The sequence below is a fragment of the Galendromus occidentalis genome, unplaced genomic scaffold (assembly GCF_000255335.2).
Source record: "Galendromus occidentalis unplaced genomic scaffold, Mocc_1.1 scf7180000077484, whole genome shotgun sequence".
Lineage (NCBI taxonomy): Eukaryota > Metazoa > Arthropoda > Arachnida > Mesostigmata > Phytoseiidae > Galendromus > Galendromus occidentalis.
In genome coordinates, this window is record NW_003805472.1 from 1,081,439 (window position 1) to 1,149,931 (window position 68,493).

Genomic DNA, 68,493 nt, shown 5'->3' on the forward strand with positions numbered 1-68,493 from the left:
TCGACCGTCCGACGCACCGACCGACTGAGAGAATGAGGTGGGGGAAGGGCGCTTCGTAGGGCTAACTTTTTATGCTACTGCATACACCGAGAGCGAAGGAGAAAACGTTTGCTTGCTCGGCGGCTGCAGCCGTCGACGCCACCGCCGGCCGCTATTGCCGTTAGAGCTCCTGCTGGCATCTACCGAGAGAGAAGCGAAAGAAAAGCGAGAGGAAAAGAACAGGCGAGCCTCTGCCTAACTCACAATGTAAATAGATCGATTCGTCTCCCGTTGGTTCGTTGGGTGGGCCTGTCGGTCGGTCGCACGCGCCCTCGATCGCTCGTTCGCTTCTGCCTTGCCCGCGTAGCTAGCTCCCACGTTTCGTTCTTTCTTTCTCCCGTCCCTGACTACAGAGAGAGAGAGAGAATAGTTCGGGAGAACGGCTCGGGGAAAGCAAGCCACGGCCAACGGGACGAAAAAGCTCCGGTTCTCAGCCACAGAGATAAACGTATTGGGGTTTTTAGCAATGACGACGGCTCTCGGGCGGCAGCTGCGCCCTTCAGCGAGCTGGGGTCGTCGCACGCACGCACGCACGCTCGCGGGAACGCTTGCTTCCTTACTTCCTTCCAAACCGAATCTCTCGCGCACACCAGCTCCGTTGCTCCCTTTCTTGCATGCTCGCTCGCTCGCCAGTCAGTCGGTCGATCCGTCCGTAAATCCGTGCCGGTCCGTCAATCAGTTCGTCTTGCCGAAAGGTTAGGGGTCTTGACTTCAGGGAGAGGAAGATCGGCGAGACGCCGAGATTCGAGGACCAGGGAGACCGGAAGGATCAGCAGCGATCAGATAGAATCGGAGGAAAACTGCTAGAATCGGAGAAACGGTACGCAATCAGCGAGTAACCCCGTGGAAGGAGCCGATTCCAATGGATCGAGCGGTAGGAGAAAATAAGCGAATCGACGCTGAGGGAGGGTGGAACTCGTTCAGCATTCCCCGATGTTAGACGAAGGGAGGAAGGAGAATGGACCAAGAGAAAATTCGTGCACTAAATATTTCCCTTGTCGCGCCGAACGGAGGAAAAAACGACAGTCTTGCACAATCTCGGATATCGTCTCCGAAACGGGGCGCTTCAGCGTTCGTCGAGCCTTTTTCCCTTCTGGAGTAAGCTTCCCATCGATCACTTGATCCACAGGATCTATATTTCCCACTTTCTCTTATCCGGCCTTTCTCCCCATGGCAGTGGAGCGCTATTGCCATTCGTTCTGGACTACTGTTGGTACGGGTCGCGCATCGCCGTGCTACAAACAACCGTTCGCAACTGTGCAAGCTTGCGATTTTCTTCCGGAAAAGACGGCGACGGCGGCCTCTCAGAATACGCCCCGTTCGGTATTCGCTCGAATTCATCGGCGGAGCTCAAGTCGACGATGCTCCCCAGCGAGCTCCGAAGATATTATTCAAAGATGCCATGCTGCGGGATCGGAAAGTCGTCCGAAGCGAACGTTTGCCTTGGTGAGAGCCGTTGCCTGATCGTTTCTCGAGCTCAAGATGCTCTCGACATCTTGAAGCCCGGCCGATTTCGTTTTCGTGGATTCTGATATTCCCTGACTATTTGTGAGAGCAGAAAGGATCTTTCAGAGAATGAGAGGGTTCATGGTGGGGGGGGAGTGCACGGGTAGAGGTCATTCGTCTTGTGCTTCTTGGAATGTAGGGGGGTCAGTTGCACTAATAATGAAATTGGCTGAGGTAATTAGTGCTCGACGGTGAGATTAGGCTCGTTGGCCTAAAGCTCACCCCTCATTTGACCTCGTTGTCGGGCTCCGTCTCTAGCTGGAGTCTCGACCTGTGGTCGCCGACTCTTCAGGCTCCCTATTCAGGTTGTGTGACCACGGTCGCATAAGTGGGGAAACGCCCGAGTGGAGCAGACAGTAAATCAAGTGGGAACACGCGACTTCTGAATTGTTGCTGTTCGTGGACTCGCTCTCAGGCCAACCGCTCTGGCTGTCTCTCTGATAGCGTGTCGTTAATATGGCTCGGCCAGGAGTAGCGGAGGAGTAATCCGCTCCTTTTCAGAAGCGGCTAGCAGAAAAATTGACCTCGCTCGGCTCTGCGACGGAGGAGTCGCGACGAGATTCTCAGCAGAAGATGTTTTTGACTGCCCAGTCTCCACACGATATCAGCTCCGTAGAGAAGAGAAAACCGCGAATGAATTCAAAGATCGGTGCCCGCGTCAGAGGACCAGCGAATTCTGCGCTTCTTTCTCGACTCAGTCAGAGCATTCAGTCTATATTGATTTTCCGCGGTGCTGCCAGGTCGATCTGGATTTGCCTCGCCCGTTCTTTCTCGCGGCTGCGTTAGGCGGGATCTCGGGCTGTTCTTGTGATTGACCGAGCCAGAATTCAGGAAACAAACAGCCGGGAAGCCAATGGCGGCTCGGGGGGAGACGAACCGACGGAGAGCGGGAGCCACCGAACGAATATCCATCTTCAGCGGGGCTAGTTGTAGCAGCGCTGGAGAACAGCAGGCAACGATGCGCATCTATGAGGCCTGTCATGACTGGCACCCAAACTCAAGGGCGAGCAGCCGGCCAGCCTGACCGGCAAGCTATTCGCGTTTTCGCCCACCAATGCTCGGCTTGCCTCTTCTTCGTTCTCGTTTCTCGGTTCGATCCTCACCAAACAGACGCTCGCTCGTTCGTTCGTTCGTCCGCTCGTCCGCTCACTCGACCGACCGACCGCCCGCCCGCCCTCGATGCTCCCTCCGATAGACACGCTTCCATTGCTTTGCTTACTACCGCCAGCCGACACTTCTATTACCACGGCTACTACAAGCACTACAACAACTATTACAACTGATACCGTTACCTCCTGCTGTTGTTGATACTACTGTTTGCTCCAGAAGGCGCGATTGCTTTCCTCTTCCTCGCCCGAACGACTTGGAGGTAGGAGCAAGTGAGATGTCACAATCGATTCTATCTTTCCCGTCCGAAAGGGCTGCAGCGAACTCGGTTCCGAAACATTTTGTTCCGGCAATACATGACAATGATTCGGGGAATCCACGTCCGCTCGCGAGGAGGTTCCCCCCTCGGTCCGGGTTCCAATGACCGAGCGATTCCCTTGGAACGAGGAGCTACTCGTTTCTCGGAGGCCTATTGCAGCTCTCCGGTGCGGAAACTTTCGAGGAGGAAAAGGTGGACACCGTATTCTGGAGGATCGGTAAGATTCCTCATCCTGAACATTATTCTCACAAGTTTGTCGAAGGTCTCTTCCCCGATTTCTCAGACATTCCATCCGGATGTTCTCTCATTCGAATACCGACTCGGATGTCAGGCGTGCGCATCGCGTTTTTCGTTCGGCTTCCGGCTCGAAATTTCCTTTTCAATTCCTCTCCGTTCCATTTCTGGCCTTCTGGGAACATTCCTGGCCGGCGCCCTCACCGTTGGATCTGACCATCTGGCGTCTGAGGAGGGAATACCCGGGAGTCCGGAAGATCTCGACCTCGGTACGATACCATGGAATCCGTGGAGAATTTGAGCTCCTCCCGTCGCGTATTTCGACAAGAGTCCACGGATTCGCTCTCGCGATTCCCGGCTTTCGACCATCGGTGGAAGTGTTCACTCAATCACTCGAGTCCGCCGATACGAGCGGCTCCGCTAAGAAATCGCCTTTGATGGAGAAAATTCCGTCTAAATGATCGTCTTTCCAGAAGCCGGCGCTTCTGCCGAGGAACGCGGCAGTATCTCAGTCGGTGGACTTCCGGCTTTAGCGATGAGGCCTCGTCGCAAGAAAGGCTCGGCTGCCGCCCGATATTGGCACCGGGCTCGTTTGCGTGCAAATTTAACCCTTGAAAGGAAGCGAAAGAAAGCTGCAGAGAGCAAACACGAACGCAACTTGAGTCCACATTGTGGCTCGCCTCGTTCTCTCCCTCAATTCACCCGTCCATCGATACGCGTCTGAATACATCTCCCACGTAGCTCATTGAATTCCAGCACAATCTCCCCCTAATTTGTGCCAGCTCCTCGCAGATCACCTCATATCGAGCTTGCCTCCGATCCCGGCGAGTCTGTAATCGCGTTGACTTCGGCCGACGTTCGACGTAACGTGAACGAGGGAGGAGGAGGACGAGGAAGAAGTTCAAACAGGCTCAGAGAGCCCAAGCCGATAAGCCAAGCCAGTCAACCACCGGCGGACGGGCGGGCGGACGAGCGGAAATCCCCCCAGTAGATTAGGCGTGAGCGGCTAGCGAACAGACTCCGTTTTGGCGAAGCGTCGGGCGCGGATACACCCGTACGTCCAGACACTCGAGCGAGCCCCGGTGGACCGTTCAAAGTTCAACTCTCGAAACTCGGCGCACCCTCGCATTGAAATCTTCCGCTACTCACGTCTGGCCGTCCGTGAGTCGGCAGGAGGAGAAAATCTCGGAGCGATAGAGGCGGAGACAAAGGACGAGGGATACGAGAGCTCCGGAAACCGGCTCTACACCACGACGAGTAATCCAGTCACAAGCCAGAGGGCTAAAGAAGCCTGATTGGAAAGATGGGAGGGCGGTCGGTTATCGGATGTTATCTTCGTAAATCTTCGAGGATGGTTCGGATCGCTCGACTTGGCTCGGTTCACTAGAGGGAAGAAGCTCCATGGATTGACAGACCGAGGAGACAGGATATAAATTGAGTTACCGACAAATCAGATGAAGCACACGTTCATCCGAGTCGGAGTCTAGCCGTGGCGGGCTGGGAGGAGATGTGGGCGGCGAAAGCCCTCAAACGAAGCCAACCTTCTGAACCCGATTCGAGAGAGACCTCTTCCGGTGGGGATTGAGGGGACGATCGTTTCCCGAGCGCTTCTGCGTTTCTTTCGGCCCTGTTTCCGTTGGCGATTCCCGAAAGGCGAGCCGTGTGGTCAACAAATCGCCGCCGGAGTGTTCCGGCAGTGAAATTCGGATTGCCGCGTCAGACGGCAGCCCGGTACCCGGGGATATGCTGGCGTTTACAATCATCAGTCTGCGGTAGCCATACGCCGCGCACGATCCGAATCTCGAGGCTCGGATGAGCTTCTTTCCGATCGCCTGGTTCCTAGCTAATTGGGAGAGACTTGTGGAATTTGATTCTGAGAGTCCGATTTTTATGCGAATCGAACGATTCCCAAGAGCTCAAAATCTATTTATGTCTCGTGCCGCCAAGCGGGACCAGGATCGCTGCCTAGCCATCAGAACCACGCCGCGCCGTTGGAGTCGATTCCCCCCCCCCAAATGCTCGCCGAGCCCCTAGCGCGAGCGGAGCTCTCGTCAGAGGCTGTCCACAATCTTCTTAGGTACTCTGCCCGGAGTTCTGTCCCCCCTCCGGTTCCGCTTGCCACGTGCTCCGGATAAGTGCATAACATCAAACAAATGCTCGAATACAGCTGATTTCGGCGTTGAACACATGCATATGCGTTTCCAGCGCGGGAGCAGATTAAAGCTCTCTGTCGACCAATGTTCGGGAAAGAGCAGGAATGCAACGCGAGAAGGACGCGGAAGACTCACAAAGAGGGAGGTCACCACCAGCTTTCTCGACTCGAAACGGGCTCAAGGTCACCGAGTCACCATGCATGGCGGCGAAATATGAATTATTCCAAGAGTTTCCCCCGAAGCTTCGATCAGTCAGTCAGAGAGGGAGGCACCGCGACAATCATAGGAGGCATCCGGAGACAAAAGAGAAAATCAGCAACGGGAAGACCGGACCTGTCATCACGGGATGGCGACCTCGGCCTTCCTCCAAGTCCCCGGAACCGCTCCATTCACAGAGGCTAGGGCTCACAGCACTTGTGGGTGAGGGCTGAGAAAACTCGTCCCACAAGTGCGTTCAGGCATTTTCCTACCCGAGCTCGGAAAAGCCAGTCCGTCAGCCACTAAGTCAGAATGTACAGATGTCCGCTGTCGTCTCGACCGACGACGGCCTCTGCGCAGGGGACGAACGGGAGCGCAGGCGAGCGGGAATAAACGCAAGCGAGCGAGCTAACCTTACGCTCGTACGATGTTTTTCGAACATCGTTCTTCATTTTGCTCTCGTCCAGCGGCGAGCGCGTCTTCTGAGACTTTCTCTAACCAAGTTCGTCGTTGTGTGCTCCGGGAGGGAAATTCAGCGCACGCAGACTCAGAAGAGCTGCGTTGATTTGACGGGAGCAGCTTTGAGTGCAGACCGCGTATCTCAGTGCAGCACAGTTTGTCTACCGAGTCCCTACCCCCCTGCACTACCGGACACAATCCGGGAGACTCAAGGCCACCGACCGGCCGACGCGACGGGCGAGCTGAATCACCGGTGGAGGCGGCCGGACGACCGGGGAGTCGGACGGACCGTAGAGCGCTTTCTCTCACCGCGTTGCTGCGACCCACCGAGCTCAGGGAGTCGGGGGAGTTTCGGGAATTCCGTCGTCCTTCTTCCCTCTGTCTTGCTTTGGAACAGCTAATTTTCATAATCACATTGAAGCTACGGCGCTTGCGGTGACGCTGACGTCGCCAGAGGGAAGGAACTCAGACGGAAGAAAAATAAACGGGTCAACATGAACTGACCAAGGAATAGGGCTCGTCCTCGCTCGGAACTTCATCGCCGCACCGAGGAAAGCCTAGCCACGCTCTTCGGGTTTTATTTCCTCGGAATGGCTCCAGAGAACACACGGGAGGACCGAGTTCCTCAATAGGTCCGAGCAGGGGGAATTTTTCTGATTCCCTGTACGAATTCCCGCAGCTTCTGACAGCTCGAGGTTCTAGAGAAATATTCAGACCGCAGCTGCTGGGCTACGGGCCGCTCGTTCGTATTTCTGCGCGCCAAAGAATGGAATATTGTTCCAATCGGCCATTGTCAGTTGCGCAAAAAGCGTCGATCGCCCCGCCTTTACAGCCGATGCTATTGCGGCAATATGTTTGCTGGCTAGGACGACCACGTGATGAGGATGACGACCGCGGCAATGGTGGAGACCGTAATACTCCAGCCTTGCTCGGGAGGGGGCGGGCAGGAGCGAGCGGTCCAAAAGATTACTGATCCGCGCATCGCAATCGTGTTAGCCGGGAACATCTCTCAAGGGCTTCGTGGATGTTACTCTTTTCCGTATGCAACACGCAGCCGAGCTGGTAATAACCGCAGAGCAAAAACAATTTCTGCGCGCCGTCTCATTCGATATTGAGCAATCAACTGTCCAATCTGCCCCGAAGAGATTACACACCACGGTGATCCAAACCATGATCCGTCAATATAATAGAATGTATGGACGGAGGAATGAACAGACGATGCGCGGTAGATGTTCAACTACGTTGTGTAAGTGATCGAATGATAGGAGCTCCCATCTCGAACTTATGAGCATCATACCCTCTCAGTGGCGCTTTGATTGCACAAGGATATCATCCATGTGACTGATCCCCGTGTCCTTGGAGAGATATTGATCTTGGTGAGAGGGACCATCTATCGAAAGAAATGAACGCGATTCCCGAAGATTTCTTTCCAGAACTCCGATACCGAAGACCTCACTTCACGACGATTCGGCAGCGCTTGAGCGCTTGGAGCACTTGAGCTCTTCCTTAGAGGCTAACACGACGTACATGTAAGCGAGAACTCGATCCCCTTCGCTGCTTCTTAGCTCATGTTACGTCTCGAGGAGGACCGTCAGCAGGAATGATCCATCTCACTCCGCACCTACAGGAAGCATTGCTCCACCCATCACGAATCACGAGCAGGGCTCAGTCAGAGAGGCTCGTGTTAGGAATACTCGGATTTCGGACTCGGGCTCTCTCCTCAGATGACCGAATTTGAGCGGATGAAACACCCACATCGCGATCATCCCGTCGGAATTCCAGTCGAGTCAACGGAAGCGCTGTCATCGAGATCTAGAGGAATACCTTTCGTCCGTCAGAGACGTGAATTCCTCTCCTCCTGGTTCGTCGACGGAAGTCGATCCCAAGAGGTCAACTTGCTCCGCGTCGGAATACGATCGGAGAATCAAGGCCCGGGTCCCCGAGCGGAGATCCGACTCCGAATGCGGTATTGCCTCAGAGCACCGTGGGGTTGATTGTGTGAAAGTTTTCGATCGCCTCATTAGCGACTACACCGCAGCGACCCTACGACGAGCAGAGAGAGCCGCTACCTCGGCTGCGACGAAGTTCAAGTGTCGCAAAACGTGTGTCCCCAAAGACTTTGACGAAAGTGGCTTCGTTTAAACAACACGGGAGAAGCGAGCGACGTACGTGTCGTGGTCGTGCCACTCTTTACGGCGCAGCTTCGGGGCTGACTGAGCGAGCCGACTTCTCCAGCGATTCCAGGGCAGCCGAAATCATTCGTCCGCCAACATTCAGCTACAAGGAACTCTAGGACGGGGAAAATCAGACCGCGTCTCGCCATGACTGCTTCTCGCACCGATCCCAACGGATCTATCGCTGCCGAGAGCTAAATCGGATGTGATCGCGACTCGAGCCGTGTCAACACCGGGAGCCGCGGGTCGATTGCGGTCTATTCGTGGCCTCTGCTCGAAATACCGGCCGGGCTACCAGCGATGAGGGTTTGTGTTTTATTGGCGACCGTTGCGCATTCTATAATTAAAGTTTCGATCCTCCTCTTCCCTTTCATCAAGTCCGAGTCTCCCACTCGATTTCGATCTGTCAACATTCGTCCACCTCGCTGGGACCACGAATGATCAACTCTTTTCGAGCTGTGCAATAGCTCGAGAGTTGCTTCGCCGCGCAGGCAATCCGGGATACGGTGTAGCCCGACGATTGGGATCTTTGATCCTCTTTGGATCTCAGGTCGTTCGAGCTTAAACGAACGGACTGAAACAGGTGGGAGAACCGAGGCTCCACTGAACACCGAAGGGACCCGCTCGAGGAATGCCCCGCCAAACCTTCGGTCGAGCCTGTCTCAATTGTTTGGAGTCTACCGTGGTCTTATCGCCATAATTTGTTTCCTAGTCCGACTCTGCACGACTGTCTTGATGCAGGAATTCGCTAGTAGTTAGACCTCAGCACGCTCTCACACCGCATGAACAGAGATCGACCATCGAAATGAAATCAAATCATCAGCTTCAACAGAAAAAAAGTCGGAGAAAACAGGGTTATTACTTCCAAAACTGTCCACTCAGGGCCACCTGGCGGAAACCTCGCTCCTTGCTTGCCAGGCGTCAAACGGGTAGCAGTCGGTGTATCGACTAAAGGTCGCACGTTTCTTCTTTATCTCCCGTGGCGGACAAATCGAGTAATCGGAAAGAGACGTCGTTCATCTGACCGGAAGAAGCAATATGGTTCAGCCATACACGCTGAAAGTCTTGGCAAAGCTACCGATGACCGAGGATCGCGCCGGGACACGGCATCATTCAAACATATATCAGCGAGGAACACCTACAGTGTCACTCTAGATAGAGAAGGAGATGAGTTCCGGGTCAAACTTCTAATCTTTCGGGACGGCTCGATATATTTACGTATGTGTTCGCAGACCGGATGATCCCTCTGTGATCGCATTCGGAGCAGAAGCGCGACTCCCGACGCATCTATCTTCGGATGGAAAATACTCAAACTCGATTTCCAGCTTGCGTTGCTACTCCCCAGTAGCTTAAGAACTCACCTGGATGTTGTGCTGCCAGAAGCAGGAAACTCAGAAGTATGGAGAGTCCTCTCAACGTTGAGGCCTGTACAGATGCACGATAGGCAGAAGACGATATCAACACTTGCCGGAGCGAGTTCAACGCCGCCTTCGGTGGCGGCGTTATCGATGTTAACTTTGGTTTCGCCGCCGCCGGTTTCGAGTTCGATTTCGAAACCGGCCTGTTTTTCTTCGTCCGCGGTGCCATTGCTTATTTCCTCTGTTCGGAAGCGCAGTAATGTCCGTTCCTAGTCGGAAGTTGTGATTGTGGGACGCACTGACTGAGAGTTGAGTTTTCCGGAGGATTTTCCGTCTTCGAGATCGATCGATTAATCAATCCGTCAATCAATCAATCGAGTGCTCCACAGGGGCGACCACCTAGAAGGTTTGCGCGGTTTCGACGAGAACCACTCTCGGAGATGGTTCCAGACCGCGAGATTCCGGACGTCTCCTCGTTCTCTGCCCCACTTCCGCGGGTCAGGTTTGCGGACCCCGGCTTGGTCTGCGGTGGCACGTGGATTCGTAAATCGAGTCTTCGAGTGAGCGACTCATCCGGTTTCGGGTGAAGAACGAGGAACAATGACGACGAGAATAACGAGGGGGAGAACAACAACAAGACTCAGTAGTAGTGAGAATTATAGCACTATCAGTTATTGTAGTGTCAGTTGTAATCAATCTTATCGGGAGTAGTGAATGTAGAGTCCGTAATATTAGCGGTAGTAGTAGCAGCAGTATTCGTAGTAGCTCTCCATTTACTAACAGTAGACAAAGTAGGTGAGTAGGAGGGTGTTGAGTTGGACGACGTCGTTGATTTTGGGAACTGATGCTGCCGGTATAAATCACGCTGGTTTCCGTCGAAGGAAGATAAAAACAGTCCCAGAATCGAGTGATCAGCTGCAGGATCGGCTGTTCCTTTTTCTACAATGGCCAGCAATTGCACGGCGTCATTCCGATCGGCGGCGAACTTCGAAGTTCATTCCTCGAATCTGTAGTCGCACGGTTCGACGCTGTAGTGTTTTTGATGAGGTCGATTCTCCGCTTGCGGTTTCGCCTCTTCCTCCGTCTGATTGTGAATGGCGACGCAGAAGCTTCTGTAGACGACGTTTTCAGTTGTGGCGGTTCTCCTGCTACTGCTGTGATCGTTCCCCTCCCGGTTTAGTCTGCCGGTGGTGGTTTTTTCATGAAGAGGAACTATATTGATAACACTTTCGCTGCTGCTGCTTCTGTTGTTGTTGTTTTCTACTGTGAGCTGCCTGTCATTCGAATGAAACAAGAGGGGACGCATCTGGCTCGAACTCCGGATCCCGAGCACCGCTTCGGCTTCTGCTGGGACTTCAACACGCGCGGTCGAACAGTTGGCCATCTGTGAATGACGACGAGTCCCGCGATGGCCCGGTCGTTTTTTTGATGATTGACTTAAAATCGCTCGGGTAGTGGGATTTCTCTCGAGTTTCTTCTTATCTCACTATCACTCGCTATTCCTCTCTCGTGTTGTTGTTGCTGCTGCTTCTGTTATTGAGCTTCAGTGGTTACTAATCTGGATCGGCAATGATGGCGGTGATCGATGAAATAAATTCTGCTCGAACGAGCTGCTCTGAGATCGGACCTCAACTCGGTTCCTTGAGCAGCACACGCATACACGTACGAATCAGCAGATCCACCGACGAAGGCGCGCACACACACGGAAACTCACACATACACGCATGCAATGGAAGAACAACTTCTCTTCTCTCGATCAGTCAATTAATCGCTCTGTCGCTCCGTCCGTCCGTCGGTCAGTCGCTCGGACGACGGATGGATTGATCGATCGGTCGGTCGCTTGATCGTTCCGTCGCTCAGCTCACTCGCTTCATCGCTTGGTCAATCGGTCGATCGGTCGGTCGTTGCTTGATGGGTCGGTCCGTCGGTCCGTCCGTCGGGTATTGAGAGAGCTAGCCGAAGATTTGAGTCAGCAAGCCGACGGCCCGCTAACGGAATCGTCGTGGGAGATTCGGCGAAGCTCGCTGCTTGACGAAATCAGCGTTCATTGCAAAAGACGGCGACGTCAGAGTCCGAGCCGACGGGAGAGGCGATGAAGAAGATGATGATGGCGACGACGACGACCACGACAAGAACAACGTCGACGGCAGCAACAACAACAACGCAGACCGCGTCGACGACAGCGACGACTTTAGTGCTGTCGACAAGCCAATTAACTCTTGTTGTGGCGAGATTGGCATCATTAACTGTGGTAGCCGCTTATGCTACCACCGGTCTTGAAGGGACTTGTCCTTCTTGAGCTTTCCGCGAGTCCCTCCGCAGGCGAGAGACAACTGATCTGTCTGTCGACCGACGACGTTCCACCGTAATTAAGGGATGATACTAGTCGAGTTGTTGTGCCAGATTGCACCGAGGTATTCCCGACTCGGGGAGAGCTGAGCGCTTGTCTAGAAATCGGAACACCGGTCGCGCTGAGCGAGCGTTTCCTCGGAGCCGCGTAGGACGGTGTGGCTCCTCCGCATTGGATCCCCGAACTCGGATATACAGAGACACAATCGAGAAAGTTGACGCTTTTACGCAAATCCTCGTGACACGGCCACGAAAAGTTGCTCGACGGTCAGGGACGGAGCAGCGAGTACTTCATCTAACGATTTTACACAACTTGGAAGAGAGCCGTCGGCAGAACACACGGCGTCCGGGCCTCGTGTGGAAGTGGGCTGCTCGAAGCACGCACGCACGCTCACTAGAACACTCGCACTCACGAAACGCTGCGGAGACCCTGCATCCGATGTTCTATTGCTTCGGTGGCCGCGGCGGCCTGCGTCCGAGGCGACGTCGGCGCTACCCGAATGTACAGCTGCGGAAAAATTCACAATTCCAGGCCACCATAGCTCCTGTCGGTCAGTCGGGGTCGCCCAGTACGGACTTCGACTTCGGTCTGTTTACGGACGTTGTCGTCGTCCACCTCAGCACGGGCCCTGGTTCAGTGGGTGGGTGGGCGGATGGGGGGACGGACACCCGTGTGGGTGCGTGAGTGACGGAGCGAGCGAACGAACGAACGAATGGAGAAGCCGACGGAGGGCAGCAACCAACGGTGAGTTGTTCGTCGTCGTTCCCGCTGTCGACGTCGACTCTAGCACTCCGTCCTCTCTCGACGAACACTTAATCTAAACGAACTGTGAGCACCGAACAAAATGTTTCCTGCCGAAAAACTCGCTGGCTGTTGCGGATCGCCATTGAAAGACTGAGAATGGCGCTCGCTGCTCCTAGGAGATGTCGAGGCTTGGGATAGAAGAGCGGGCGAGCGGGTGAGCGGGCGGACGAGCGAGCCAGTCAGCCAGCCAGCCAGCGAACTAGCCATCCATCCAGCCAGCCTTCCAACCAACGAACGAACCGAGCCGCGCATGCTCTGAGAACGGATCCTCATCCCACTCCTCGACGTGGGGCTTCAGAGTTCAGCCGCACGAGGGCTCTGTGCCCGTCCGTCGGCGAGAGGCCGAGGAGGAAGAAAGCAGCAGCAGCAGCAGCCCTCCATCCCACCCGCCGCCAGCCTGCCCGCCATCCCGCCAGCCAGCCAGCCCGTCTGCTGGAGGGCCCGAGCCCACTCGCCCGCCAGCCAGCCAGGCGCAGGCGACCGACCCTGTGGCTGCTCCCGCTGCTCCCACTCGCCAGCCGTCCAGCCAGCCAGCCGACCGGCACAGAATGGTCAGCTCCGCTGGCCCCACGTCTTCTGTCTGACGCCCGCAGTTTAACGTAACTCGAGGCTTCCCCACAGTCCCTCCGGTGAGGGAGGTGGTTGCGATGCGGAGATGGGGGGAATAATATGGGCCCGCTCGTCGACATAGCTGCCGTATCACAACTAGGTACCTAGTATACCAAGAGTAGTTCGAACGAGTGGCGAGAGCGTGCGAACAGCTCCATGAACGTCGATTCGTCGGAAACCGATTGAGCAGACGAGGCGGGAAGCATCGCGGCGAACACCTCCTAACGGAAGAATAACTTCCCGGGTGTCGGGTTTCCGTCGGAGCTGCCAAGCGTACTTGAAACTCGCAGATGGCAGAATTCATCTTTCTCATGCGTCGGGCGTCTCCTCCCGATTTCACCGAAAGCTTCCCCTTTTCTGCCGCCAGTAGAGGGGAATCATCGACTGAATTGATAGCGGAATTCATGTCGAGAAGGTGTCCACGTTCGAGCATTCTGGCGGTCGCCTCTACGGTCGCCAGCCATGAGACGATGCGGGAAATCGGTGCAAATAAGCGAGATGACCTTCGGAAAGCTTTCTCCTCGGAGCCGCAATTTGTGAAGATGTTTGACAACGCACCCACCCCGCTACCGTGTTCTGCTCGAGATTGAACTAATGTGGAGAAACGGTCGCTGCTGACCTTGTTGTCGCCGAGCGCTAAGCTGCAAACCACCCTTCATGCCCTCGATGACAATGGCAAGAAGCACGACGAGGTCGAGGACATTCACAAACGACGTCTAGAACGGAACACGCGTTAATCACGGAGAACGGCGCGGGATTTGTCTTCACCACAAGCGGCGCTTCCCGGCCAGCTTCCCCGGACCAAGGAATGAAAACACTCAAGTAATTCCTTCCCCTTCGTTTGGATTTTTTTTTGCTTCGGGAGACGCTTGTTTCCTCATAGTCTCGAAGAACAAGCTCTTCGAAAAGAGACAAGGGGCTAGAAGCCCATGATCCCACGTCTGCTGCGATAGGAGGAAGGAAACGCCTCATTTCATCGAATGCAGAAGCATATATATCGGTTTGCTTCAAAATCTATCGTGCAATCCTTCCTATGTTTTATCATTCTCCCTCTCGAGCCAAAATATTCTATCCTCGAGGTGTAATGCTCATATTGGCTCATTACCCAATAGCGATACAAAAAAACACTCGGTACATTGTCATCGCGAAAGTTCCCCTCTCCCGCCGTCTGTCACGTGGTTATCGGTACTCACAAGATAGCGAAAAACGCTATACGCGTTCCCGAAACCTCCGTTCGCTTCTTGAGATTCCAACACAGCTCAAAGGGGAAGCGCTCGTACCTAGGGAGAACGAGTCGTCATCCTTTCCCGCAGACTCGAACCCCTGGAGTGTCGGCGTTTGCAGTTCGCGTGACATGCCTCTCATACCCGCGTGCTTCATCAATTTGCCACTAAACGCTGTTCTCACGGAAGGCCGGAGTCGCCATAACGAAGACACTCGAGATTTTCGAGGCGATTCCAGCGCCGACGGATGTTCGGGAAGAACCCCGGAGACGGCCTTGGAGTGTATCGTGTGCCAGATCCTTTTCTAATGATTTGAATCCTGGTCACCGGAAATGCGCGTGGCAGAGTGTCCCATGCCTGATCAGAAATCACGTATCGGATTGATTCAGAGCGGAACAACTGAAAACGAATCCACGGAGAGCTATCAGTTATCCCCTGTGTGTTGCTCTCTCCCCTAGTCCATTGTTATTTCTGTTTCCAGCCGTTTTTCTTCCATCATGCCGTATTTTTTTCGCCTCGTATTGCGGCCTCTGTTGTCCTTCTATTTTTCCGTATTTCCGTTATCTTCCGAAGGCCGAGACTCCTTCCCGCCGCGCGGTTTCTTCCCTTGGTCAGTGGAGACCTCTCTCGATTCCTCTCCTGCAACTCCCGATCTTATTCTCCGTCCAACTTCCTTCCTCCTCCTTCTCATCCTTCCCGGCTCTACATTGCCAGCCCATTTCCTTCAAACTCCCTCCGACTCGTTCTATTTCCCCCCATCTTGCCCTCGAACTCCTTGCCCCTTTCCGTCGGACGTAAAAGTCTCTCTTGTTCCTAATAGTCGGAGTAGCGCCGCTCAGCGAGATTTCGAGCGAGAGAGAACGGGAGGAGTTTTTCTCTATTCTCTACCAAAGAATTATAGCTGACATTGAGCTTGGTGAGCGTTTTTTCTTTCTCTCGTCTTCTCTAACAAGGACCTCCATCGTCGTTGTCGCCGACGATGATGACATCGTAGACGACGACGCTTCGAAAGAGTTTCGCTCAGCTGCGTTCCTCTGCGTTGGCGAACCATTTCCAGAACCGCGGGCCTATACTGCGGAGACGCAAATAGGATACGTTCGAATCTCAGATTTTGCTTCCCCATGACACCGGCTACCTCCCGTGCGTGCGCGGTCACAGCCTATCCAAGGGTTTCTACTCGCATGGTCGAATGTTTGAAAGGCACCCGACGCAGCACGTATTACATATGTGAAACTGGATGTCCTCCGAACCTCTGACGCGAGGCATCAAGGCTAGCTGCTCCAGGAACGATTTTCCATCCAGGACGGAAAAATTATCTGGATCTCGAGGGAGACGGACACGTCGAGATCCTCGCTGAGAAGAGGGCAGGACGGCCCTGTGAGTCGAAAAATAATCCAGAAGAAGCATGAGAGTTCTTAAATGGGCGGAAAGTCAACGCTCGGGGACATGTCGACGGTGCGCTGTTTCCTTTGACTGACTGACTGACCCAACGATCGACTGGCCACCGCTCTGTCGACTTCGGCCGCGGGGACCACGAGCGCAGCGGAGGTGGAGCGTCGCAGCTTCCCTCAATCGAGACATGTTCATCCTTCAAATAGATAATAATTCGATGCCGTAAGTTGCCTCGGGATCATCTTACAGATCGCAGGCTAGTTCGGAGGGTCCGGGTGCCTGCGAATAATGAACCACATTCGTACATACATACATATGTGTGTATGTATGTACATGTGAGGCCCTCCTTCTTCTTTGCTCGATCGGGGCGGACGGCTCGAGCGGATAAAAATGGATGGCTTCCAGAGTTATTCTCTATCGTCAACGAGTCTGATTAGAGAGCGAAGAGTCAGAGAATCGCAGGGAGGTAGACGGCCTCGGCAGAGGAGCCATTAATCGGGAAAGCATGTCGAAACCTCGATCCGCTGTCAGACGTAAATCCATTCGAAGATTGGCGGTCGCAATGTATCTCCCCGTTTCAACCCGTGTCCCGTTCCGAGATCGTGGTACCGGGAGGATCGAGCAGAAAGCTTCTCGCCCGAAGGTCGAAGCGGTTCGCGGAATCGTTCTCTCGAAAGCCGAATCCAGTGAAATTCCTCCAGTCGAAGAGAGATAGACTACCCTGGCTCACGGAAGAGGAACAAGCTCCGATGGCCGAGAACCGCTAGAACTCTCCGTCGTCGAGGAGCTCCTGAGAGTAGCGGTTGCATATGGGGAGGCAGACGCGCGAGTACCGACCGCGCTACTGGCACGTATTTATTTAGCTTGCGTACTACTCTAGTCGAGTTTTCCTCTCTGCATTCCGGCATCATCCGCGGTGGTATGTCCGCCGTGGTGCATCCGAAAGTCTGTCTTTCTCTCCGCGCGAGAGTCGCTCCGCCATGAAACAGGATCTATCCGCCGCACCGCTTCCGACTCGATGAGTGTTTGAACAGAGCGAAAATGCACGGAACTCTCTAGTTCTCTCGCAGCGTTGGTTCCGCTGCTCGCAACTATCTCCACGGATGTACCAATGCGATTGGAGAAGCTTTCGGAAGCGGCTCGCTCCGGATTCTCGCGAGGAACATCTGGGATGATCTGGGGATGCTCGTGTATCGTCTCCGAGTTCCGGAACAGAAATCGTTTCGCTGCTCTGATCGCCGGATATTATTAGTATATTGTTCTTTCCTCCATTGCCACCTAGATGATCGATTGAGGAGGAAATATGAACTGTTTATCCGAGTCGCTAGATAGAAGTATTCGAGGAAGGAACAAGGCTTCCACTCATACCCTAAGGGTTCGATCTAGGCTTATGCATCCGCGCTCGAGTTCACTTCACCGATTCCCCGCTGGAACGGATAAAAAACGGCGATCGTATACGAAGCTGTCCGTAGCATAGCCGTGGATGAATGAGAGGATCGTTACAATTATTCCTCTCTGTCGGCACGTGGGCGATTTCGACGGAGAGATGCCGAGGAGCATGGAGTTCGCTTACGGCAAAGCCGGGCTTATCTTCCAATATGGCTCCTCGCTATCAGAAAGTGTGCGGGAGCCCTCGACACTGCGAGGCTCACCACGACACGACAAGTCGAGAGATTATCTTCGTATAGGAAGCAACCTCACACTTTTACTCGGTCCCTGGCGTCTCGGTTCACGCGTTGTCCCTCCTCACACATTTTCCTCGGAAAGAATGATGAGTAGTTCGTGTTACGGGAAGATTGCAAAGCAGGCCGTGAGCGACCCGTCGCGCGTCGTCGCCTGGCTTCACAAAGGATTAGTCGCCTAGATTGTGGAACCTCGAACTTTGGAACGATTTCAAGACCACCTACCTGAAGCTTCATTACACGAAAGCATTAGAGAATCACCCCGGGCGATTCCGGGAAAACTCCTCAAGCTGAATGACGACGTCTCGATTCGGTCGGAGAACAAAACCGCCGCGTCGCCTCAGGCTAGTGTCGGTTTGATTTCGATATTTTTCAGAGAGATCGTCATGGTGAATAAGCGCTCACGAAAACCCATCCAGACGTTCGACGATGCCGAACGAGATCACGGTCTGCCGGGATGAGCAACACGAAGCTTAGGTCCACCATGCGATTCGACGAGAAAGCTCTCTAGCTAGTTTGATGTTGGGTCCCGATGACCGCATCCCCGCCAACTTCAGCTACCAGCGATAAAAACTCGGAACGTCCAGGTCTCGCTCTCACTCAAGACGGATTAGCCCGAGGCTGATAATAATTAATGGTCTAACCCTGGAGTCGAAGTTGGTCCTGGCGGCTCGTTCAAAAGTAGAGATAAGACGAGCGAGGGTAAAACAACTCCCGCGGAGGTCATTCAGAGAGGGAGTCCACTTCTTTCTGCTAACCGATATAGAGCAGAGCAGAGTTGGCAAGAGAGAGAAACCAGCACGAAGGCAGGGCTGGAGAACGGAAAGAAAAACACGGAAACACACGGAAAACGACACGCAATCGCGAATCGGACCTTTCGCAGGCCTTCGGCAGACTCGGGAACGTTACGTCTAGAGAAGCAAGTTTGTGTTCAGGTTTGCATGCTTGCCAGTGTCCACAGAGGCTGCTTATGTCCTATGTCAGAGATTACTTTTTCCAGATGTCCGCGGGGCAGAACTCGTTGCGACGGAGAGGAAACATATGAACGAGATCAATGAATATTTTCCTCGATGTTTCATTGCACCTCATTCACGGCAGACGGCCGAGTATCTTGTACGCGGGTCGATGCTCTCCTCCGAGTAGATTCCCTTCCATTGGATAGGATAGTGCGGTCTCGCGACCGAAGCCTCGAATGGAGCAATTCGATCGGACAGAAGAGACAGCGAATACCGCCACTGATGAGTTCGCGATGCTGAGGGAACTCCGCTTCGATTGGTTGCCAAGCGTTCGTATCCCGGATCGTTGCGGCTGCTGCTGTTGTTTTTGGAGCGGTGGGAACAGGAGCGAGACCGTTTGGTAAACACCAGAGCCAGTTGCATTGGAGCAAGGCCTGATCGAGTGCATGTTTTTCATAGAGGCACCGTGCATATTCAATGCATTTATTCGGGGATAATTAGATGAGAGAAATCTCAACTACCGGACTTCGAAAAAGACAGGGGGACAAGTGGAGTAAGCGAATCTGGAAAATATCAATTTAGACTGTGTCGGAAGTATTGATGGACGGATGGCGATCGGTGACCGAGCCGTCGGGCTCACGAGACCACAGCGGTAGATTGCCGCAAGCAGACTGAGAACCCACTAGAGATCTTCGCGATGATGAAGTCGATTTTCTTTTTCAAAGATCCCCCCCTCGGCTCTGGTGGAAGTGCGAAAGAGAGGAAACGGCCTTCTAGTTGGAAGAAGAAAGTCCAGAGAACAGCCTGCGGTTTCGAAGTCAAAAAAATCTTCCTCCAGTGGCGAGCCATCGACAAAAAGGATGGATGACCGGGAGCGATGGAATAACCAAAACCTGTGAAAGAAGGTTTTGAGTCAGGCGAGAGCATCGGCAGCGAATATCGGGGCTCACACTGCGGCCGATGCCTTCTGGAAAGAGTCCGATAACTTTCTCATACATTGTACAGCGAGTCGACTCCGAAAATTCGAAAACCTCTTGGGAACTCGAGCGCACAGCCGACCCGTCAGGCAGAAGGAGTTCAACGGCAATGCGTCCTACGGGTGGTAATCAAAGGATTGGCAAGTCCAGCTTCTCGGACTAGCAGCAAGCGGGAAACGGGCTGCAAGCACTTACGATATTGGAAATTCAAGAGTCGTAGCCACTCCGTTGACTGCGACGTCGCCACCCGACGACCTTCACCCGGCGAGCACCGAGTGTTATCAGTATATTGTATGTATACGGAAAAACCGAGAGCTATTCCTGTCCCAGCAAATTACCGAATCAGGCCTTTATCCACGCGTTCGTGTCCCAGCGAATGGCATTGATTCCCTTACTTTAGCCTGATGTCCGGGTCGCACTGAAATCGCCTCCGGAGCAGCAACTGCCCCTTGTGAACTAACAGCACTATATGGCAACGGCAAAGGTGCGCCGATCACTGTGGCTCAGACCTTTCTGATTCAGTCAGGCCGCATCCTCAGTTCCAACGCTTCATCTTTCGCTCTTTGTCCTCAGAGAATGTCGTTCTCTGAATATCGCCCCAGTGTCGCAAAAAATGGCGTCATGATTCTTCATCATACCTGACAACCATCCCTCATCACAGCTCATGGGATCTTCACAATCAGCTTTGATTTCTGCCCACGCACGGACTTCTCTTCGGAACACCTATTCCATGGAAACGTCGGGAGAGCCTCGATCTCTCACTGCTCAGAAGGCTTAAGGGAATACTCCCACATAGGAGCGTTCCTTCCCTCGAGCAGCAGGGAGCTCAGCATTGGCCTAGGTTTTCGCAGGAGGAAAAATAATGTTAACGAACTACAGGAACTACTTCCTACCAATTAGCGTCTCCTGTGCCGTCGAGGGTAATTCTCACGTTGCTTTGAACGCTGCACGCCTCTGTGTCGTGCGTCACAAGAAGGACAAAGATGGACGGCTAGGAGCATACTTGTAATTATGGGTTCCGAGTCAGCAGCTCTGCGTTTAGAAGCGACGAGCTCAGAACATGTCCGACCTCATCATGACATTACTCCTGATCTCTGGTGAGGCTCCGGCGGCGAAACAACTATGGATTTCGTGAGAAGATTATTAGTAAACCCCACAGTGACGATCCGCTCCTAACTGATTGGAGTTCTCTCGCCAGCAGTGGTCAGAGAGAAGACTGTCTGTACTGTTCGGGAATCGGGTCACTGCACGAGTGGGACTCGGGGAAAAGCGAAAGTCTCCCACCACTAGATTCGTCGCTTCCCGTGATAGCATCCAGGCGGCGGCTGTCTCCGGAGACAACAAGATGGAAAAGGCGCAGACAAAGAGACAAAGAAAACAACTTTGTAAACGTCAATTACTCCCGAGGCACGTTGCTGTCTCGAATCGGTTTCTAGGAATGTTCCTTCGTGTTGCACGCCTGTCTTTTTCCGCCACCATCTAAACGGTCAAGTATTTCCTCATTCTCCGTAATGATGTTTATACTGCGGGGAATTCTCTGAGAGAGTGTTCCGCTAATGATGTGACTCAATGGGTGTGTTCAACTTTGTTTTCACTCCTTCATAGGACCCGATTACTCGTACAATGTGGAAAATGTCTTCTCGACCCAACTTATTTCCTTCTCAAGCCATCCGATTGCTGAGAACCCTCGATTCCGTTGCGGACATCCGCGGCCCGAGGAGCGGAGCAGTGGTCACAGAAATGATGTAGTCACGGTTCCCGCCTCATCGCTGAAAGAATCACCCGAAGAGGCAAGGATCCGGGCAGCGTCTCGAGGATCTTCTGGGCCGTGTTCCTGTCTGTTCTCGTACGGAAACTCGAGGTCCCTATAAGCCACGTGAAACCAAAGCCCGATTATTCAGCTTCGTGGCGGCGAGCGCTCCTGAGAGGGGTGGGCGTCGGGATAGCAGCCCGAACTAGAAACGTCGCTGAGACCGATTCGGGGTTTGTCTTGCCTTTCTCTCGGCGTCACACGCACTTCCCTCCTTTGAATACGACAAGGAGTCCCAACCGAGGTCAGCGTAGGCGACGCTCTCTACTCGGGTGCTTGGGAACTGAATTTTCCCCCCTACCAGAGTTTTCTATTTCGGTACAGGAGCTTCCTCTCTCTCATTGGGATCGGGAGCGAGCTACGTCCGATCATGAGCGAAACGGTGACCGATTAGCAGAGGCGTATCTAGAACAAAATTTCTGGTGGGACCGTAGCACGTTTTCTAGGGGGCCGAGTGCGAAATTTTTGGGAAAGGCATCGCAATGACCTTCATCGACGCCTTAATCGTTCCTGCGATAACCATTATGGAGAGCTCGGCACCTCGAAAAAAAGTCTTTGTCAGAGATTGGGAGCGCTGAATTCTCGGAAAAGTTCGTGCTTTCCGACAGGGCAGTCGAAAACTCAACATGCGATCAACCTGTCTGAGGAAAAAGAGAACACCTAATAGCGGTCGCCGCGGGAGGGTTCGCCGAACCGATCGTCGATAGCTCACAGTTCCGCGGGATATTTCACATAGCTCGACACCGATCCATCTCCAGGTTGGGGAAGAACGGTGGATGCTCTCCAGAGGTTTCTGATGCTCATACCTCCAGATTCTGAAGAAAACCATTGAAGGCCGAGACCGGAGTTGCTGTAAAGAGGGGATCATCCTAGACCTGAGCCCAAAACGCATGGCGATCGATATCGGTATCAAACGCGTCAACTCGAAATTGAGCCCTCAACGGCTAGACGGGGAAAGAGGATTCCGATGGATTTCAAGTGCGGCATCGAGACTTCTGGCTGATCATCACGCTTCCGGAACCAGAACCTTCTTTTAACTTACGAGCAGGACCGCTTCGAACGTGAAGACTTCTTGTCTCAATCAGTAGTTTACTCCGTACGGAGACATCACCGCCCGGAAGTTCCCGCAGTATTCCCCGACCTGAACATCGCTCGGAGGTTCGACCACTCTCGAATACGCTTCTCACAGGCGACCTCGACAACCCGTCGAAGGCTTCGACGGCCGTCTGCGAGAAGTTGTGTGTTCCATGAGATCAGTTCGCCCCTTTTTCCATTGTCGCAATCTGCAGATCCGAATCATTCTCGAGAGCCTTTTCTTCCGACAGCGCTCTCGAGATCCCAGCTGTCACTACCGCGGCTCATGGCCGGGCGAGATTTTGCGATTGGAGAGTTGGAAAGACACTTTCTAGACAGGAGAATTCCCACCCGGACAATCCTGAAGGCAATTAAGATTCTCAAATAATAATTAGTACTCACTGCGCGTGTTCGACTTCTCTTGCAGATCCACTCAAGCGCTATCCACCTGTATTCCAATAATAGCCCCTCTCGCATTCATATGCATGCGACGCCCGCCTCCCACATACCGCGCTCTAATAATGCTTAGACCGTGTTCGAGCCAAATTTCCTTCTCCTAATGGAGAGAAGCAACGGGCAATGAGATTCCATGATAGCTCACACGGACGAGCAGCTCGACCAATCTTATACGAGGTTTGGGAACTTTCGCGACGAGACTCCTCATGGACGACTTTTAAAGGAAACTGGAGCGCGGCTCGATCGGTCAGTGACTCGATCAATCGGTCAGTGGCCCTGTTAGTGGGAAACTTCGTTACCCTCGCTCCCCGACCTCTCGTCTTGTTATATATAGAACTAGCTGGGAGTTCTGGCCCAGAGTGGAGACGTCACGACTTCGACTCGGAGAGGGAACAAGAGCTTGTCGGTAGAGCATTAGGAATTCTTATGCTCAACCACAATGGATTCTTCATCCCCGCCAGGAATACGGCATCGGCTTTTCGCGGGCAAAGAGCAGCGCCCTCGTCCGAAGACTCCTACTCAGCGAGATCCGTAGCAGCGGATTGAGGTCATATGGCGCCGTTCAGAGAGTCATCACGATGCTGAATACATAGGAAGGTTTTCCGTCTCAAACGCGCTCGCTGAAATCTTCTCCGGCGGCGACGACGAGCCCGAGCCATTTTCCTTCAGCTTCTTCCTCTAATACGTTCCGCGAGGCTCTCCGTTTAGTCGGCCGCTGGTTTGGCGCATCCTCGCGCCACCGATCCATCCGATTGGTCGCTGCGAGAAAGTGTTTTGCCTCGGGCTCCATTGACTCCCGCAAACTAATGATTGAACTCCCGCGGAAAGGCTCCGGCCCGTTCTGTGGGATCTGAACACGAACCCGGAACGATTTGCATCCGGAAGCGATTTGCGTACGACGTCACTCGAGATTTTCAACCTTCTCGGAATTTTTCTCCTGTCGGATCGCGTCCCTCCTTTCTCCTGTTCATGTCCCGATTTCATGTGAAGTCTGCCTGCCGAAATCCGTTTTTTCCCGGAGAGTTCTAGGTCACACTCTTTTTCCATGAAGTTGCTATTGTCCTCTCCGTCGTCGTCCTCGGAAGCGACGACGCAGTGACGTCGCGAACAGCTCAAGTGTCAGGAGACATCACATCCGAATCGTAGCTGTTCAGTGGATCCTTTGGAAACCCACTAGGATACAAGATTTGTTCGAGTCGCTGCGCAGAATATTTCCCGCTCCGACCAGTGAGGTGGACATCGCTCGGCCTCGTGGCTTCAATCCCGGGAAGGAGTCGAGATCGGCTGTAACGGAGCCGACTCCTCTTCCAGTTCCTTCGATTCAAAGATCCAAGGTCCTGGCTCCGTCTGTCCCCGTCACTTGCTCCCTCAATCAAGTAGTCGGTCAGTTAGTCACTTGGTATGTCGGGCCGTCGCTCCGTGAAGTCAAGTCCCATCGCCTGTGCTGCTGCTCAATCGGGCAGAATCTGAGTCTAATTGGCCTCCAAGCTGGCTCCAGCGAGTCCCAACGCCATCTGTGCACTATCATATGGGATTTCCCGATATGGGTTCCCGTGCTCTCCGATGCAAACAACCTAGCCGCTTTCTCGGTTCAGCGCTTGTACTATTGTCCGATGCGCACTCGTAACCAGGACGAATTCCGGGGACCATGTTCTCGCCTTTTCCTCCCAGAGTCCCGGCTCGGTCGGCCTGACTTCGGGAGAAGGTTTGCGCGGCACGGCCAAGATACATGAGGAGAATTCTCCGTCGAGTCAAAGATGCCTTGATTCGCGTGTTGCCCATAGACAGAGGTCCCGGGGGAGTCTGAGTTGCTTGAATACCCGTTAGGCTCTCTTGTTCCGTCCAACATTCGGGAGTATACTTTTGGAGGCTCTATACCACTGCATCAAGGGTGGAATAAGCGCATCGCAGCGGCGCGATGATCACTAGAGAAATGGTTTACGGCTCAGCATTCGATGACAGGAATCAACGGTTCGGCAGAGGGTAATGACGTGACCAGCCCTCGAGGCGATGTATACTATCATCGGTCACGAGCTTTTCAATGGGTCTCGATACGTCAAGACCCTACGGCGGCAATCTTCCCGGGGAGTGTCGTGGTCTATACGGAATCCTGATGCCTGCTCACGGAAAAAGGAGTATGACGGTGATGCTAAGACCCAAGTTCGGATCGCAGAATATTTTGAGCGAGGCTCCTCTCAGGATCTGTTCCGGAAATATCGAGACCCGGACGGTTGGGAAGTCTCAATAGTGATTGTCTTGAGCGTTCGTCTATCGGAATTTCTGTCTGAGAGTCCGCTGTGAATCGACGACGATCCGCTGTCACACCGATTCTATAATCGAATTAGTCAATCTGCGAGTGATGGAGGGAGTGCCGGAGGATGGAGTCTACGAGTCGCAAGATAAAGCCGATGTTGAGAGGGGATTATACCGCCACAGCCTAGGCCTCGGAGATTGATTCCCCGATGTCGAAGCGTCAGAACTCTTCTTCTCTAACGATGAACGAGCGACATACGGACAGGCTGCGCCACCAAGCTTCCAGAGCTCTTCCGAAGCTCAGAAGGACGAGTTTTTTTCTTCAGAACAGAGCGACTCCGTCGTACAGTCGCATCCCCATTTGACGGTTCTGGCGGAGAAAATCGATTTCGAAAGAGTCGTTTCTCTGATCATGCCCGAAATCATTGACGCTATCGTTCCCACGGCTCTACTGCCAAACGTTCCGGTCACGGTACGGAAATGTCCCAAGGCTCTCGAGGATCCAGAATGTTCGCCCCAAAGGGGCAAAATACCGTGAATCTCCTGAGAGACAGGCACATTTCTATGAACGGCACCCATTGGCGGCTTGCGTTGGCCCTCTATTACAGATGCATATCGTGAGGAGCTTTGACCGACCGCATAGAAAAGGCAACAAATGGTTTCATCCTCCCTCTGTGAGCCTCGAGAATTATTATACTTCCGGCTCAGTGAAAATGGTGCCGCTCCACCGTCCAAAATTTATCGGTCATCCCGCTGTCCCTCCAACAGCTGACGGTAATGAATGGAACTGATGAGAAAATTGCCCGTTCGACCGAGCCGCCTACGTCTCGGTCGCCCCGCATTATCTCTTACTTTTCTTCAATTTTGATAGCTGCTGAAACCATTCAAAGTTGCTGTCTCAGCTCGAGCTGAGGTAATCGCAGACGGAAGTCATCTATTTGGTCCTGACTGAGTTCTGACTTTAGGATCTGACACATCCCATTTCTGTTGCTAGTACCTCTCGCCTGTCGCATTCCTTTGGGTATGCCGGGTCGGAATAACCCCGATCCCTTCCCCCTGACTTTCGACTTCGATGATGATCAGCTGGTGACGAAGAACCCTTGTCTTCTGTCTGCTTGCTTGGACCTTATGATATGATAATATGTAGAAGGACTATAGGACTTTTCGACGATACTTCCGAAAGATAGGTACGAGTCATCAATCTGATGAGATTCCTAAAGATTCGAGGACCAACATCCAATCCAGCAGGCAGAGTCACATGACTCATCATGCTCTTCAGGATGCTCTTCAGGGGGCAGATGATGGAGTATGATTGGATCATACACTTCAGTCAGAGGAAAGATCGATCCGAAGCTGGAGTCTGATTCGGGCACTACCGTTCAAATCGCCTCAGAGGATACGGCCCATGAGCTAAATGCACCCGCGACAGCTGATGAAATGGCTACACAATGGAAATGAATGGTTATCGTGATATCTGCGTGACCTCGCTGATCTTACATGAATTTATCACTTTTCGGTTCCAGAATGGGCGTCCGCTGTGTCTCGACCCGAGAGCAAGGTTTGAAGCCAGCCTCGCGCTGTGGCTTTTGTCAGAGTCACACGAACCAGGACTGGCGGTGCGTGGAGTCGACAGAGTCCCTCCACAGCCCACCGTCTCAGTGCACCGCAGTCTGAGGCTGCGATCGAGACCCTCTCTCGCCGATCGAGCCGGACCTTATTTCAATGTTGAGTCCACTGCACAGCGCAATTACAATAGACACTCCGACCCTCCCTCTGACCTTCTATGTCATCATCACGACTCGAGAGGAAAATTTCTCATTCTTGGGTTTCGGTTCCACGATGCAAAGCTTTTCGATGCTGGGATTCTGCGCCCCTCACAATCCATGATCCGGCCGGGAGTAAGTACGAGGTTCCGGGAAGGCGGGCACGTTCTTTGCCTTTCTGCGCAGCAACCTGTACGGTGCAACAATGGGTAGTGCTTCAGTCTCAAGTCCGCCGACACTGTATGTGAAAGGTCGTCGTATGGAAATCCAGTAAACGACAGAAAAAGGACGGAGCAGCAGCAGCGGACAGACAGCGATGGCAGGGACGGAGGAAGAAGTCTTTCGTTGGGAACGCTTCAATCTAGCGGCAAACTCCTCCAGGCGATTTCCTTCGAGATAGCCCGAAACTGCTCCGTTTTAACGCTTGATATAACTCTCCGGCCGGCACTCGGAGAACTACCGACGGAGAGAGACGACTTGGACGTGCGCATAAGGAATGCGTAGCCTCTAGTAGAGCTATTGTTAACTCGACGTTTCCCTCTCTGGAGCTGCGGGAAACGTCGAGGATTCTATTTGGGAGGATCCTATCTGTCTCTACAAGACAGAAGTTGGTCATCTGCTCGCAAGTAAACCAGAAAGCAAAGTTTCCTTTTCCGCTTGCCTTTCTGACTTCGAGCTGCAGAGGATCTGATAGAAAAAAAAGATTCATCAGGAGCGATTCCCAAAAGTTCAATTCGTAGAGGAATGGCAGTCTACTCCGAGAACTCCGACGAGTTGACGGAGACGGATCCTACAGAAAAAATGAAGAAAACATTGATGCTGCATCTCGGAAGAACCGGGAAGAAATAAACAAGAACAAATAATGGTTTATGTAAACAGTCAGTTTCCGATGCCGTCGGATCGGAATCCTTCGGCGAAATCCTCCTCTCCCTCCGGACCCTCTGTTAACACAATTCTCCAATACTCGCTCGCCCGCTGCTCCTCACGATGTCTTCTGTTTTCTCCACCCGGGTAAGGGGGGATTCCACCCGTCACCCTGATCGTATGGCACGCAGAGCCGGAAGAGATGTAAAGAAAACATCTCGGAATGCACAGATGGGCAACCAATTCCAGCCGATAATTCCCAATCAAGCTGAGAAATGCACCGGGAACATGCGCAGTGCGAATATTCGACGTAACGTGTCTACTTCCACGCCTGCGTTGTTTCAAAAAGCCTGGAAGACACCATTCACTGATTCCACTAATCGCTGGAGAACTGTGTGTTTCGAAAGCGGGCAGAAAAATACCAGGCTGAGTCGACTCCCGAATACTTCGTATCGAATGCGTTGCTCAATCACAACAAAAACTGTTTCGGGCCGAACGACTGACTCCTGAGCAATATCCGCAGAGATCAATCCGCTCGATCGGAACACCACCCTACTCGATCAGAACGCTTCGTTACGAAAACTTCAATGACCTCTGCAGTTAAGAGATCACGCTCGCTTGAGAAGCGATCCATTGAGCTCGCGCATGATTCCTTTCACTGGTTCCGCGATGGATGAGCTCCTCTATCCATCAAGACGCTTAGTGGGACTTCGTGTGCAGAATCGCCGTGGAATCTCACAGATTCTCCGTTTGCGTATTTTTTTTCGAACTGTCCGGTCCGGAGTAGGTCTTCCTCGGTTCGAGCGGAACGGGATCCATGAAGCAAAGGTGTCCTCAGAGGATCCCTCCTCCGAGGATTTGAAGAGTCCGAATTTATTGCGCTCGACTTGAGAGCAGTCGGAGGAGTCTTGGTGTGTTGACCGGAAAGAGCTGAGTGTGGAGAACACCAGAAAGCTTAGCACGGGGAAGCCCCGTAGACGACTCCGCTGATTTTCAGAAAGGATCAGGGCGTTACTGACGATACAAAGTTACTGACGAAGCTTGGAAGGATACGACAGAATCCACTCAATTCCGAACCGCTTCGCGTTTCATTCACCTCTCTATACCCCCTCATCAATCCCCCCAAACTCGACCATGAGTGTTGAGAAACGAGAATCCGCGCTGGAAAATTATGAAAAAAATCCCAATAGAGATAGGGTCTCTCCCTCCATGCTTCGATCGGGCCTGAATTGTGCTTATGCAGTGTTTCCGCTCAAAATCGGATCATCGCCTCCTCCGGACCAGGATGGTCAGGTCCCGACTTGCTCCAAACGAGCAGGGACCTTCGTACTAATTGGAACTGAACCCGATTTGTCAGCCTCACGGTAGAGTCTCGGCAGAAAGTCCTCGAGGGGATGCCACCCGCGAGGAAGGATGGAAGAGAGGGAGGAGGGCATACATGCAAACGAGGCAGATCTTGAGGAGGACCTGAGAGCTGAGCAGACATTTGAAACGTCCACCCTCGAGTTTCTCGGTACGTAGAGATGCGTCAATGCGCTCGCGACCATGCGAAAGAAAGAGCTTGAGCTTTCGAAGCGGCGCTGGCGCTGCCGGTGAGGAGGGAGAATCACTCGATTCGAGTTTGTGAGCGACTCACTCCGATTGTCTGACTGTAGAATCTCAACTGATCCATCTATATGAACGATACAAAGTTGAGCTCCGCCTCGCGCCTATGCACTTGAATCAGCAGTATTTCTACGGATACGCAGAAATACGTAGGCGTCGTCTGGGTGCTCATGATTTAACCTCGAAGCCATTGGGGAAGTGATGCAACAAGCCATGAGGGAAATCTAGATCTCTCCCATGTCTATCAATTTGACGTTCGGGAAACCATAGGCAAGGCGTGAGCGAATCTCAAGGCTCCGATGATGAGGTAAAATCTGGTACTCGGAGGTCAAATTGTGAGTTCGCCCGATCGGGAATCCGCGGGTTGCGAAAGCCGGGGGAAACGGAGTCTAGACTCACTCAGAGGAAGGATCACACTGAGGCGTCATGATATGCTTTTCGGAGCCTGAGGCGTCTTCACACCATCAGGGCGGACAGGTTGGTGTTTTACGCCAGCGATGAGTGAGGGGGGGGCAAGGCCCCGGGAAGCAAGGAGTGCCCCTGCCGTATCATTATGATCATTATTCGTTACCGGACAGGTTCGCTGAGCCTCCGCGGAAAATTCTTCAATACCGCCAATCTCGAGATTGGCACGTTCAGCTGAACTTCATGAAGTCACACGAACCCCCGCTCCGGGGAACATCGCTCCACGGAGGAATATCGCTCCGCTCCCCGGGATGGATTGCTCGGATGTTTATTTCGGTAACGCGCTTTCCCCGAGGAGCCGATTTGCGCTATTTGCTGGAACGGCGAGGCTCCGGAAAGCAATGCGCTAGCCGCGCAATTTATTCACACCTAAAGTTTGCGCGGATTTGCGCATAAATAAAAGAGCTATGCGCTCCGTGTGCAAAAGCTTGAGCGAGGAAATTGTGCTGTCGTCTTCGGGCCGGCACGTCAAAGTGAAACGTTGTGCGAGCAAACTTCCTCTTATTCAAACGCTGCTGTACCGCGAACTCGCGGGGAGCGCTGCAGTCATGACGCCCCGGAAAATTATTACGCGAACAATTCCTGAAAGCTGGATAGCCGATGCTCAGCCATGGTTGGAGAAGTCTGTCAAATAGAAGAGTGAATGAATCTGGGCTCGGAGATGAGTTTGAAGGCGGCGGGGTTCGGATTCGCTCAAGGGTTCTCCTGGAGAGTTCCGCGTAATTTTATTCGTTCGAACAGAAATTCGCCTTCCGCGAGCGCGAAGAATCGCGAAAATATTTCGGGAAGTACGAGAATTCGAAACGCTTCGGTAAATTCAGAATCCGAAGAGCCCGTTCGATGACGAAGCAAAAACTTGAGATGAAGCCGTGGTCCGACATGTTGAGGCATGTCGTATATTAAGCTGTTGTGCAAGATACGAAGCCGAAACACAAAGAATGTCTGATAGTGAGACTGAAACGTCGGCGACGTCAACGACTCCAAGAGAAAGAGAGAGACAAAGCGGAAGGAACAATGGACGCGCGAGCCCGATCAGATTGAGTTACTCATGGCGATAGGGGACCATGTCAGACGATCTTTTTCCATCAGTCCTCCGTTGACACCAAACGCAATTGATAGTCTACCGAAGTAGCCCCTTTTCTCTCGATGTTCTATTTTTTGCCTTTGTGTGCTCTCCTCCAACCTTCCCAACATTTCTCCTCGGAACGATTTTTCCTCGAATCGCAATCCTCTTTTCCTAGACATTCCCTCTCTCGTGATGATCCCCCTAGAGTTCGTACATAAAACAATGCTAGACAGGCACATTCCCCTTCCACTTGGCGTCAAACCGATTCATGGATCTTGATTAGTCCCAAAAATGGTTTTACCTACTCTGTCGCTTCCGTGACAGTAGTCCTTCCCGTAGGCCCATTCCTCTCCCCTGCTCGGTCTAGGCGACGCCTAATCTCATATTGCACAGTTTACATCCTATTTTCCCCCGTAGGCTCGCCTCGATATTCCTCTCGAGCGATTGGAACAGTGTCTCGAATGCCGGCTGTATAGGCAATCCCGAATCAGCTCTCAGCCCCAATCAGTTCGACGGCAATGACGGAGTACTCCAGTCCTCGGAAGAACGACCAAGTTCCCTCTCCGAAGCCCACCTGCGATTACTGCTCCTTTCTCTTGCTTCGACCAACTCGAATATGAACAGCTGAGTTGGGCAGTGCATTATTCAAGCTGAATAGCTGCCCATCCATTAGTAGTGAGAACTTACGCGAGTAGGTAATGTTCCAGCAATGCTTGCTCGGGCATCAGACTGTGAGTTCAGGCGCAGTGCATCCCTCCGTACGTATTGGGAAGAGAAGGGGGGGGCGCGAGAAGTCGGGAAAATTGAGCGACTCGCTGAAACTAATCAACGCCTCCAGACCCAATCAACAGCGGTTTCGTCGGCAGGAGGTGCTGGTTAGCGGAGGATCTACGTGGAATCCTTCAAATTTTCTGCCTAGTCTACATCTCCGAATTTCTGATCGTTGCCCTCCTTCTTTTCCTCCTTCCCTCTAAAGTCAATATCCCCGAAGCTTCCCACGGCCTCCTTCTCCTCTCCCTCCGTCGGCTATTTGATCTCGATCTTCTTCGTTTTCCTACTTTCTCATCATTACCCTTGCTTCAATCTCGTATTTCTCTCTCTGCCCTCCCTCGGAAGCGAACGCATCGAAGCGTTCAAGGAGTTAACAGGAGGAGATTCTCGTCGTCGCCGTCCGGGGGTTTCTCGTTGATGTTTCAACGAGATCAATTTTCCCCAGGACAACGTCCAATCACAGACAGGTATCAGCTGCCGCCTCTGCGTGAGATCGCCCCTGAGGCACAGGCACGCGCCTCGATGAGCTGCCCCTCGGCCGCTCTGTAGCACACACAACCTGAGGAACACAATGAACTCTAACGAGGATCAGCAGTTTTTATCTCAATGCTCGAGCCGTCTCGAGGTGCGCGAATAAGTTATCGTCTCGTCATCTGTTCCGACCTCGATCACAATTGCTGACGGAGGCACTCATTGTTTCGTTCTTTCGGAGCGGCCGAGGGGTCATGACAAATCACAAAGAGATACGATTCTGTCGCCGGACAGCACTGGAACCCATCCGATATTGAACGAACTCCGAGCACGGTATTCTGGAAAGTTCCCGCGAGCTCTTTGTGCTTCCAATCATATCGGCAGAGCTCGGCATCCTGGCGGGGAAGAAACGGAGAGAGCTCAGCGTCTTCGAGGCTCCGCCGAGCTCAACAAGACGAACCGTCCACATACAAAGACGAAATCATTGCCGCGGCCTTAGGATTCGCTCGAAGAACGCCAGGATTTTTCTTGCTTGAGCTCCGCACTCGGATCGAGCCGTCCTGCCACGGAATTCGTGACTCATTCGTGATTCATTGGGAAATCGGGGTCTCGCGGAGGGAATCCCTCCCATGGCTCCGTGTATCTCATCTAATACAAATTACGCTCCCGGAAGTCTTCCAGCAATCGTTTCCCCATCTTAGGGCTGGGTTTGGTCTATAACGAGGCACATGCACAAGTACGGAGATGAAAATCATGGGTTGAGAAAAGAGGGGGGGGCAACCACAATCTGCAATTTGAGCCTGTACTGAGAAGGAGTACAAGTCCGCGCTCCTTGAAGTGTGGATCCTGGAGGATGAACGCCCGCTTATAGGCCCGGAATCGAAGCGGCTGAGTGAGTGAGGAAGTCCTGACTCACGCGGTCGCCGCAAACAACCTCAGCAGCATCTTGCTAGGTACTCGATTTCCTTCTCGGCTCTTTTCCTGGAAGTCACCGCTAGAGCTTACCCATCGATCGGCTCGTATTCACAGCACGTGAGCAGGAGGCGTTCCCGACCAGACACCTTCTCCGAAAAACAGATATAACTGTAGAGACCTTTTCATCCTCCCGCTCCTTCGAATTCCGGACGGATCTACTCTGCGCTTTTCTGCGCTTATATTTCTAACGGGTCGCTCACTACCTACGACGGGCTCTCCATCCGAATCCATCACTCGTCCGAGGGGAACATTCTCTTCATTTTTCTCAAGCTGAGATGTTTTCTGACGAAAGTGACGTCCCGCAGGAAATTTACGGTCAGCTAATGGAGCGAGTCGTCCGAGTATCACCTTTCATTGAGTCAGCACATGAGGTGAGAGGAGTGGAATCCTCGAGGGGTGAAATGGTTCGTCTGAGACGGGGACTCGTGTCGCCCTGGTAGGACTTGAGCGACAATCCGAAACCTAGCAAGCTCCGGAAGGGATGTCGATCGAGTGAGGGATGACGATGAAGTCCCTGTACCCACGAGCTCGGAAGCATTCCTATCTGTTTTTCGAAGATTTCCCTGTTTTCTATCGCGTCGAGGACAGCGATAATCAGAGACAGCATTCGAATGATAAGAGAAGGCGATCGAATCATCGAGAGGTTCTTCCCCCAAGGGGGAGCAAGGGAGGGTCGAGAAACTGTTCCAGTCTCACTGCTAACTCGCTGATCGAATTTGTGGTACCATGAGTAGCTCGGAGCTGAGGGGGCGAATGCATAGCCCCGCATTAAGCATTTTGACGGGAGCCGTTTCTTCACCTCATTGAGTCGTCTTATGGAAAACTCGGGCGCGTGTCCAACAAGTATTCCTGGCTCTGAGTGCGTTCTTCATTCGTAACGACGGATAACAAATCACGAGTATCCACTTCCTCCAGAGCTCCACCATCACCACCATGCTGGGCTTAAGATTCTCCCGCGGATTTCGCGAAATCTCGTGGCGAAACTCCATAGAGCTTCAGTGAAGGCCACGAATCTGGCGGTTAATCTCCGTGGATTCCAACCCTCATATTTAGTCTCATCGAGAGACAGCGGTTTCTTTGAGGGGATCTCAGGTGACGACCGTGACCGCGCCGCTCATAACTTATTTGCCTATCTGACATTGTCGATGAATCCGCGTCTATCGGTGTTGTACCAAAGATGTAAGCGTAGCTGCTCTCGGAGTACTCGAGATTCCGACGAATCGACTGAATCCCCGGCTTTTCCGTCGATCTTCGGGTCTACCGGGAAGCCGAGCGAGGGCGCTCTGCATCGTCTGGTTCTTAGCTCCCGGGATCCCGGTTGCACCGTTGGGCGGCAGAAGTTTTTTTCATCGAACAGCATGACAGATTTTCTCAAGGGACACCCACCTTTTATAAACGAGACGATCAGCGAGACGGCTCAATTGCAGTCGATGAATGGTAGACGATTGAAACCATCATTGGATTCGATAGGAAGAAATTGATATAACCTTTCTGCGGGAAGTGACAGCGAAAGCTCCCGCTCTCAGACCTTGCAAGCAGTAGAAGTGAGCCAGATGGGCGTGCTGAAGAATCGGTCGAGCACCTCCAGAATACGCGGTCGAGATGAACCGTGGACCATTGCCTATCGTTCACTTTCTCGCGGACCCTCGGATTCTAGCTTAGGCGGGAGAAATCATCGTCACGAAAATCTGCGGAACCGGGAAGGGCTATCCATGAAATTCGCAGCGGCTCAAGTTTACACGTTTGACCCGGGGTAAGCGTGCCAAGCGATTCAGAGAGACCGCGGAAACTCATCGGTCCCCTGATCTCCGATTACAAAGAGCAAATATTTACATTGGAGCGTATCCAACATTTCCTCAAACTTGCCGTCGGAATAGCTACTTCGCACTGATATGGAGATGTGATCCCAACGTAAGATCGGACTCGATCGAAATTCTTCGGACGGAAAAACCGCCCTTTTGAGAGGCGACGACCGAGCCGCTCTGTTATTGAGATCGCTGCTTTTGGCATTCAATCGGTGACGAAATGAACCGAAACTGGATTTTCGACGCCGAGCGCTGTCAGTCGACCGCCCTGCCTCAATCAAGTCTCGTTTCCTCGAATAAAATAGCGCCCCCGAGAGTCGCACGGCGGTTCTGGATTGGCTGACTCCGGTCACAGAGGATTTCCTCACATTCAGCATCAGATTTCCTTCCCATGATCGGGTTCAGTTCCCATTTTTCCCTGTTGGTATTTCTAAATGGGTCGAATGTTTCGGCCCTGAATCAACATCAACGAACAATGAACGACTCCGCTCGGGTCTTGAAGCAGTCCCGTTGCGACGGGCTGTCAGGCCTGTGGGTAAAAGGTTCAAAGGAAAGTTTTGACGCTCTTCTTCCTCTCTCACAATGCTTTCCATTGTTAAAAGTTCAACGAGGGAGTGCCGACAAATTAGAGCTGGCGCGAGGAGACAACGTCAGCGACCAAGTACAAGGACATCGGTGCGGCTTCGAACGAAAGAGAAACGGAAGAAGAGAAGAACAACATGATAGACCGGCTCAACGCTTCCTCTCGATTCAAGAGCATGAGAGTAGAGCTATAGCCTATTTTCTTCAACGCAATTATGTTTCCAGCTTTCCCCTGCGATGAGATCTCTCTCCCGAATTCTTGTCGAAATTCGTTTTTCTAGTTCGCAGCAGGTCCCGGCAGATTTCGGGACCAGATTGTCGGAGAGGATTACTTGGGTACAGAAGCGTTTCGAAGAAGAACTGTACCAGAGTCTCACTTTTCCCCTGTATCCCGCTCCCGTCTCTGGTAATCCCTCTATTCCTGAATCACCATCGCGGCCGTGAACTTCCTCGACGACCCGCTCTCGTTTCGCTCATTTCGGAAAACCATGCAACCATCCGGTCGTCAAAGTCGGAAGAGCATTGATATTCCTCGTCTCCGATACAAATCTCGCATACGGCTCGGCGTTCGATCGTGGAGACGACATGGCGAGGATGGATCCCATGGTCAATGCTGCCCCAGGATCCGACCGCGATCAAACGACGAGTCTGTCTGCAGAATTTCCACTTCTTGGCTCCGTGAATCGGGGGTCATGCATATGAGTGGGGGGCGCGCTTTTTGCTGTTCGCACGGTTTACTGCCGAAATTCTCGAGGTATTGTCTATTGCTCGGCTGGGTCCACCCGGTATTGACCGAATAGGATTCTCCTTTAAGTACCGCTGTGGGAAAATCAGATCTCGCGCATAGGAACAGATTTGCTGCTTCAGCGCAGTTTTCAAGGCTTCCCGGGATCAGGGAAGGGCCGATCAAGCTTTCATGCTCGAAAATCATTGTCTATCCGTTGAAAATCTACGGATACCGAAGTTTTTGGCGGGCTTCATTTCTCTTCCCATGATGGAGATTGCATAACGCTGAAGAATTTCGGGAAGAGAATTTCTGAGTGACGATTCGATGATGATACGCGGTCCGACTCCTGAGCGCCGCGCCTGCGCCGGCGAGTGTGCAATAGCATCGGAACCGGTTGAAGTGTCTTGGTGAGGCATACGGTCTGGATTCTTAGAGGTCGCAAATTGTTCCATCGATGCCGATGATTATTCCATTGACGTCGCGCCCCAGCAGATTCAGCTTTAAAAAATGGTCCAGCTACCTTCGAGCAAGCCTTTGTTGCGCTGCGCTGCTTTCCGAGGTCGGGTCGCTCCGGGTCGAGTCCACCCAAGTCACACGACGCGTCTTCGCGCCGCCCACCAATAACCGGTCTATCTCCATCGTTAGTTGTTCCCGGAACTGCTCGCCGCACCCCCCAGTATTCTATTTCTCCAAGCCGGCATTGGATCAGGAAACAATCAATAATTCCAGCAATAAAGATAGCATGTCGTGCGTACGGCATACACAGCCCGAGACCAATAAACAGAGATCAAACATTTTATGTGGATTACGCCATTTTCGGGAGCTCTGAGTGCACGCATCGCCGCGGAGAAATCCGAAATTCCTCGCAGACAATTCCGGCGCTCATGACAAGCACGGGTATTCACGGGCTCCCAGCTCGCTTCTCGGAGCGACAGAAAACTCAAGTGGAGGAGCCCGCCGACGCAGGCGGATCGTCGCTGAAGGCTCACTTCCTCGACCGTTCGTTTCGGTGACAACTACGCGGCACGCGGGAACAGAATCCCACGGAGATCGTACATCCTATACGGCTCAAATTCTACGGCTCAATGTGAATTACGGTATGTTCTCGAGGAGTCCCGCGCACAAGGATAGAATTAAAAGCCTAATTGGCTGAGATGGCAGGTGTGCAGCATCATGGCAGCCCAGAACCGCCTCCCATGGGCTTCACTCGCTGATCTACTCTGGATAGGCTCCAGCGGACCCAGGATCTGGGCAACCCTCGACCGCGATCCTCGCTCTCAATCGACCTAGTACTCGGCTTGCAACCTCGGATTCCGGGGAGAATCAGCCGGAATCTCAATATTTGACATGGTTCATCTCATGGGATCGTCTGATCGAATACATCGAACTTCTCCGAAAGACCGAGGTCGAGGATCTTCTGCAGTTCGCACGATCAATGATAGGAATTCGACCGAGACGCCTGCTGTCCGCATTCGACAGTGCTTTCATGCTCGAGCTGCTTGAGTGTCGCACTGGGTCCCCCGAGCGATGTTTCTTGAGCAGAGCAATACGTATCGGCGAATGAAGCTCTCCGGAGTCCACACATTCTCAGAGGTGGCTGATAGGCAGAGAAAGGAATCCGCGCTGTCCGCGGAACGTCACTATTATAGACGTGCAGTTCTGAAGCGACGCGGACCGAGTATGCTTTTTCCGGACCTCGTGTTCGTCAACCGAGTTCAGCTGGCTCACCTATCGTCGGGTTGCGTACCGTCGAGCGTCACAAGTAGGGGGAAGTGGGACGTCATAATGTGCCGTTCGGGCAGGGGGTGAGTGCCGTATGTTGTAGGTCTACGAGATTGCTTTGCCGTAAAGAGGACCCAAAATACCATACCATACCCTCGCTCTTGGTCTGACGAACCTAGCAAGCATGACTATGAAAGGGTACCTGCAGTCAATCATTGATTTTGCAAACATGGCATCCGACTTCCGACCTCACGAACCGGAGAGGTACCCTCAATCTTGGGCAGAAATTTCGGAGACAAAAACGCTCCGGGGGGATGAAGCAGTGCTTTCGTCAAGCCTCACTCACAATCAGAATAAGACAGAGTCAATTCAAACCATATAGAACAAGTCCGGGGCTCACAGAATTATGAGACAACGTCCACGGTCGTCCAGCGACCGCCGCGGCTCGCTCGCAAAGCTGGATTTTCTCCTCCATTGATTGAGTGAAAGATTGCAAGACGACGACGGGAATCGTCGATGGACGAGGCCCTCGAACTCTCCGGATATGGTCACATCATCCCATCCGATCGAGATTCTAAACGAGCGTTCTCGTTCGGTATCGCTCGTCACCTTGCGGGAATTGCCGGGAAGGGAGGATTGGCTCTGGGTCGATCACCAGCAGACATTCGCAGGCTTTCGAGCTCGTTCGAGTCCATGACATAATTACCCGTGAGCGCGGGAGATTTGCTTCGTCGTCGCTATTTTCGGTGCGTGTGCGACTAGTTAAGGAGTCCGCGGTCGAAACTATCATTAAGTCGGGGTCACTCGAACCCTCCGCGTCACCTCAATCGACTCGTGAAGCTTCCGAGGGAAGCGGGGGCTCTCATGAGACTTCGACGCAAAAATTTTCTTGCCTCTTTGTCTCACAGCTTACAAATCGACGATTTGACGCTAAATGATCGTAGGGAGGAACCGTTCATCCGCTGGAATGCGAGGCGCTCACGTCTGTTCGGACAAGGATGGGACCCTAGCCTGCTTATCTGGATCGGAGTGTCCCTTTCGAGAACTTTCCCTGAACGGTCCGGCGGTTGCAGATTTCATCCAGGGCTTCTCCGGATGCGACATCTCGTGCGACACCGCTCTTAAATATTTGTATACGCACCATCCGTCAATCGTTTGTGCCTAACGGAGGTATTACGGATCAGCGGAGCGTCCAAGCAAGCACGCTCATATTTGCATGATCGCACGATACATCTTGTCCTGCACAGCGGTAGTGACGATGCGATGTCGGCGTCGCGGAAGATTCCTCACACAAATCATTCTTCTGTGCCCAAGATTCTTGGCATGTGTCATTTCGACTCCGCTGCGCTCTGACTGAGACCGAAAAGTTCCGAGTTTACGCAGGGATCGAGCCTCTGATGGCGAGGGTCCTGCTCTTTCTCGGTTACTAGCTGCCAAAAGCTTTAAATGAGAGCCGATTCGCCAAATTCAAACCGTTCGGGTCTTGCGCTTTTATCAGCCCGCTCATCGAACTCTCCTCTGACCGGAGTTCCTCCGCTCTGTCCGAGATTCCGTCGTAGTCTCAAAATAAACCCTAGTACAATGCGTATGCAAATCGCGAGCTCCCGAAGCCCTCAAGCTGTGGACTATCCAGCTGCTACTGCCCTCGCTTTCGTTCTGCATACAATTTACAAGTACTCACCGATCTCCTGAACGCGATTCGAATACACGCGTACCCCATACACGTCATTAGAGATCGCGGGAGGAGAGGTCTTCCAGGACGACTGATTGAAACCATCCGTTCGTGAATATCGAAATTCTCTTGAGTTCTCATCCCGGGCGCTAAAACAAGAATTCTCTCGGACTCATAGAGCCCTTCGATCCAGACTCGATTTTTGACGCTCGACGATATGCTCGGAACGAGATGGAGCCCGGTAACGAGGCGGAGTGTTTCCAGGAATGGCCGAACTATGCTTCGAGAGAATTGCGCTCAGGATTCTCGATGTTTCCAATTTCCAAGCTCAATGGGCGACTTCAGAGAGGAGAACTTCTCGACCTCGCGCATCCCAAGGCGAGAATCTGTGATGATGTTCGTCGTGGAGACAAGGGCTTGCGACAGGCTTGACGATGATCTAGGTACGTGGGTAATTCAAGTCATCGTCAGAACACTCGAGCGACTCACTCTTCAACGCGAGAGAGTCCCCTATCGTTGCCCCCTGAGCCGGATCTGACTGGCGAAAAATCCATCTGGCGGCGATGAATTGAGACGGGCTGGCCCTGATGTCACTGGGATAAGCAAGAAATGCAGTCTGGGTTCTGACACAGCGAGAAACTTTCGTAGGATGGGATATTGACGATAGACTATGCGCTGAGCAGATGGAAACGTTCGATCAGTATTCTCCTCCCCTCACGGTCCTTCATCCTCCACGAGCATGGTTTCCGTGCACGGAACGAGGCGACGCTCAGTTGGGAACTTTTGGATCAACAATAATTTTCCACTTGCCTGCGCCGCCATTCCGTTTTCTGATAAGGCGAACAGGCCTACGTAGGTTTACCGTTCGGGAGCTCTGCGAGCCCGTAGCACTTGGCTCGTTTCCCGACAACGGGCCCCGGAAATATTACGGCGAAACGAGATAGTTTCCGAAAGTTCTGAGACTGCAGCCACAATGACCTTGTCCGTGAACTTGGCTTTGGATACGACGTCTAGGCACGGTTGGGGAAAGACTCGTTCCTCGAAGGAGGGATATTCGTGTCGGATTGATGCTTCAAAGAAATTTCCGCAGAACTCGATTTCTCTCGACTGCGAGTGTTTCACGCGAGCTCTGCGGAACATCGCAGAATGACTCAATGTGTTCATCGGCACGAAGCTCCGAGATCCTCCTCGAAACCCTCGGTCTCATGTTGTGGCCTCTTCTAAGAAAGTCTGCCAGCCTCGGGGTCTAAGAGTCGCTCGAGAGTAATATCATTGACAAATGTTTGCCGCTTTGGGAACAATGGAATCTCTACAATGTCGAAGGAGCGGCGAACGACCCGGAGAGGGTCTTCGCTGCCTCGCTACTTCCCCGACTTTGCAGCTGCCCACGGTTCGCTTTCGACTTTTTACACTTGATCGTAAAGTAAGTCGATCGGTCAGGCAGCGGATGAATGCTCGAGAAAGACAACAGATATCAACGAGCATTTCCTGGAAATAAGCGGGGGATTCTAGAGTTGTAGAGTATCTATGCCGCCTCGTTCAAGGGCGGTGTACGGGGATTTCCGAACATTCTGCTGGCGCGCGCCATAGGATTATAGAACGGCCTCGTCTCGGGTACGACGAAGTTGCCAAGAGCTGACAGGAGATGGACCAACGGCCGCGGCCTCAAGTGCAGTGGCGTCTGGGGCCCTACTCTCGAGCTGATTACATATTTGAGAGTAACAGCCGAGGAGTCAAGGGGAAAACGAGCCGGGGAAGGGGAAAATAGAACTCCCAACTAATCACCAGCTCCGGATGGGCTTCGGCGCGCGGTGGTGATCACAGGATACGTATCTGTCGATTCCACTCCGGATGACGAGTGGACGCAAAGGCTCCCCGGCAGCGGATCGATGGCATATCTCATCGCGCATCAGAATATTGTATACTTAGGAAGAGGAATCCGTCAGCGGGGCGTGCGCTCTCCGGATGTATCGATCTGGCACTCATCGAAGGATCCTCCCGTCGATCATAATGAAACTCGAAGAAACCCTCGCATCGACCTCCGCTCGAGCGGACTTCGTCTTCGAATTCTTCGGGTGAAGATTGAGATAGCTGGCAGCAAGCGTCGAATACTACGCGATAATTGGGATGACCTATGGACGGCGGCTCGAGAACCAGCAGATTGATTTCAATTATGATATTAGGTCTGAGACCAGAAAATATCCTTATCAAAATTTCTTGAGTTCGAATGCGGGTTTCAAGTGGAGACTTTTTCGCCAATCTGTACAACAGAAGGTCAAACATGTTGCATTTGATCTTCGCCCGAGATTGACCAAGTCTGGAATGCTTCGCCGATATGAGCTACTTCAACTATCACGAGCCGATCTCGTACGGATTTCATAGATCTAAATCGCGACGTGGAACAAGACGAATCATTGATAGATGAGAGTTGAACAGGAGAAAGAAGCGCAGGTTTTTAGTGAGTGCGAGTCTCACACTACCCGGATTGATTTCTGGGTGTGCATAGGGCATTTTCCTGCTCTCGAGAAACCAAAGAAAAAATAAAAAATAAACAATATTATGAAGATTCTATTCTTTTTTTTTCACCCATCATGAAGCTCCTCATTGTTTCCATAGATATTGAAACCTAGATGTGCGGTCTCTCTCATCGACAACACAATTCGAGAACTCAACCATCGTCAAGCGTAATCGTACGCTATTCCCTCAAATGAGTCTTGACTCATTTGATCTCCGAAGCTTTTTTGCTGGTTTCGAACGAGCAAACAATTGTCGAGGAGCAAGCAAGAAGATGACCAAGAATAGAAGGAAGAAAATGCAAGGCCTCAGAAACAAGATTGGAGGGAGGAGTAACGCCCACGGGCGTAGTCGTCCGGCTTACGAGTGAGCTTCAAATTTCGCGGCTGACGACAATGAGCCAATATCCGCCGGAACAAATATGTGCTCTTAGCGTTGGTGTACCCCGGAATGCATTACGAAACGCCTAGTGACCGGTACGGACGCTTGGTATAGATATGTCCCGGGCTTTGAGGCGCCTTACGGAACCTGCTCAAGCTATTTCTGCTCAGAGATCAATTTCTCCACTTCAGCTGTTATGTAGAAAAATGGAAGCTCGATCAACTGACGAGCTTGGCCGCGAATTTCTTCGCGTGTCCTCTCGATCTGCGGTTCGGTTATGAGCGTTGATTCCGTCGTTTCTCCTTGGGCTGCGCGCGGATCCGGTATGAGCGTTCCCGAAAGACAAGCTGTATGTCATATTTGAGAGCAATCCGATCGGAGCGAGCAGCCCCAGAGGAAAGACCATGGATGGCGATCCGCCACGAACGATCCCGATCGGGATCGAAGAACCTCGCATATCGTAATCGTCCGCACTCGATCGTTTCCCTCAGGCTAACCATCGATTCAATTTCGAAGGAGCTTTGCCAATAATTCTCGGGAACTGACCGGGCCTGTCGACGTAGGAATGGTCGAGTTGGGTCACGAGAGCCTACGAAGGTTGATGCGGCTGACCGTCGAATGATCGTGGCTGTAAATGATCGTGGCCACCCGACGCGAAGAAAATACAAGAGTTTATCTCAACAGATTTGAGCCATTTATTTCCCGTTGAACGATCGCAGGAGCCTCTGATGCGGGGAGTTGAGTATATTCACTTGTAATCCCAGATGGAGAGTATTCGAATGGCTCTATTCAGTTCTCGGCACATTCATTAGGCTCTTTCGGCGTGTTCCCTCCTCGCCGGAGTCGGACGGTCTTCCCGCTCGCGTAAACCTTCACCTTCTCGATGTCTTCAATTTCCGGCTGCGAGCAGATCTTCACGTGAACTCTATCGCTTTTCCCGCTCGAATACGCGAGCATAAAATTAGCACTTGTGTGCGCCCATACGAAGTCGCAGCTCTGTGAAGCTTCATCGTAAACGATACCTGAAACGAGTAGCGTGTAAAATAATATCCGGTGTTCTATTCAAACCTCCCGCGACTTGCGATTTCGGACGGATGAGCTCGGCGAAGTTCGCGAGTGGCGCAACCCGAAAACGCGTGAATACCGATTATTCCAGCGGCAGCTCCGTAGGGATTCGCTTCCCCGGAAACGAGCGGGCTCGAGACGAAATTCCTCTCCAGAAACGTTTGAAGACGCATCACTGGTGGCGTAGAGTTTCGAGTATCATCATACGTCGTCGACGGTATCCCCAATGCGTCCACGCAGCGACTCGCTAACAGGGTTCGTATGAGATGCTCCCCGGTGCCTGGAGACCATGAGAAGCATAAGAAATCAGTCCACGGCCATCTTTCACTGTTGGGCATAAAGGAGAAATTTGCGGATCCGAAACATTCCTTGAGGATGATCGCATGCAGGCATGCAGGAAATGGTCGAGCCATCGACGGACCTGATGTCGAGATCCCGACGCTATGGTTCGCCCAGCATCCCGCACCGTAGACTCCAGCCTGACCGACCCGTCCCGGGTACTTGAGGAAAGTTCCTCCGCTAGAAACTCCGGCGCTGATCATCCCTCCCAGCAAAACGACAGCACCGACAGTGTCGAAAGCAACTTCTTCATCCGGGTCAGGAGACTTTGTATTTCGCCCTCCGAGCAATGCCGAGCGTTTTGCGAACATCTACGAAGTTGGGTGGGAAAAAGGACCAATCATCTGGCTTCCTATCACAATAACCCTTCCTCAACTCTGGAATTCCTACCGAATCCCGGAGCTGCCTCACCTTCCTTTGACTCTCTGTGATGAGATCCCTCCGAGCGTTCTCGCCCCCGTTGCCGATGAACCACCGGAGAGCTCCCTCACCCGCCAGACAAGCTGGCCCGCCTCTGATGGTGAGCAAGTGCGCGATGTCGATAGCGTTCGATGCATCGGGCACGGCGCAAACCGAAGCTCCGTTTTGCGTGTATCCGTCTACGATTGACGCATCACATTCTACTTTACAGTCCCGATTCACTTGCGATCCTGAAAATATCTCATCAGAGGTTGACGGACTCTCTTACGAATGAGAACTCAATACTGCCAGTTCTGAGGAACGAAAGCTCACCGATTCCCGCGTTAGTAAGTGGCGAATCCTCAAGCGCTCGGATGCATTCTTTCACCACAGCCATCGCGTCCGACCCTGTCTGTGCTGCTCGTTGGCCACGGCGGATCGCTTCTGCCAGAACGGCACGGAGTAACTCAGTCTTCTGTGGTTTTCGTTTCCCAACCCCCACGTGCAGGATGATGCACAAGTCGTCCATCGTCAAGGATGAAGTCTGGTAATTGCGGGGGGCGGAATCGTCACGTCCTGAGTAGATTCTCAATTATTCGGAGAAAGGGGAATCCTGCTGATGGTGAAGCTCCGCCACTCTATCCACTGAAGAAGTTGGATGTCTCGAGAGTGGTAACTGATCTAGACAAGGAATTGTATGACGTCGACCGTTCCGTTTTCTATGACTCGGCACGCCTGCGATCCTGATTACGCGCTGACGACGAGGTGCAGGGTTTTCCGGCTTGCGGGACAGTTCTAGGTTCAGTCGAGCCCAGGGCTGCTGACTGAGGGAATTTCTGGGCCCAGAGCGAATCCTTCGGTCCACTCTTCCATACAGGGCAAAGATTTTACTGCAACCCCATAAAGAGTGGGTGGTATCGTTTGCCGGAAGAAGGACATCAGGATCAGGCTAAGGGGGGAAAAAAATTCCATCCAAAGCGACCCTCTGCGGGAGCTACGGTTGAATCGCCCGGCTCATCGACGGGAATCAAGGTTTCGAACGCAAGCTTGCGGGTGGAGAATCATATCGACCGCGGATCCTCTCAGTTGGATTGTACGCAGGGCCCGTTGACATCTACCCAGCATGCGCGATCGAATCGTAAACAACAGGAGTGCACCTCTCGAGGCGAAACCGGTAGAAACAACGACGGATTTCTCCGAGCTCGTGGGCTTCAATTCGTTTTCCAAGTGGCTAGGCGATGGCGGCCGCGGGGCAATCTCCGACCAATGAAGACCAAATCAAACAGCTCAAAGACTTCCTCAGCAGCTATAACAAACTCACCGAGATGTGCTTCACTGATTGCGTACACGATTTCACAGGTACGTTCATCTGTCAACTCCGTGATACCCCATCCGCCCGATACGTGGGAATTGATCGCGATATGATCTCAGCGATTTATCGCGATGATCCAGAAAACGAGAAAATAGCACCCGATGAACGAAAAATCCTTCTGCATTATGAGGGCTTCTGTCTCAGCTACCTCTTGTGGAGTCCGGCGGGACTTTCGAATCCGAATCCGATTGGTTTTGAAGTAGACCAAGACTTAGCGGCGTGCTACCCGGGGGGCCCTTACCTCCTACACTGAGATTCCGCATGCAATTACTCTTCTGTCTTGGTTTCTGAAAACATTGGTCTCAAAGCGGAGATTTCGGTGAATAATGATCATTATCCGTTCATTTTCAGTGCGCACGGTCCGGGACAAGGAGGAGAAATGCTCCCTTTGGTGCATGGAGAAATATCTCAAAATGAATCAGCGCATCTCCCAAAGATTCCAGGAGTTCCAGTTGACGACAAACGAGGCCGCGATTGCGGCTTCGGGTGTAAAAGTCTAGTCTCATCACAAGTCTAGCCTGCGAAAGCCAACGGATCTAGGAAATTATTGTCACTATTACCTTAATAAATTGCCTTTTACTGAATGATAAGACGAGCGTTTCGTACGTGGAAATGCTCTCGATATCCGGCAGAGCCGTCCGATAATTAGGAGACCTATTCTTCTTCAGAAATCAGTTTTATTACCGATTTCACTCGCTTACCTAACGGAAATAATCAAAGTGTCCATCCGCAAGCAGGAGGGAACTCATCCTCATCCTTTCGACTCACCAAATTACAATTATGCATAAATGATATAAAGCTAAGGGACGCGTTCATGGCTTCAGCTCGGTCTGTACATGGCGATGTACAATACGGTCCAATGATGTGCACCTGGAAGCGAATACCGCATCATTATTATCTGGCGAAGAATGTGTCGAGTATTTATTTCGCTATACGTATTGGATAAATGCCGATGCCTTGGCTCTCACCAGTGTTCTATTTGAACGAGAACGCCAGCTTGGGTCGGGATTTCCCCGATTTATTGAGGATCAGCTGTTGTTCTTCTTTCTTCTTGTTCCGCTTCTCCAATTCGAGCGCCATTCTGTCTTCATCGATCTTTCGTCTCTCCTCCAAGAGCTTCAATCTGCGGAACAATAAACCCCGAGTCAGAATGGACCATCGGAACCTTCGCGTAGGTAGCCCGCCCCCTCCGAGGGGGAGTCTGATGAGTTCTCACCTTTCCTCGGCAACTCTGTGAAGGCTTTCCGCCGTTTGCTCTTGAAGCTCTTTGAGTTTTTGGCGAAGATCGGTGATTTCCTTGGCCGAGCTCTCTTGGATCTGCTTGATTTCCTGTGAAGGGCATCCTGTTATATCGGATCTCCATCCCACGAGCGTTGCGCCGATGCTCGATCGGCGGGCCTGTCGGCTTCACGCCACCTCGAGGACAGGCGAGCGGATGTGTCAAAGGGAGACGGAAATTGAAGAAAATCTCTGACGAGAAGGAGGTCCCTTCTTTCTCCGTGCTGCTGGGCATGGTACTTACGACTTGGTGGGCGTGCCACCCAAGAAGACCGAGCGGCCCTATCGAATGTACATACCTTGACGGGTCGCCGTCTCACCGTTTCACTGATTCCTCACTCTCTGCATCTAAGACGCAAGACAAAGAGGGAAGGATGTTCCTCACTCAAAAATAAACGCCACTCGACTCATAATTAGCTCATGAGCCCGAGGGCCGCATTGATCAATGAGATTTAGCGGAGTGTGGGAACGTGCTTCGGTTCGGATCCTGCCGTGGAGAGAAACGTGAGGGATAACCATCTAACGCAGAACACGACTTTCTGCAGACGCAGACCCTGAGAAAGCCGTGGTCTCTGTCTTCCCCTTTTTCGCTTGCCAGTTATTCTCAGCAGTCAAAGCTGCCGTGGGAGGTTTGATGAGTCGCGTTTTTCCCGGTACACTAATTCGCAATCATTCTCGAATCTATCCGACGACGCACGTATTCATGTCGATGTGATCGGTCTGTGCGCAGAAGGTTCTTTATTCGCGGCGGGATACTTCTGCTCCACTTCTGCTCAGGAAATACCATTCGGAGGTAACCCTATGGAATTGCGTACCTCTCTTAGCTCAAGGTTGATTCTCGCCAAGTCATTGTTCTCGTTCCGGATCTGTTCTTCCATTTCAAGCCTCAGATCCATTCGGATTTTTTCTTTGCGCAAGTCGATTTCCTCCTCGAGTTTTTTCGGCAGCAGCTCGGCGAGTTTCCGTTCGACTTCGGCGGCGATTTCCTTCTCTCGTATCAACTCTCGGCGTCGAATTTCGAATGGATCCGGCTGGAATTCGAAGCAAGTGATGAGTCCCGAGAAATTCGAGGTTCATTGGAATGAGATCCGCGGAGGAGTTGGCACAATGAATATCAGAGACTCCAGAGTCGTTTCTAATTTTCAATACTCAGAAGTCGGAGGATCGCTTTCGAACTCACCTCGGGAGTCTTGATCCTTCGCGGCCGCTTCTTCGGAGACGCTTTATCCGAGTCTCGACCGGCACTTGAGCTGCTGCTCGAGCGACTTCTGCTGCCGCGGTAAGCTTTAGGGATCTCCTCCCTGCGTCGCTCATGCTTGGAGGATTTGTGGCGAGACTCTTTTTGCGACGACTTTCTGTGTCTATGGCGGTCTCTCGAACGGCTCCTTTCACGTTCCTTGTCCCTTTTACGCTTATAAGAACTCACAGATGATCCTTTCGACGGCGATCGGCTGCGGCTCAGGCTGCGGGACATCCTTCGGGAATCCCTAAAATTAGAAACTTTCAGCCTCGAGCACCTGACGATCACGGAATGTACATACTCTGCAATTCTCAAGAGCGTCTTGTTCACGCATCATGAGATGCGCAATAATATCCAACCCAGCGAATAACGAAATCGACTCGGGTCCGCGGAGGAATTCCATGAAGTGAACTCATGGGATTGCAGTCGTTCATTCTAGTACCCTGCTCTAAGAGTCCAGGAGGACGCATTCTTCAAGATCAATGATACGACTCCAGCTGGCCTCGGATGAGCCCAGCGAGTCGTATTTCATTCTTCTATCACATACTGCATGAGCGTGAATTTGATCACCCCGACGAATTCAGGGGATTTTCCCATGTTGCGACTGAGGGAAAAGTCTGGAGTGGTCGCTTCATCGTCCTGAGACAATGCGTACTCTCAGGTCTAACTTACCGTCCGAAGAGACGATAGAAAAGCTCCTTCCGAAAGAAAACCGAATCAATCCGGAGCAGCTGAAGCACTGTCACACGCGAAGTAGACAACACAAGGTGAGAATGACAACTGCCGGCTCTCCGATCTAGTCCCTGAGGAACGGGGAATGGTCACGAATGTTACTCCTCAAATGAATGTCCGCGAGGAAGGACAGGGTACGCGGAGGGGTCGCTTCTTAATGAAGAGATTCTGAAGTGTAGTTTCTCTAATATCGCCCGCAGACTACCGAATGATGATGTTGATGATCTGTGCTTGGGATCTGATGTATTCTTCATCGGATGTGTGCGTTCAACACGGCCGACGGTACCAGAGACTACAGCGTTCTCTCCTGGAGGCTGAGTGAGCGAGATGATGATGAATATCCAGGAGATGATGATATTTCCCGTTCCCAAGTCTCCCTCGAGGCTTCCGAGAATTCCCCTCCTGTAACGCTTCCCCGATCGCAGGCTTTCTCATCTGGCACTGGAACACAGCTACCTACTCCTGAAGTGCGACGCGTTTTGATTCGCCCTCTCACGGAATAGGTACTCGGGAGAACTCTGTGATGTGTGTATCGAGTTGTTTCAATTTGAGCACCTCTAGGGAAACAGTGATTCCTTCTGCACATGAGGTCTCCTTGTGCTGTCTTCGGTTATTTCACTACTCCGCATCCGTGGGTGCTAGGCTCCGAGTACCATACAGGCTTTCGCCAGCGATGATTTGCCTTATCGTCGCTGGCCTCGAGCACACGAGATCACTAATTTCGTCTCCTCAATTCTCGGAGTCTGCGAGCCCGAGGGGCGCACCACCGTCTATAAGGTCGTCATCGAGCCTCCGACAGCGACTCACTCGGAAACTGCTCTAGATCGCGGTAGATCGGCGGAGCGGACCGTGCAGGCTGTGGCCATCCGAGGGAATTTTCTGCGCATTTCCTCATCTTCGCTGACGAAATTTAGGAGCTTCTGGGGACCACCAGAGCTCAAGACTGCTTATAATTCATAACGTCGCGCCGTCGATAATGTCGTTGCCTGGGCCCACAAGGATCCCATGAAGCTCTCGATAAGAAACTGATTGAGAAGCCCTGCACGGGGGGAGGGAAAACGGACCGTTTCTCACTCGATAGATCAAATAAAAAATTTATTCTCGTAGTGTTTCATTCCCCTCATTCTGATGACGGGTATGATAAATTTCAGGAACCACCGTCGCATAAAACCGGACGCCGGTAAGCTCATGCAGAGAGTGCGTGTTTTTCGGGAAACTGGAGCGTGTTCTTCTGAATTCCGAAGTGCCGTCGTTGTTCTCGGTGAGACTTCATCCTCCCTGGATCGAGATACCGGGCAAGATCCCAAATGCTTCCTCGACCTCTCGACTCGCTTCATCGGTGGAACGAACCGCGTGATCCACCGCTCGGAAAATGCATCGATGGGAGCAATTGGGCGCCGAGAGCGTGACACGACACTTGCTGAAATCGTTCAGCAACCCTATGGAATGGTCAATTCCGCGGTTCCTCGAGGAGCAGAGATCGCAGTCGTCGATCACGAGCCTCCATACCTAATATACCATTTAGGATACTGGGCCATCTCAAATTGAACATTTCGACAATCAGCCCCCAAAGTAATCTGACAATCGGATGAGCGATTTTCCCAGGAGAAATCCTCAGAAATCGACTCGTGCGGCCTCACTTGTTCTTCCGAAGATATCTGCACCGATTCGCGATCTCACAAAACCATTTCAGAGCGACGAACGGATAAACTAGGGCAGCCGTTGCGTCAAGGATTAAACTTTTATACGATCGGGATGGGGTACCTGCTTCGATTCATTCCATTGACAGCACCAGTTTAGAACACCTTCCTGCAGGACATGATCTTCCGACGAATGTTCTCCGGCGGCAAGAGAGCATGCTTGAAAATGTTGCACATAGAACCGCTGGATACCGGAGCATGTTCCGTCGGCGACGAATTCTTAATCACTCATTGACCATAAGTTTATTCCCTATTGTTGGTGTTGAGCGGGCGTGACGACCGGTGCTCGCGAAGAGACAAACATGGTGAAAGCGAAGATAGCTCTCGATATGAATGGCGGACAGCTCCGATGGCGCGCGGCGCTTTCTAGCTGTACCCTGAGATCTCGGCAAACGTATCTACTGTATGGGTTGCGATTTGAGGCATAACGCTGAGACAGGAAGCGGTAGTAGATGAAGGGAGCCATCAGCATCATGCGGCCCCTGGAATTATTAGATTTTCGAATAAGTTGGGGGCGATCGAACTCAGATAGCCGAAGTTCATATTCGATCGTTCTAATCGACAGATATCGGGACGATCGTATGACTCACGTGAAAACCCCGATGATAAGTATCACCATCAGCATAATCTCCGTCATTGCGATGATTTGAAATAACTGTGGATTCGAAGGGAAATGCAATTTCTGAGTCATGGTCTCCTCAGCTTTCATCAGCATCGGGAGAAATGAAGGCTGAGACAGCGCAAGCAGAGACAACACCACTCAGAGTGATAGGTGGAATCATTATTCAGAGAAGCTCAAGGCATTCTAGAGCCACAGCGCATATTTACCGAAACGCGATGTACGAGGTAGATGGTGCGGAGAATGTCAGCGAACTGAAATAATGAATTGTTTTTGGCCCACTGTCTCTGGACTTTCCCAGTCTCGTTCCGAGGAGGATCATCATCAGCAGACTCACCTTAGAGTTCTGCAATCCAGCTTTCGTGAGCAGTTTGATCGAGAAACTCGCCGAGTGCAGAACTGCGAAAAGGAGCGGCGGCACCAGAACCATCACGGACACGGGTGAAGACAAAAGGAGGAAGAAAAACGAATAGAAAAGGTAATGGAACGAATCCTCGGTGACGAGTCGAGCCAGGAACTGGACGTTCAGTCTGACCTGTAAGCAAAGGCTGATTAGAAGAAATTTCTATGGATGGACGACGTATGCGAAGTCGATGTCTCGTCCGACTCACCTCGGGGATTCTCTGATGAAGCCGCAAGGCAGAGGTGACCCCGTTCGTCATGAGAGCTTTCTGGTAGTAGGAAGATGGGCCCCCGAGGAAGTATAAAACTGTGAACATAATCGTGCTCATCCTCGATATCCACAACAAGGAGTCAAAATGTTTTTCAACGAAGTCAACCTGCCGGAAAACGAGACGCATTTTAGGTTCGTGAAGATGCATCGGAAATCAGGGCGACGAGATATTGCTGCGGTCGCAAGACTCAGAAAGTCCATTAAAACTCACAAAAATCTGTTTCAGACTCTTCGGGCCTTGATTAGCTTGACGCTGCTGATCTCCACCGGACGCAGCATCGGGTCTCGCGGATCCCGGGGACGCTATATCAGCCATCCTGTGAAAATTGTTCCAAGATGAGAAAAGACAATAGGGAGTCCCTAGAAATGAAGGTTTCGTGGCTCTCAGGGAGCGAATCTCAATCATGCATATGTCGCGCTCGTGTGGAGAATATGCGAGTGGGATCAGATGTCGGCAAGATGGAGGTCTCGAAGGGAATCAATATCAGTGCTCGAGGTACTCGGAGTCGCTCCGAATGAGCGGCTTGGGGATATGGCATGCCTTAGACACCTCCTCGGTACACCGAATTGTTCAACATCCCGTTCAAAAGCTATGAGTATGCGAATTACCCTCGGACTATTGACACGAACTGAGGAGCGATTGATTGGGGAATGGATCTCCCTTTCGAGATCGACTCGCCATAGATTCCCAGAAAAATGCACTTTGAGAGCTCACAGTATCGCACGTTCCTCGATCGAAAGTTGAATAAGACAGGGAAGTGCCAAGAGGACATCGATTGAAGCCTTTGTCGACGGGGACGCGAGGCATACATGCGGCGTACATTCTATACATAGATATAGAAGCCAATCGATGGATCAATCGATCGAATTGCATCATAAGCTCAGATTCTCGGAGCTTAAGAAATTCCGCTACACTCCCGTGACGGTCATTCTCTGCGAGTCTATTCAATCGGTGACAGGAAATTCGAATGAGGGACCCTGAGTCTTGCGGATAGTTAAGTCCAACTGACAGGATCATCCTCTGGCCGGCATGTTCTTAGCCCATATGATCCAAAGTCGGCAAGGACTGGTGCACCGGCTACCCGACATCGAGCTCGAATACTCAATGACGATCCAGGAGTGATTGCGTTTCGAAGGCAGGGAAACGCTTACTTCAAGCTCCCGAAGACTTCGCTTTGTCGAGCACGGTCATCCATCGATTCAACGTCCACCAACTTGTTGGATATAGATCATGGCGAGACTCGCCACTCACCGAGATCACCCCCGCTGACTGCTTCACAACGTGAATTCTATCCAGACCTCAGCGGGGGTCAGAGAATAGGGGGGTATCGGAACTCGCCGGCAGATCTCGGGACGAGACTTCGTCCTCTAGGTCGCCAAGTTTTTTTAAAATGTGTCATATTCATCTGGAAGGATGACGAAACCGACGTCGTGCGCAAGGAAAACACCTCCAAGACAGGAAGCTCTTCTACTTACGCGATAAAAAGCTTCTGATGCGATCTCCGGTTGACAAACTTTCCAGGACCAGAATTCCTCGAAGTTTCCGCTCTCTGCTAGCCAGCTACAGAGCTCAACGAAGATGATGATGACGATAAAAGAACACAGCTCCAATTGCGAACTGTCGGCAGATCGATACAGCCCCGCGATTAATAACAGCCCGTCTCCGCCGGGTTCGGCTGCTTGACGTCGCCGTTTTGGGATCATTTCTCGACCTAAATCCCCCTCCTCCCCGAATTCAGAGTCTGAGAGATGAACCCCAATAAGAGATCGGCCACTAAATCCTCGGAGTTCTAAGAATCTGTTCCGACCGAGGATCATGAAGATAGCTGCATCGAGGGGTAAGTTGGCCGCGCGGTCAATTCAACCAATGCAGCAGCGCCCTCCTGAAGTCGATCTGGAGAGAGTTATGCCGGGTAGGCCGGAAGACCAAAAATTTGGCAGAGACCTATCGATATGGGGAATTCCGACTGAGAGCCTCTCGGTGGGGGCGTGAAACCAACAGAGTCCGGGCGGCTCGTGATTCGCTTCAGAGTGAGAGCAGAAGTCGCTGGATATTTTCTGTACTCGAATTATCGCCGAACCTTGTCCTCGTTTCTGACTCACGAGATATTTCCGCCTCATTCCAACAAATTTCGGAGGCGAGGAAGTCCAATGAAGATATAAATATAAATCATCATTTATCAAACACAATGCGATCTTGATCCACCTCGAGCTATGAACAAGGATCAATCCCAAAATGATCTCTCTTTATCTGATCATGAGTCCGATTAGAGACGTATGGTCCCGCTTGGCTGGCGTTCTCGGAAAAGCGGATACGAGAAGCCGACCGGTCGTCTAGATCAAGGATATTCTTGCGGAAAGTCAGCGGCAGATTCCGCTCGATACACTAGTTCGTGAACTTCGGCGAGCAACAGCGAACTCTCGCTCACTCAGTAATTTTTCTCGCAGGCTCTCAGCTCGTCGAGACTCCCGCTCGCGTGACTTGAGAGCTTTTCGATCTGGGCAGATAAATCAACCATCTAATGCAAGGGGAGGAAAGTTTCGCGGGTTCGGAACCGAACTGACCGCCATGAACCAGTGGAGTGACTAGTGTGCCAATGCAGCTGCGCCGACGATCGAGACCGCGAGTGATTCTCCTGGATAGTCGAGTCTTAGAGTGCTGATTCGATAGACGATAGGGGGAGATCCCTCCCAACTACGTGCTCAACAGTTGTTCCGTTCTATCGGTCGGCTCCGATGACCCGGAAGGATCCAATTGGGTTTCTCCGCGGCTGCATCGAGGCGGTGACGTTTTTTTTGTTCCGCACAACACACAGGGGTGTTCGTATCTCTAATCAGCAGTGCGAGTGAAGCTGCGGAGGCACCTTTGACCGGCGTTCGGGATCGAACAGTGGTGTCCCGAGTAGCTGGCCGTCTTTCCGGAACACTCTCCGGTTCTGAGTGAGCCCCGTCGGTGAGTAGAGAGAGTTCTCCTAGCAGATATATGAATCGAAATCTGTCAGTTCAGCACCGCCGTCAACTGACGTACAGCTGGAACGAGTACACGGGCAGAGGGTTGTTCTGTACGAAGATTCTGAATTCAGGATGGAGGGTCTGCTTAGTGGTGAGCCTGTCCGAGCTCGTTTGCGGCACCTATCACCTTACCCTGTAAATATTTTGGAATTCGCCTTAAATATCCGTCAGTGTCTTCCCATTGTTCCTTTGATCGTCTTATCTCCCCGTTGGTTTCTTGCGTTATACTGTGTCTGAATCGCGGCGGAGAGAAGACTCGTGACTCGAGTCGTACTCGAGTGAGAGTTTGCGAATTCCGGCCTGACGAGCTGCAAGGGGCGAACATCCCAAACTCCCACTCATAGTTCCAGGAGACGTCTTCCCATAACGAGGAGGGAGTGGTGGTGGAAGAGAATCGCGGGTCTCCCCCTTATTGGTGGAGAATCGTGCTTCAACCAGAGCTGATAATTGTAACCGTTGTTGGATGTGTTTGTGCGAACTCTGACACCGGTTGGAACGAGAGCTCTGGACAGAATTCGTCTACTGTCCTCGTCTGCCCTCACCCATTGTCCCGGAGGAGATTAAGTGTTCGAATACTTCCTCCTAAATCAGGCTCCTTTCTAGTTGTCCGCTCCATTCGCCCTGATGGCGGCGTCAAACGGAGTGTACTCCGACCGTGGGTCATCGGCCGTCGAGGCCGACTACGCTTCCGGAGTCGGCGGGTTCTTCTCGAGTGACTCCAGAAAACATGAGGATCTGAAGAACATGCTCGATTCAAGCAAAGATGGACTCAAGCTGGAAGCAATGAAAAGAATTATCGGTGAGTCGCATGAATTGGAATCGGATTCGGCATGAGATCATTGATTCTGGAAATGAGTTGACCGATCTGAAGCGTTTTCCGAGTATTCATGGAATTCCCTTACAGGCATGATAGCGAAAGGTCGCGACGCATCGGGACTGTTCCCCTCGGTCGTGAAGAATGTCGTCTGTCAAAATATCGAAGTCAAGAAATTGGTCTACGTGTACTTGGTACGCTACGCCGAAGAACAGCAGGATCTTGCCTTGTTATCGATCTCGACATTCCAAAGGGCGCTGAAGGATCCTAATCAACTCATACGAGCCAGTGCTCTGCGAGTTCTAAGCTCCATACGCGTAAATGTGATTGTGCCTATCATGTTCTTGGCCATCAAGGACGCTGTGTCGGACATGTCGCCGTACGTCCGCAAGACTGCGGCCCACGCCATCCCGAAACTCCACGCCTTGGATCCGGAGCAGAAAGATGCTCTCGTCGACGTGATCGAACGTTTGCTCGGCGACAAAACGACGCTCGTCGTGGGCTCTGCCGTGATGGCTTTCGAGGAAGTGTGTCCCGAGAGAATCGAGCTGATACATCGCAATTACCGGAAGTTGTGCAATCTGCTAGTCGATGTCGAGGAATGGGGCCAGGTGGTCATCATCCTTATGCTTACGCGCTACGCTCGTACGCAGTTCTTAGATCCGAACTTGTCCGACGTGCAACCCGCGAACGGAACCGCCGAGCACGAGCTTCCCCTCGACAAGAAAGAGCCCATCGCCATCGACCCGGACCTTCGGCTTCTACTGCGGAATTGCAAACCTCTGCTCCAGAGTCGCAACTCTGCGGTGGTAATGGCCGTCTGTCAACTATACTACCACTTGGCGCCGAGCAGTGAACTCAATATCACGACGAAGGCTCTCATCCGACTGCTTCGATCGCACCGAGAGATTCAGACTGTCGTCCTGAGCAATATCGCTACGATGTCGAGTATGTCGGCGAGCCGGAAAACGATGTTCGAACCTCATTTGAAGTCCTTCTACGTACGCACATCGGACCCAACCCACATCAAGGTTCTAAAGCTTGAGGTAAGTCATCCTCAAGCAGCTGGTCGGAAATCTGTTTCGGGGCCATCGTAATCCTTTCGTACTGCAGTTGAGGAGCGACGAGCTTCTCCGCACCCAAATTCCTGCCAGACGGGGTTGGTCCGCCTGTTCTCATTTTGGGTCCGCTTCGCAGGTTCTGGCGAACTTGGCCACGGAAACGAACATCTCGGTCGTTCTTCGGGAGTTTCAGACTTACCTTCAATCGACAGACATGGAGTTCGTTCAAGCCACCATCCACTGCATCGGTCGAGTTGCCCATCAGATAAAAGAGGTGAGAAAATCGAAGTGTGTGAAAAATCGACATGGCGACGAGCGACTCTCATCCTCGCAAGCGCGGAATATAAATTCCAGTGAAGATCCGGGCCACCTTAGCAGAGACATATCGTTTCTGGGTGATGTAGCATTTATTCGCGAGAGCCGCTATAAACTAATGAAACTTTGGTTTTCCAGGTGGCCGACGCCTGTTTGAAAGGATTGACGGCCTTGCTATCGTCGCGCAATGAGCTCGTTGTCGCAGAGAGCGTTGTGGTCATCAAGAAATTATTACAGATAGAGTCTGGTCAGCACAACCAGATAATCCGTCAAATGGCTCGTCTTCTGGACAAGATTCAGGTGAGAAAATCGGAACGAGGATCCATAACCGATGGCTTTATACAGTTTGAGCGATCTCACTTTGTCACTCTCTGAGCTCAGGGGACTGCATCGGGAAGACAAATGCGAGCCGACCCCTCTTCTCACGCGGATTGTCGCTTCCACAGGTACCGATGGCGAGAGCCTCAATTCTGTGGCTCATTGCCGAATACGCAGAGCCGAAAATCGCCCCAGACGTATTGCGTAAAATCGCGAAGACTTTCTGCCAAGAGGAAGACATCGTCAAGCTCCAAGCTCTCAACCTAGCCTCGCGTCTGTCTCTCACCAACAGCCAACCTCAGACAAAGCTCATCGTGCAATATATTTTCAACTTGGCGAAATACGACCAGAACTACGACATCCGTGATAGGGTTCGATTTCTGCGTCACCTCTGCTCTGGGAACGAAGCCGGGACCGGCCTCGGCCGATTCGCCAAAAAGTTTCTCTTGGCTTCGAAACCAGCGCCGAAACTGCAATCACCTTTCGGGGGACGAGAACAATATCAGATGGGATCGCTCTCACATTTAATTAACCAACCGGCTGCCGGTTATCAGGAGCTCCCAGATTTTCCGGATGAGGCCCCTGATCCGTCGGTGCGGGATGTCACTCCACCGCCGACGCCTGTACTGACGCGACACGAAAACCGGAAATCGTCGAAGTTCTACGAGGACTCCGACGAAGAGGCTCGAGACTCCTCCGGCAACGGGAGCTCGGACTCGTCGGCGTCATCGTCTTCGGATTCTGAGTCAGATTCAGAAACAGATTCTGAGAGCGATGATTCGCAGGTGGACGGTAACGACAGCAACGAATCGAACGAAGAAGACGCGAAGCCGAAATCGAAACACCAGTCAAACGGCTCTGAATCACTGTCCGAGTCGACGGACGATTCCGACATCTTGCGCAAGGCCCGGAATCTCAACAGCGCGAAGAATCATAGAAATTCCATCAAGGGCGGAGACGCGCTCCGTAATGGCAACAACAACAACGAGAAAAACCTCAGGAACAATCACTTGAGCAAGAATACGACCAGCAAGAAAATAATTCCTTCCGATCATGACGAAGTTGGGGACAACAACGACGATGAGGAAGACGACGACGACGACGACTCATCCTCGAGCAGGGAGGATGACGATGAGGAAGATTCGTCGTCTCTCGGAGAGGAGAAGGCTCCGTCGCGCAGACCGAAGAAGCCCACGAAAAAAGTCTCAAGTCGACAGGAACAAACGAAACAGAAACCCCAATCTGTCGACCTTCTGCTCGACCTAGACGACCTCGAACAGAACATTCCAGCTCCCACGTTACCCCTCCCCATGATTCAGCAGACTCTATCGACTATCACCCCGAGTGTCAAAGAGCCGGCCAGAATCGTAACCCCGGTGACGAACGCGGTGATGCCCGTACTCGAGCGCCAGATGTTGGTTTCGGTGCAGGATTGGAACGGACTGGAAGTCCTGTACCGATACACCCGTTGTGAGAACATATATTCACCGAAGATGACCTCGTTGGAGTTCACTTTCGAAAACAAGACGAACCGTGTTTTCGAAAAAATCGCCATCAGACCCGCCGACGGAATCGCGATCGAGGTGAAAGCTGCCGAGTCACACGTAGCTCTGAATCCGGAGTTATCACTCGTCACAACGATCGGAGTCGACTTCAAAGACAGCGCTCAGGAGGTCCGACTCGTTCTGACCGCCGATGGGGCTTCGTTCGAGGTCCGGGTGACGCCTCCCGTCGGCGAAATCATTCGTCCTGTCATCGTATCTCAGAATGATTTCGAGCACTTCAAGAAGACTCTCGGAGGAATGTGCGAGTCGTCGACGGAGGTGAGCTGCGCCCTCAGTCCCGAGCAGCTGAGAGAACACGTCCAGAGAAAGCTCAATGTGATCGTGGTTGAAGACAACAACGTCGAGAGCGTCGTTTCGGATTCTGGGAAAGTTCGCTTCGCGGCACAAACCATGAGCTCTCAGTGCCTTGTTCTGATCGCGATCGAACGAAGCAGTCCAGAGGGTCTTAGAATCATTGTCAACTGCGAGAGAATGGTCGTCGGGAAGATGCTTCTGACCCAAATCAAAAAAGTCTTGCAGGAAGCAGGATGATATGTCCCAAATGGCGAACGCCACCTCAAACCCGATTTGGACGAGTATACCTCGCCGGAAATACACGTACATCAAGTCCAATCAGATGCCGATGAGATCGCTTGGAAGCCCAGAGCACAAAGAAACACCTTCGGGCCAAGAATCAAGTTTTCGAAAACCAGTGGCTAAATGTAGCTGAGATTTCATTTTTCGCTGCTATCGACCGTGACGGAAGGGTCGAATAGGGTCTGAAATAATTATTTTCGTGAGAGACATCATGGGATCGTGTCGGGGAGCCCGGAATCTATTTGACTCGGGATAGTTCTGGTGAACTGATTTAGTGCGCCCTGGAATGCGTTGCCACTCGATCGGTGTCGGCACGGGGAGTATATCCGACATGGATGTTGAGAGCAGTCACCCAGCTCAACTGAGGGTCAATTGAGTGAGATCGAGAATGAGATGCTTTCTGAGATGAGCTGACATTTTAAGGATGATGATGGAGCGCCGATGATTCGATTTGCGGCAAATAAATCAACGGCTATGCCTGTATACTTCGGACGTGCGTCTTGCAATTTTTTCCGCCCCGAGCGAGAACCGTTCTGATGAGAGTGATTTTGACGCTCACCATCTAGATCGCGAGTTAGGTACGATTCTCAGGTCACCAAGGCCCTTTCTTCTGCAAAGATCTGATGACTGATGACTTGAGCCGGAAATCGATAACGAAGCCGATAGCAGTCATCAGTTCCTCATTCATCAGTATCAGTAGCGATGGGGAAGCGCCGAAGAAACCAGAAAGCGGGTGCAGCCGAAGATCTCTTGAAACACATTGGGTCTACGGCCGAAGCAGAGAAAAGAAAACTCTCCCCAGAAATAGAGAAACTCGTCATCGATATCGGTCGCTCGTACACCGAGACCGGCAGGGTACGAGGCTCGACCGAGGGCGACGACCTCATGAACCTGATAGGAGCGTCCGCGTGCGATGAAATCGTCGGAGCGGTATCCTACGTCGACCCCAGTCAGGTAGCTGCGCAAGTCCAAGCCGAAGCTGCCAGGAAGCAGAAGGCCATGCAGAGATATTGAGGAATAATTTTTGAGCAGCTAGGTAGCAGCTATGGGTGGTCGATCCGTAACGAATTTCGAGAGGGACTTAAAATTCTGAATTGTGTCTCGATTAGAGAAGTCTACCTTTTTCCTCTGACCCGACTCCCATCAGCATCCATGAAAATGAAGTCGCTGGATACGAGTAAAGGCGAGCAGTCAGACGCAGATCAATCGAATCCCGAGAATGGCTTTCTTAGGTTCGTGGAAAATCAATTCAGAGCTGGTCCTAGACGAATGGCTTTGCGAGGAAATCCCGGAGACCGATCAATGGCAGCATCGAGCCATAAAGGATTGTATCGGTACCGGGATACTTCCGCGGCGCACAGCGATGGTGCTCGATGCTTCCTCATAACGCCAACAAGATGGTCGACGGATCAATGACTGGTGGTATCCGGTAGAAGCGCGCCGCGTCTCGTCATCCACGGCTGAGAAATTGACATATCAGAAATTTCGAAAAATGTTCCCCGAGACGCCCTATCGGCCTGCATACCTCCGAGACCCTCTCCTAGATTTTCTCTGAGCTCGAGAATAATGACGAGGAACACTATACGTCTACTGCGACCGGATCGGCCGTATCGAAGCGCCGGAAACCGGATTCATCTCGGGATTCAACGAGCTAGGGATCGTGACCACGGGCTTATGTACCTGAGCCGCATCGCGTAGAAAGACCGCTGAAACTGAAACTAACTGTCGGATTTCCTCCTGGACTCTAGGCCCTAGAGTCTAGGGGAGTGTATCGAGTGCCAAAATATTTGGCGAATCAGATGAGCTGCTTCGCCTGCCCGCTCATCGAGCTGATTCACTCGTCTCGTTCGATAGCCTCAAGTAGAGACAATATTTTTCTAATGCTCTTGTTCTCGAAGCATCTCCTTGAAACGAGTGGTAATATTATAAGTGGATACAATCGTGGAACAATACTTTTCGACGGATTGAGATAAGGAGTAGGGGAATCGGCGCTGATCCCTCGAATTTCACCGAGAATGCCGATTCGTTAGCGGGGACGAGGATTTCGCCAACCCGTGTACACATATGTTTGGGTCGGAACTTTCCGCTTGACATCTTCTCATAGATATTTCAGCGAACTAAGCTCCCGGTCAGGCTCGGCAAGAACAAGGGTAACTCTTATAGTATCAACAGAAAAATTTATTTCTGCCAAATTCACAAAAACATCTCCGCTAGAAGGTGTATTTTGTATTGCTATTTTCAGTGTTCGAACGAGGGAGAGATGGTTGGTGATTCAATTTTTTCTTTACATTATATTCGTTTATCTGTTGTTGCTTTCCTCTGGTTTTCTCTTGCTGGTATCCCCTCCTAATGCACTACCTTTCGTTCCCGATCGTTTTCTTCTCGAGGAGGTCGATTCATGAACCCTTGATTTATTCCTATGTACACGACGATGGCCACGAAAACAAAGTCCAGAGGGAGCTCCGGTGTTTCCGTCGTAGGATCTGCCTAGTGTCGCCACAGTATCACAGAAGTTCGCCCGAAGAAGGTTTACACAGTCTCAGTCGAGTGATCCATTGATTCATTCATTCAAGACATATTTACAGGATGGCAGTACTCAGACACAAAATCCAGCTTGATAGAGAGACAAGACCGCCGGACGACGGATCTGTACAGCGGGGAATCCCGATTCCCGAAGACCTGGAAGCCAGCAATGAATCTCTGGCCTCGACGCAGACGTACTCGATCTCGGGGGGTCCCTCAGCGGAAATGTTCATCACCAACGGAAGATTCGAGACTACTCAGGGCTTCCTCCGCCGACGGTTTCGGGGAAGCTCCCCGAGAAACGAGCGGCTCGGGAAGACAGAGATCCACCACTGACTCGGAGGTAGGAAGACCAACCAATCGAATGAACGTAGTGACGTTCCCTCACTCTGAAGAATGGGCATCTCGAGCGAGCCGGATACCGTGACAGATTGAGCGATGCCTCCCTGGAGGGGAATGCGAAAAACCCAAGGGTCGAGGACAGTATGATAAGCGAACACTCGGGGAAACATTGAGGACACACGAGAGTGGTCAGGCCTTCCCCAACAAAACTTCTCGAACAGAAGACTCAAAAGCTGTGCCTGTGCATGACCTGATGAGGTCTTGACCTTCAAAAAATGAGGAGCCTCAAATTCTCTCGGATCGGCTTTCGAGCACGGGAGCTGTTCTTGGGTAAAATCGTGTTAGGAGTTTCTCGCGATCCTAGGAGCGGTTTTCGACCTTAGTAACAGCCCGACGTAAGCACAATGCAAAGAGCCGAACGGCACAAAAGAATCATGTTGATGAATATAAATGATGATGAAACAGACTTGAAAATCGTTAATTGTGATCAGATGAGATCTTATCACTTCACAAATACGATCACTCACAACACGATTCACGGCGAGAATCACAATCGGGCCTCGCTCTTTAGGATTTGGGCGTCTTGATCGAGGTCACGTGCGGGGCGAACTTCGGGATGGGATCATGCAACGGGATAAGAATGAGAAAGAGGGCCGAATTAGCAGACGTGATACATGAGCGGGGATGATTAGCGGAAACACTCGAACCCCGCGCGCGCTGGGAGAGATCTCGGAGCAGAGGATATTCCCTCAAAGTTTCCTCAACGGTAGCCGTGAGCGCATCTCCTCCGTTCCGGCGTCGGACTTCATTCTGACTCCGGAACCGAGTGACGAGAGAATTATACCTTCAGGAAGAGGACAGAGGGGAACCTTGGTGCATCGACCCGGCGAGCAAGCGAGCGACTTGTCCAAGGTTCTAGCCCTCACACCTCTTCCCTCGAAATCTCCGCTAATTCAATATACCATTCATCAAAAACAGCGCGTACGCCATTACGAACAGCCAGATTAGCTTTTCCGACTACCAGCTGGCTTCGGGAAACGGCTGCTGAGACGACGGCGGGGTAGTTTTGCGTTTCTCTGAGATACTGTCTAACTTTGGTTTCTTCGGCGGTTCTGATGTGCCGGTCAGTGACGAGCTGCGATTGGTCCTAGCTTGCGGACTGTAATCATCTCCTCGGGATAAAATTGCTACGGTCGGCGGACTCCGGCTCGTGGCGGCAGGAGCTGCGGGAGGCACGGCGCCACTTGTGGGAGCAGCGTTCTGAACGGGTACCGGTGCGGTATTCGGAGGAGATTTCGATTTCGCTTTCCTTCGTCGATTTTGCTTAGTCTGGTGCTTGTACAAGCGACAAGGGATGGCGGCACTGTCCTGAGTCCGCAACAGTTTGTTACAATTTTCCACGTTCGACGGCACGAAGGCCAGCACCTGGTCGCCCCAGCCGCACTTCTTCGCCCCCCCAGCCATTTGCAGGAGGAGCCGAGCGTGCGAGTGATCCTCGGGCTCCTTCCATTCGACGACGTATACATCGGTCCGGCTGACAGCGGCGGGATTGACGTCGAGGTCCATCACTGATATGTCGAGTGATGGTCCGAAATGCATCTTGTTCACGAACGGCTTGAAGTATTCACTGCGGAAATCTGGCTCGCGAAAAACGTTTTTCGGTCTCGGTGCCACGCTGTGTGCGAAGGCTGCGAAAATATATCCGGTCAGCCAAGCGTCGAAGCCGGCTTCGTGCTCTCGGGTCATGTCGTCATATGCGAAACCCGGCTCGGAGTGGATCTTCGGTATCGGGAACGCTTTGTCATGTTGGTTTTTGATCTGGTTGAAAACATCGACTAGTCGGCTGCCTCGGATGGAGGCCTTGATCGTGCCTGTGACGGACATCTGTTTTGTGTCGAACAGGACGGGGAACAGTTCTCTGCACAAAAGTTGGAACTCGCCGAAATCCTCCGGGAGCGGTGCGACGAACTGGTGGATGACGTGAAGGATATCCCGCAGGCTATTGTGTCCGACCACAGGCTTCTGGGAGGTCACGAGCGTTTTCAGCACCGAACCGACTCCAAAACTATCTCTGAGCGCCTCCATCTCGTCCCGATGCCTCTGGCTCATACGCTGATGGGGAGACATATCACTGCGAGATATTTTTATGTGTTTGGAACCGCGTTGGTCCGCTCCGTTGTCCGCTCGCACGGCTTCCATCTGGAACTTGTCGTCAGGGAATTTCTTCTCGATCTGTCGGTATACGGTCATGCGGATGAAGTCGTTGCAGGCGGGGAGCAGGACACTGTCCTGATCCGGCATTTTGCCGCTCATCCATTTGCTGACCAGCGGCATCACACCTTCGAGGTAAATTCTCACTGCGGGGTCCATGTCGAGGAAGTTATCCGAGGTCAACGAGGAATTGAGCGCATCGGCTGAGGTGTTGAAACCCTTGACGGGCCTGCCCGCTTGCTCTTGCTCGAACAGCGATGCGAGCTCCCTGATGTGACGTCTCTTTATTCGCTCTTGATAGTCATCGAGCTCCGCCGGTCGGAGGAAGGGCACGCCCTCTCTCACGCATCGGTTCAAATCGAAGCCGTGGTCCACGAGGAAGGAAAGACAGCTGGCTTGATTCCTGAACCTGAAGGCTTGCCTCTGGTCGGGGTACGTGAATATGTTGAATGTCTTCACGTTGTACGCCTGCTTCTCTTCGTCGAAAGTCCATAATGATAATCCGAACTGCACAACGAGGTATTCCGAAATACCGACACGGAGCTTCTGATACCGTTGAGCAACCGTGTCCAAAGGATGCAACGGTTCCGGCAGTACGAGGCCTGTGAACTCGCAGTCAATGGCTGCGAAGGAGCACTTTTCAATCGCCTCCTCGATCTGGGGCTTCAAGTCGTTGAAATTCGATTTTGTCACATCCATGATCCGGAATGTGGGCGATGCCTGCAAGGGAGTAAGAGGGCGAATAATTCTCACATTGGGTACGTGCACTCGAGGAGGAAGGTCTCGACGTCGGAATGGAAAATTTCACCACCGGTTCGGAGGACGCCCGAATCACAGGAATCCATTCTTCATCGAGAGATATTCATCGAGAGGGGAGATATTGCCCTCCGTAGAAATCGACACGCCGATAATAATCAGGAACTACTTTCACGACTGTTCGAAGGAGGCGGGGCGACGTGGGGTCGTCTGCCTACGGAACTCTTCGATCTGTCCCCCTCGAGAGTCGGGCACTGTGAGAACTCTTGCACCGTCCGCCGGAAACACTAGATGACTTCACTTCCTACGCAACGGAACTTCAAAGGCCAATGGAGATCGGAGATGCAGATAGCCGGAGTGACTCGTCGAGCACTGATCTCCAAAGCAAATTGACTCAAGACTCGTTCTAGTCAACCACCAGAAGTCAGTCATCGTCATTCTTAGTTCCCGGCGATCGACCGGTTGAGCGGGCGACTGACCAATCGACCGCAGGAGTCACTAAGAACCACAATGCCACGAAAACAGCATCGGACCTTCCACTTCTAAATCCGTAGGTTTCCTCTTGTTCGAGCGACGCTGACGTTCGTGCACAACATCGGTGCTAAGCTACCAGGCAGGAACCGCGGCATCGAAAGCGAAATGATGCAGCTGCGGCCGAGGCCGAAGAGGGGACATCGTACGGAAGAAACCTCGACTCCCCGACGGAAGCTCATGGGTGCGGAACGCGCAGAGATGAATTTCCATTGACGCACGTATCATGCTTTGAGGACCATGCACTGACATCGAGGAGAGCAGTCACGACGAGGAGAAAATGTTTCTGACCCGCCGGCTCGTCGGATTTCAAGTCGGGCGACCCTAGGGACATGTAGAGTCGATGAGCGGCGCTGAGCACAAACACAACACCAACTGACCTAAATTGGTAGCAACGAGAGGAGGTAGCTACGGCGCCGGGGGAGGGGAAAAGGTATTTTCTCCCCGGACAGCATAGACAGTCGGTCCAACGGTAATGGATATGGAAGTTCGACTGATCGCGAGATAGGCGAACTGTCCCGCGAAACGTTGACGGCTCTCTGATATACATCCATTTGCATAGAAGTCCACCGGGAGTTCCGGCGCGCATGCGTAGTATCTGAATTGCCTCCAGGCACCTGAGCGAAGGGGGGCTCTGGGCTCTCAGTGGCGTGCAGGAGCTGCAGCTTCCTTTCCACGTACATCGGAATCAAGAGCGGGACACACGGTCTGTGAAGTGGAAGAGTCGGCTCTGACATCGGTTTGTCTTCGAATTCGGCGTCTGCTTCTCCTTTGGTGCCGCGGTGAAGTCGTCGTTCGTCGTGAGCGACAGCTCGGCACCGACGGTACGCGCCTCCCCGATACGCGCCCGGACCGAAATAGAGCGAGTACCTCGTTTCCGACGCTCGATCCCGAATGACTTATTAGAAATTTCTCGATAGAATTCGGGCATACCTCGGTAGTTTTGGCCAAAACTCGATCTTCCAAGCGACGGCAAGAGGTACACCAAGTCAATTGAACGGCAGCATGGGCAACTATGACAACAATGCAGCGGTTTGATCAGTGAACGTGCATGCTGCTGATATAATGTGGGCACGTAAATATCCACGATTCGCGTCGCGCATCAGGTCTCCGAATCACCGTGCGTCAGCGGCATGATGGCAGCAGCCGCTATGCGCACTCCTCGGTGGCGAGGGTAAATGTTGATGACACGAAACGAGGAGGACAACACACGCAGGGACGATTTCGACCATCGACCGAACAGATCGTTTTTGGCGCCAATTTCAAATCCACGCGTCAAGGGGCTCTGCCGAAGCTCAGTCGAAGGATATTTCAGCTCCGCGTCCCGACTTCGATCAGAGTCGCGATGACTTGGGATAGAGGAATGAAGACGGGAGGAGAGATTTCCGTCCAGCTCTTACCATGCGGGGGTCGCCGTGCACCGGACCGACGGGCTGGCCGGAGAAAAGTGCCGGATCACACGGACGAAGATCCGCAGCTCGATTTATACGCGATGGAAGGTTAGGGCTAATCAAGTCGTGCTTCTCCCCGACAGATATTTCGACAATCATCGATTGATTGGTCGATCGATAGATAGATAAAGGGAGCGGTCTCCAGATGGACGCACCATATCTTCCTGGAATTAACTTGCGCAGCATCGAGCTGCGCTCCCGCTTGATCATTGATCTCGGCTTTCAGAAGACAAACGTCTCTGAGGAGTCCAGGGAGGTTTCGCCTCGGGTGCGGACCGAATACATGCCTCTCGAGCCTGACCGTTCACTCTCGAACGGACCCCCTATCCGGAAACCCCTCGGAGAAAGTTCTCGGAACGGCCGTCTCATCGAAGCTGACCGCCGTGGTACACTGATCGAGAGCTTTGAACGAATTAAGTAGAGTGAGAGGAACTCTAATAATTGGCAAGCTTTTTATTCAGACATTCGAGCTGGGGCTTGAGCGGCCCAGACGATTCGCCGACACTGTTTGCATGATGATGATACATTCTTCCGCTCTCGCGATCCTCCTCGAGAGAAGGCTCCTAAAAGATATGTACAGAATATTCCCAGGCTGGATCATATTGCGTAGGGTTGAGTTTTCGAACATCGCGCGTATTCATGAATCGAAATAACAATACGGATAGCCGAACTCTCGGTGGAATTGAACAAAGCTCTGCAGGATATGCATGAGAAGTCTCCCTGGGCCTTGGAACTTCTTCACCTTCGTCCGGTACTCATTGATGATTCCGACAAGCTTGGCCAAGGATCCTCCCTGACCCAAGTAAGCGAAGAGCGTCGGTCTCAACGAGTCTGCTTCATCGTCGAAACTATCAGGATCAAGAGTCACGTCTGTGATGAAGATTCGTAGTTGGGTTATCACCTGCTCCTCGAAAGCCCTTCGTTCCGCCTTCGACTTCTTTGGTACGAAGTCCCGTGCGTTCGGCGACAGCGGAACCGGGGCCTTGAGCTTCCGCGGAACGAAAACCGCAGCATGCGGCGAAAGCTCACACGAGCTGCTTGACGTGTATCCTGATTCACTTCCGCTATCCATGATGTGAGAAAAG

At 52.3% G+C, this 68,493-nt stretch overlaps 7 protein-coding genes across 7 annotated transcripts in view; 2 read left to right on the forward strand and 5 right to left on the reverse strand.

Annotated features, from left to right (window-relative positions):
• Positions 1 to 3,830, reverse strand: part of nAChRbeta1 (nicotinic acetylcholine receptor beta1) — an 11,441-nt gene extending 7,611 nt beyond the window's left edge. The window contains exon 1 of the mRNA XM_018640388.1: positions 3,815 to 3,830. The gene's annotated coding sequence lies outside the window, so the exon portion shown is untranslated. The remainder of the gene's footprint in view (positions 1 to 3,814) is intronic.
• A 39,475-nt stretch (positions 3,831 to 43,305) lies between these two features.
• Positions 43,306 to 44,716, reverse strand: Tasp1 (Taspase 1). The gene is made up of 5 exons (XM_003745634.1): positions 44,653 to 44,716; positions 44,332 to 44,570; positions 44,003 to 44,231; positions 43,661 to 43,861; positions 43,306 to 43,538 (listed from the first exon to the last, which is right to left on the reverse strand). Exons 1-5 carry the CDS (start codon positions 44,714 to 44,716, stop codon positions 43,306 to 43,308), a joined length of 966 nt encoding a protein of 321 aa, XP_003745682.1.
• A 743-nt stretch (positions 44,717 to 45,459) lies between these two features.
• Tim9a (translocase of inner membrane 9) lies at positions 45,460 to 46,275 on the forward strand. The gene is made up of 2 exons (XM_003745508.1): positions 45,460 to 45,678; positions 46,043 to 46,275. Exons 1-2 carry the CDS (start codon positions 45,558 to 45,560, stop codon positions 46,189 to 46,191), a joined length of 270 nt encoding a protein of 89 aa, XP_003745556.1. The 5' UTR covers positions 45,460 to 45,557; the 3' UTR covers positions 46,192 to 46,275.
• Positions 46,276 to 46,351: 76 nt separating this feature from the next.
• LOC100903043 (arginine and glutamate-rich protein 1) lies at positions 46,352 to 49,147 on the reverse strand. The gene is made up of 6 exons (XM_029112145.1): positions 48,882 to 49,147; positions 48,150 to 48,456; positions 47,785 to 48,000; positions 46,908 to 47,020; positions 46,660 to 46,814; positions 46,352 to 46,561 (listed from the first exon to the last, which is right to left on the reverse strand). Exons 2-5 carry the CDS (start codon positions 48,441 to 48,443, stop codon positions 46,667 to 46,669), a joined length of 771 nt encoding a protein of 256 aa, XP_028967978.1. The 5' UTR covers positions 48,444 to 48,456; positions 48,882 to 49,147; the 3' UTR covers positions 46,352 to 46,561; positions 46,660 to 46,666.
• An 860-nt stretch (positions 49,148 to 50,007) lies between these two features.
• Kr-h2 (transmembrane protein 33-containing Krueppel homolog 2) lies at positions 50,008 to 53,578 on the reverse strand. The gene is made up of 7 exons (XM_003745476.2): positions 53,410 to 53,578; positions 52,145 to 52,250; positions 51,872 to 52,039; positions 51,598 to 51,795; positions 51,470 to 51,514; positions 51,232 to 51,296; positions 50,008 to 51,123 (listed from the first exon to the last, which is right to left on the reverse strand). Exons 2-7 carry the CDS (start codon positions 52,247 to 52,249, stop codon positions 50,892 to 50,894), a joined length of 813 nt encoding a protein of 270 aa, XP_003745524.1. The 5' UTR covers position 52,250; positions 53,410 to 53,578; the 3' UTR covers positions 50,008 to 50,891.
• Positions 53,579 to 55,134: 1,556 nt separating this feature from the next.
• Positions 55,135 to 59,654, forward strand: rb (adaptor related protein complex 3 subunit ruby). Its single transcript, XM_029112138.1, has 7 exons — positions 55,135 to 55,223; positions 55,549 to 55,744; positions 55,850 to 56,805; positions 56,957 to 57,094; positions 57,274 to 57,435; positions 57,582 to 58,597; positions 58,664 to 59,654. The coding sequence occupies exons 2-7, from the start codon at positions 55,570 to 55,572 to the stop codon at positions 59,547 to 59,549; spliced, it is 3,333 nt and encodes a 1,110-aa protein (XP_028967971.1). The 5' UTR covers positions 55,135 to 55,223; positions 55,549 to 55,569; the 3' UTR covers positions 59,550 to 59,654.
• Positions 59,655 to 62,386: 2,732 nt separating this feature from the next.
• LOC100897311 (poly(A)-specific ribonuclease PARN) lies at positions 62,387 to 66,946 on the reverse strand. Its single transcript, XM_018640390.2, has 2 exons — positions 66,891 to 66,946; positions 62,387 to 65,390 (listed from the first exon to the last, which is right to left on the reverse strand). Exon 2 carries the CDS (start codon positions 65,367 to 65,369, stop codon positions 63,477 to 63,479), a length of 1,893 nt encoding a protein of 630 aa, XP_018495906.1. The 5' UTR covers positions 65,370 to 65,390; positions 66,891 to 66,946; the 3' UTR covers positions 62,387 to 63,476.
• Positions 66,947 to 68,493: the final 1,547 nt, after the last annotated feature.

What these genes read in the sequence shown, in the direction of transcription:
- Tasp1 (XM_003745634.1), bottom strand. Translation starts at nt 44,716, where the DNA reads ATGGCTGTGGTGAAAGAATGCATCCGAGCGCTTGAGGATTCGCCACTT. An exon ending in CGTCGGGATCTCGACATCAG is followed by an intron (nt 43,862 to 44,002) that starts GTCCGTCGATGG and finishes CATGGTCTCCAG; the next exon opens with GCACCGGGGAGCATCTCATA. An exon ending in AGCTGCCGCTGGAATAATCG is followed by an intron (nt 43,539 to 43,660) that starts GTATTCACGCGT and finishes TACTCGTTTCAG; the next exon opens with GTATCGTTTACGATGAAGCT.
- Tim9a (XM_003745508.1), top strand. Translation starts at nt 45,558, where the DNA reads ATGGCGGCCGCGGGGCAATCTCCGACCAATGAAGACCAAATCAAACAG. An exon ending in TTGCGTACACGATTTCACAG is followed by an intron (nt 45,679 to 46,042) that starts GTACGTTCATCT and finishes GTTCATTTTCAG; the next exon opens with TGCGCACGGTCCGGGACAAG.
- LOC100903043 (XM_029112145.1), bottom strand. Translation starts at nt 48,443, where the DNA reads ATGTCCCGCAGCCTGAGCCGCAGCCGATCGCCGTCGAAAGGATCATCT. An exon ending in GAAGGATCAAGACTCCCGAG is followed by an intron (nt 48,001 to 48,149) that starts GTGAGTTCGAAA and finishes TTCGAATTCCAG; the next exon opens with CCGGATCCATTCGAAATTCG. An exon ending in TCAACCTTGAGCTAAGAGAG is followed by an intron (nt 47,021 to 47,784) that starts GTACGCAATTCC and finishes TGCCCTTCACAG; the next exon opens with GAAATCAAGCAGATCCAAGA.
- Kr-h2 (XM_003745476.2), bottom strand. Translation starts at nt 52,249, where the DNA reads ATGGCTGATATAGCGTCCCCGGGATCCGCGAGACCCGATGCTGCGTCC. An exon ending in AGAGTCTGAAACAGATTTTT is followed by an intron (nt 52,040 to 52,144) that starts GTGAGTTTTAAT and finishes GTTTTCCGGCAG; the next exon opens with GTTGACTTCGTTGAAAAACA. An exon ending in CTTATCATCGGGGTTTTCAC is followed by an intron (nt 51,124 to 51,231) that starts GTGAGTCATACG and finishes TAATAATTCCAG; the next exon opens with GGGCCGCATGATGCTGATGG.
- rb (XM_029112138.1), top strand. Translation starts at nt 55,570, where the DNA reads ATGGCGGCGTCAAACGGAGTGTACTCCGACCGTGGGTCATCGGCCGTC. An exon ending in TCAAGGTTCTAAAGCTTGAG is followed by an intron (nt 56,806 to 56,956) that starts GTAAGTCATCCT and finishes TCCGCTTCGCAG; the next exon opens with GTTCTGGCGAACTTGGCCAC. An exon ending in GTCTTCTGGACAAGATTCAG is followed by an intron (nt 57,436 to 57,581) that starts GTGAGAAAATCG and finishes TCGCTTCCACAG; the next exon opens with GTACCGATGGCGAGAGCCTC.
- LOC100897311 (XM_018640390.2), bottom strand. Translation starts at nt 65,369, where the DNA reads ATGGATGTGACAAAATCGAATTTCAACGACTTGAAGCCCCAGATCGAG.